Source organism: Capricornis sumatraensis, chromosome 22 (genome assembly GCF_032405125.1).
Source record: "Capricornis sumatraensis isolate serow.1 chromosome 22, serow.2, whole genome shotgun sequence".
Taxonomy (NCBI): Eukaryota; Metazoa; Chordata; class Mammalia; order Artiodactyla; family Bovidae; genus Capricornis; species Capricornis sumatraensis.
The window spans coordinates 41,470,914-41,543,002 of record NC_091090.1 but is presented as its reverse complement, the minus strand read 5'-3'; the positions used below and the strand labels follow the sequence as shown (position 1 = coordinate 41,543,002).

The 72,089-nt window shown below is 40.6% G+C and overlaps 1 pseudogene; it reads left to right on the top strand.

The window, feature by feature from the left end:
• Positions 1-38,158: 38,158 nt before the first annotated feature.
• LOC138097993 (large ribosomal subunit protein eL36-like) lies at positions 38,159-63,370 on the top strand (annotated as a pseudogene).
• Positions 63,371-72,089: the final 8,719 nt, after the last annotated feature.

Below are 72,089 nucleotides of genomic sequence, written 5' to 3'. Positions count from 1 at the left end.
GGATGGTGGAGGGGGACGTAAAGATGAGGAGCCAGAGAGATGAAATGGAAGCATCTATGAAGACTCAGACTCCACACGAGCAAGGCTGGAAAGGAAAATGTGTAAGATCATTACTCCACCGGGATGGAGACCCATATATTTAACTACTCAGCCCATTTACCTCGATGCCTTCACTACATGTCATCATTTAAGGTGGAAGGAGAGAAGACATGAGAGAAGGGAGGAAAGATAGCATCCATGCTTGTAAAATCCAGGCATACATATTGAGAAAGGATGTGAACAATCCAGGAATGAACTACACAGAAATGGAAGGAAGAAACAAATGATTAACTAAATTGCCATGTTCAAAATTCACATCATTCAACGGGTCATTGAATCCAGCAAATCAGTTCAGAACATGGGTTATTTGCCTTTAAATAAACCAGGATTAGAGCCAAGATTTTGCCACTTACCAGCTGTATAACTTCTAAGTTTCCTTTTCCTCATCTGGAAAGTGGGAATAAAAACAGCACCCACGAAGGGTTGCTTATAAGGAATGAAATCAGATAATGCACATGAAATACACGTATCTCAGTGCAAGGTACTTACAAGAATTCAACAAATGTTTCCTACTGTTATGGATACCAGAGCACCGTGTTTGCACTGCACTGCAGAATTGATTGTTGGTGCATTCAAGATGCTATAGAGCATCTATATATGGCAGACACCGTGCTCAGGATACAACAAAGGATAAGACAACCTGATTCCTACCTTCATAGAGCTTAAATTCTAGGAGATTTACTCTAGAAAGGTGATGTTCTCCGCAACATTTTTGGCATCAGAAAATTTCAAAAGAACCCTTCTAAGACTCATGGCAGATCAAATAACTCTTACAATAAAATAGGACAAACTTCCCTATGGAGAACTAGAAGGGGAAAAATGAATTGGAAAAACATGAGTCTGAGACAGATTGGAACGTTTATCTGACACTGGATCTTGTGGTTAATTTAATGGTAATGACCATGAGCCTTGCTATTCCACACTCAGTTCCTCTGATGGTTCCCCTCCTCTTTGCCTTCACTGTCACTCTCCTTCTTCCTTTCTTAGCATCTCAGAGCAGGTACTAGACTCCTTACTAAAAGAAAGCAGAAGAAGGGATTTTTTTGAATGCGAGTTGAAAATGAATCTAACTCATGACTCTCTGTTAGTCACCTCTCAAAAAATGCACTCTCAAAGAAGAATTTTCTACATTGTTCTTTCTCCCCAAATCAAACAATAATCCTTTTATCATTGATGATCTGCTCGCCCATCAAAACTTCTTACTCTTTTGCTATTTGCAATCACCTTTAAATTTCCAAACTGTCATCAAGTAGTCCATCTAGGGATAAAACAAATCCACATACTAGGTAGCACACTGCCTATAGGACTCATGCTTGGTGATAACTGGGTAATCCAAACGGGGAAACAACATCGCTTTAGGCCACACCAGCTCTTGATGGTGTCACTGGTCACGGGGAGAGAGGCAGATTCACAGACAGCATTGTGGGAGTTAATGAATGGCCGACCAGATGGCGCCTGTCAGAAGGTGTTGACTCTCTAGACAACTGGGACTGTTTCCTGGGAGTAAGTGAGAGGTGCAGCAGAAACGGGCTGCATCTCAATCACACGGAAGCACAGGGGCTCACTATTAACAAAATCATCACATCGCCAGGCATACTTTTCTTCTTATGACTTTCTGTTGTTTGTTTTATATGATAGACATGGAGGAGGGTCTAGCTGAAAATATACTATTCATAGTAAGTCATGCTATGGAGTAAATATGAAAAACCATATATAAACTGCATACTGGTATTCTTAATACCAGACTCTGTGAGATCATGGTAAACTTGCCTGGAATTAAATAAGGGTATTTCAATGAATATACCATGCACTGCTTAGAAAGAATAGTTGAAACACAACGACTTGTCAATGTTACTGAAAGACATTCAAGCAGGTGGAGCCCACATTGAGGACATGCTGACACTTCTGACTTTCTAACACAACACAAATAAACCACTCTTCCCAGTTTGACCATGTTCACTTGTTGCGTTACACAATAGGGTGAAGTTTCCCAATTAACATGCTCACCAATGTCTTTGATAGGTAAACCCTGACACTCAAATGATGACTTTTTAACAGACAGAATCAGAAAAAAACTTCATTGGTGATTTTGTGGTGATCAGAGAATGTTACATCTGGTGTGTTACTGTCAGCTAGTACATGCAATCAGAGAAGGCAATGGCACCCCACTCCAGTACTCTCGCCTGGAAAATCCCATGAACAGAGGAGCCTGGTGGGCTGCAGTCCATGGGGTTGTGAAGAGTCGGACACGACTGAGCGACTTCACTTTCACTTTTCATTTTCATGCATTGGAGAAGGAAATGGCAACCCACTCCAGTGTTCTTACCTGGAGAATCCCAGGGACGGGGGAGCCTGGTGGGCTGCCATCTATGTGGTCGCACGGAGTTGGACACGACTGAAGTGACTTAGCAGCAGCAGTAGCAGTACATGAAATCAACTAAATAAAAGCCATCGCCTAACTATGGGTAGGCAGTTGGATCTGAGTGAAGAAGTCAGCAGATTAGATGATCCACTTGTCAGCTATGAGACCTCAGACAAGGTGCTTAATCTCTTGCCTCAGATTCCTGGCTGTAGTAGAGATTAGCTGAAATGAATGAAAGGAACTTGACATAGAAGCTGGCATGAATTTAAATCTCCTATCAATGCTTCTCTTTGCTGACTACAAAGAGCACTCAGTCAAGTTCATTCATTCATTTCATTCTTATTTTTCCATTCTCCTTAGTTGCTAATCCTGCATTCATCTGCAATCTTGCATCATCCTGAAAAGGGATCTAGAACTTCAGAGATGTATCCAGAAATTTGCTTTGTTACCTAACAAAGGAAGCAATGACTACATGAGGATGACCTGGAAATACTGACTACAATATTATCATTTTTTGCTGCTAGAGTCAACCCCCTCAACAAGGATCTACTGGTGGGTTTTTCCCTCACAATGTCCTCTATGCTGAGCACTAAGTAGGTCTTGGGAGCAAAGCATTCTTGCAGAGAGTTTAAACAATGCAGTCAGCAGAAACAGGTGAATTTCCATATTCTTAGCACTGACCAAAATATGTGTCATTTCATTCTCTTTGAGATGTAATTTTTTTGTTGTTGTTTGTGAGATGCAAGTCTGATTACATATACATTTCTCATTACATGGGGTTACCCACTCACTCAGCCTCCATCTCCTCCTGCATAAAAGATTGAAGTAACTCTCAAGATGTGGAACCAGTTGTTTTGGTCAAAATACCAATGGCATATATTTGTTTCCAATAGACTTGATAATGAAATAGAATGAATGACAAAATGAGAAAGATTTTGACAATCCATACACATGCCTTCTAAAAGCAAAGAAAAGCAAAGGGAACACTGAATTCAAAAATGAACACTCAGCGGCCCAACATGAGTAGCATGGCTCGGAACATAGAGGTGATGATGACGTCATTTATGACACTGGTTCAGCCACCTGGAGTCCGACGTGCAGTGACCGCCATCAACCACAGGCTTGAAAATGTCATTGTATCTACCTCAGAAAAGCCTCCAGCTTTTAGCTAAATTCCAGCTGAAGACTTCCAACCATGAGGAAGATATCCTTAATGCTGATTCTGAGAGACTAGAATTCTACTGACATTATTGTCAAGTTGAGTCAAGTCAGTGCTTTCACAGACAATGAGCTGTGGACAGCACCACTAATATTTGTCTCAGGTCACTCTTCTCTCAATACCATCCTTGTATCTGTCTCACCAGCGTCATTAGTGAGACAAGATTAAGACTCAGGTACACTCAGTACTGCTGATTATCTTCATGTTGACAATAACCCATGCATCACTGCAAATCAGTTGGCCTCCTAAGCCTAACCCATTCGCTTGGTCACACATCCGCTGGTACCATTTACGGAGTTAGAAGGGCTCTCCTCTCAAACATTTGCAGGCCATCTAGATCTAGTTATTTAGAATGATTATGGACGCACTTAGAATGATTACATGCAAGATGAACATCACATACATGAAACTAAGACATACTATTCATGTGTCAAATAAAAGTTGGATTTTAACACAAAATCTTTCCTCCCTAAAGATCTGTGATTTTCACATTCCAAGGTTCCAAATCAGGATTCAGTGCAGTTCAGTTCAGTCCTCAGTCGTGTCCGACTCTTTGCCATCCCATGAATCGCAGCATGCCAGGCCTCTCTGTCCATCACCAACTCCCGGAGTTCACTCAGATTCACATCCATCGAGTCAGTGATGCCATCCAGCCATCTCATCCTCTGTTGTCCCCTTCTCCTCCTGCCCCCAATCCCTCCCAGCATCAGAGTCTTTTCCAATGAGTCAACTCTTCGCATGAGGTGGCCAAAGTACTGGAGCTTCAGCTTTAGTATCATTCCTTCCAAAGAAATTCCAGGGCTGATCTCCTTCAGAATGGACTGGTTGAATCTCCTTGCAGTCCAAGGGACTCTCAAGAGTCTTCTCCAACACCACAGTTCAAAAGCATCAATTCTTTGGCGCTCAGCCTTATTGATTCCTCATTTCCCCATTAGGGCAACAGCTTTTCTCCACTGGGCTAAAAAGACAGAGAATGGAGAAAATGCTCTGGACAATTTGGGCAAAAAGCCACTTCAACTTCATGTATTTGTGCTGAATAGCATTTTTGCCTCATTTCTCTTTTTTACTTTGCATTTGCAGAGCCAAGGAAAGAAGAATACTGAGAGATGATGATGTCAGTTTAGGGTACTATAGGACTGGGCTGTAAGAAGACACTCAAACTAGCTAGTGTATATCATTCATCGTGACTCATCATATGAGGCTGAGCAACTTAAATACTGGAATTTCTGGTCTTCTGCCCTACCACGGTAGAACCACTTATAGTTAGGTCAAGTAAATGTCTAATTTCTAAGTCGAGTGACTTGTTAGAAATTAGTGTCTAATTTCTAAGTAGAGTGAATGTTCCCATCACTGAAGCCTGTCTTCGTCTTTGCCTCCCTGAAATTTCCCCAAACTGCCTAACAACTCCCCAGATTCCTTTCACATGGGGCAAGAATTTTTGTTGCAAAATTCCACTAAGATCGACATATATTCACTACTATGCATAAAACAGGTAACTAATGAGAACCTACTGTATAGCACAGGGAACTCTACCCACTGCTCTGTGGTGACCTAAATGGGAAGGAAACGCAAAAAAGGAGGGATACATGTATTCATAGCTGATTCACTTTGCTGTACAGCAGAAATTAATACAACATTATAAATCAACCATACTCCAGTAAAGTTTTTTTCAAAATAGTAGAGAAAAAGATCATTGCAGAAAGTATCCTTGATCTTGCCATTTCCATCCTTGATTCAGTCCCTGTGTACTTAGGTACCAGAGAATGTCTCTTATTTCTCAAATAAATTCACCTCTTTGCTAAAAAACAAAAAGCAAAATGCCACTAGGAATAAGTTGTGTGTTTACTCATTTTTATATTAAGGGATGAATATCTGTAGAGGAGGTACCTTCTCCCTTTTTACAATGCAGACCCATTAAAACTCAGCACTGGACGAACAACGTCCTCATGAGAAAGGTAGGTCTCTCAGGGTGTTCAGGAACACTGAGCTCCCCTTTGATATTCTAAAGCACAGGACTAAAGCCACTTTTCTCAGTGTCTCTTAGCACAGCTGATACTGACTAAAATACTCCAGCCTTTACTTCGTGTTAAAGTTCAGTGCTGGCAGGGGTAGGGGACCTGGAGGAAACAAGAAATGGAAGGAAGAAAAAGAGCTAATATTCCAGGGTCTTTTGTCTAGAAGGTTTCCATGCCTAGGAACTATTTCATTTCATTTTCACATCAATCCTATAAGGGAGATTTTGTTTTTCACACTTTATAAGTGGTAGGCTTCCCAGATGGTGTAGTGGTAATGAATCCACCTGCCAATGCAGGAGATGCAAGAGACGCAGGTTTGGTCTCGCGGGTCAAGAAGATCCCCTGGAGAAGCGAATGGCAACCCACTCCAGTGTTCTTGCCTGGAGAATGCCATGGATGCAGGAGCCTGGCAGGCTATAGTCCATGGGGTCACAAAGAGTAGACACAGCTGAGGGACTGAGAATGCACGCATGCACACGAGTGGTACAACAAGATGCAGGGAGATTTAGTAACTTGCCCAGGACCCGCTTTTGGTGAATGGCAGAGCGGGACTCCAGACCCAGATGTGCATGAACTTAGGTGCATACACCTGGATCACACGGAGCCCAAAGGATGCCCATACCTTCTTGGTTAAGTTGCTTGAGCGTGCTAATTCCCCATTCCCATGCCCAGTCTACTCTGTAGGAGAATGTTCACACCTTCCAAAGGGAACCACCTCTCTGGTATCTGGTTAAGTGCATGGGTAAAAAGAGCATCATCCCTCAGTGCCTCTCTGGAGCTGACTCTCTGGTTTCTGGCTGCCCAGCCTGAGATATTGCTTTCAAGGTGACTGGTTCTCACTGAAATCCAGTAGGTCTTTGATCTTTACAAACAGAGAATAAAACAATACTACCTTATAACCATATTACCGTCCATATATCTTCCACACAAGGGTTACATGCAAATACAATAATGAGAGTATTTCTCCTCAGATAATAATATTGTATTATTTTCTGAGGCAGGTACTAGGTACAACAAGGAGGAGGAATGTGGTAGAAACCCTCATAATCACACAGGTTGAAGGAAGAGCAGACTGGGGTGATGGAAACGTCCCTTTCCCCTCTCTCTCCTAAGAGCCTGCTCATTTCCAAAGGCTCGACACAGATGCGTCCTAGTCACAGACCTTTTTTCTGATGTCTCCATGAGGTCCAAATTTACCCATTTTCTAATCTTGTACCATTTTGTTTATACCTTTATTACTGCCCTAAAATTATGCTGTCTCGTGGTATAATTAGTTGTTTACGATCTCCTCCCAAATAAAGTATAAAAACTCCTTGGAGGAAGGACTGTGACTTATCCCACGTATTTCTTAAGGCCCATTAGAGCCAGTAACAGTAGTAATAATACCAGCAGCAATAGCTAGCATTTATTGAGCACTTACCTTTGAGTGCCCCAGCCACACGGCCCTTGAGATAAGGATTACCAGTCCTTTTTTAAGATGTAAGAACCAAGGTTTTAAACAGCGAAACAACTTCCCTTCCCCAAAGTCATGCAACCAATATATGACCTCAATCCCATATCTGACTAATTCCCGGAGGATGTGGGGTTGTTTTTTTTTCCCCAGTGACCACTAAATAAGGGTTTACTGAAGGAATACGGATAGTAAAACTTCACCTGTTTCCCAATTTTGCTCTGTAAGTGGCCCAAAGTAAATCAACTGGCAGAAGAGGTCTTTTGGTTGCCGTTTTTATTATCTAATAAGGTCCTGCCTAAGTGAGCGCCATTTCACTGGCTCATATTTCCAAGATGCTCAAATATAAAAGTATACAAATATTATGAATATAAAAATAAAGACAAGACTGTGTGAAAAGCTAAAGGTGATCAAAATGTATAAATTTCTAGTTATAAGATGGGATACAATGCAGAGCATGGTCACTGTAGTTAACAATATCATATGTTTGCAAGTTTAAGAGAGAATAGATCTTAAGTTTTCTTCACCCAAAAATAAACATAACCATGTGGTGATGGATGGTAACTAAACTTATTGCAGTAATCATTTCGAGATACATGTATGTATTCAGTCACTTCAGTCACGTCTGACCCTTTGAGACCCTATGGATGGTAGCCTGCCAGGCTTCTCTGTCCATGGGATTCTCCAGGCAAGAATGCTGGAGTGGGTTGCCACTTCCTTCTCCAGTGGAACTTCCCAACTCAGGGGTCAAACTTGGTCTCCTGCATTGCACGAAGATTCTTTACCAACTGAGCTACAAAGCTTTTGGTTCTCAGTATGGCAACCCACTCCAGTATTCTTGCCTGGAAAATTCCATGGACAGAGGAGCCTGGTAGGCTACAGTCCATGGGGTCGCAAAGAGCCGGACACGACTGAGCGACGTCAATGTCATATGCATATATCAAATCATTATGTTGTACACCTAAAACCAATACAAAGTTATATGTCAATTACATCGCAATAAAAATAAAGATGTATATAAAGATATAATTTTAAAAAATTTTTATTTCTCCCAGGATTTAGGTGGCCCTTCTTGAATGGTATTGTCTTTTTTTTTAAGAGCCTCAGAACCAGCGCTAGGTGCTTTTTATCTATTTTTTTTTTGACCATGAAGCTGGTGGAACTTAGTTCCCTGACCAGGGGTTGAACCTGCACCGCCTGCACTGGAAGCTTGGAGTCTCAACCATTGGACCACCAGGGAAGTCCCAAGGTTGTCCTTCTTATACGGAAAAGACTCTTAGCCTCCAACAAGCCAGCCAACTCACCAGTTTTACATGATGGTCGGTCTCTCTGTCGTAAAGGGTAAAACATATCAGAGAATTTTCTGAGATCTATATTAGTATGGATTAAGTGATATGAATCAGCAGTGTTATTTTCTAATAGAATGAAAAGTCTGTAAGGGAACTAAGTAGTCTTCAGGTTATTTACTGTGGGGGGAAAAAAATGATTCTTCATCCCTGGATGAATCACACTTCATGGCATTGTGCCATTGCACACAAAATCTGCTTACCAGAGGTCAGCGCTGTGAATGTTAAGCGACTTTTGTGTGAGAATACTTAGATTTATCCTAGCTTTTGATACAAAGACTGCCCCTGCTCCACTGAGGCAGAGACGAGTCTTATACCTGGTGATAATATTAATCAGATGTGAAGAGACAAACAAGGAGGGAAGTGGAACTGCCCTACTCATGGTGGGGAAATGAGAAGTAAAGAAAGAAAAATAAAGATAATAAAGTCACACAAACACGTATGAGCACATACTTGGGAGAGAAGATGGAAAAATAGTTAACTAGGTTCAGTTGGTAACATATATAATCTACAAAATGATGGGCTTAAATCAGTATTAATCTAAATTGACATTATAAGGTTAAAAATGTTTTCTGCTTATTTGCTCAATCAACCAGTCAAATTGGTTTGTCCTAACAACTTATCTTGGGTTATTAATTTATTAATCACATTAGGCTGTTGTGGGGGAAAACAAGAAAAAGCTAAAAGTTCTTTTCCTCAAGCTTTCAGACTCCTTCACGGCACATTTTTACATGCTTACTCTGCGCCAGGCACTGTTCCCAAGTCCTGTTGTCCCACTAGACCAAGGAATCCTTGAGGGCAGGAATGTGAGAAAACCATTACGACATAGCAAGGTCAATACTGATCAGAAGGACGGCCTTTGGAAAGCTTCCCAGAAGAGAGACTGATTGAGGTGATCTTGATTCATGGGTAAATGTTACGTATTTGAGACAACATGGGCCTGAAGGCAGTATGCCACTTTCAGAAAACAGTAAGAGGATCCACTCGTGGCTCAGCTGGCAAAGAATCTACCCGCAGTGCAGAAGACCTGGGTTCGATCCCTAGGTCGGGAAGATTCCCCTGAAGAAGGGAAAGGCTACCCACTGCAGTATTCTGGCATGGAGAATTCCACGGACTGTATAGTCCATAGGGTTGCAAGGTGTTGGACATGACTGAGCGACTTTCACTTTCACTTTCTAGAGAATCCACAGGTCTTCCTAGGTGGTACAGTGGTAAAGAATCTGTCTGCCAATGTTGGAGGCACAAGAGACAAGAGTTGGATCCCTCGATTGGGAAGATCCCTTGGAGAGCACAAAAGTACTAGTTGCTTAGTCGTGTTCGACTCTTTATGACCCATATGGATTGCAGCCCACCAGGCTCCTCTGTCCATGGGATTCTCCAGGCAAGAAAACTGGAGTGGGTAGTCATTCCCTTCTCCAGGGGATCTTCCTGACTCAGGGATCAAACCTAGGTCTCTTGGACTGCAGACAGATATTTACCGCCTGAACTACCAGGGAAGCCTGGAGAAGGAGATGGCAACTTACCCCAATATTCTTGCCTGGGAAAACCCTATGGAAAGAGGAGCCTGGCAGGCTACAGTTCATGGGGTCACAAAGATGTGGGACACAACTTTGCGACTAAATGACAACAACAAAGAGACTCCACATAGTACAATAGTGGCGTCTTCAAGGAAACAGAAGTAGAGGTAGCTGAAGTGAAGGGCAGGGGCCAGGCGCAAAGGAGCTCAGGTGCTATGAGGTGGAACTGGGGCTTTATCCCATAGGTGATGCAGAAATACTAAGGAACAAAATGTATGCAGAGAAAAACACAGCCAAGAGCATAAGAGAGCAAAAAGATGAAGAACTAAAGATTAAAAGCTCAGTGGGCTTGTCTTGAATAAACAGAAAAATGAGAAGATCACTTGGGGCAGACACAACAGCCATTCCCAACTCCCTTTTCTTGTCTTGCTTGCATCCCACTATAAAGACAAAAATCAGGATAGCAGCTTTCTAGCCTCCTTTAAGCCAAGGTTGGGCATGGGCCGAGTGCCCATGAGATTCTGATCAGGGCACTGAGCTTAAGAAAACTACAAGAGCTTCTCACATACACAAACACAAAGGAACTGGACAAGCTACTTAGAGATTTTTCTTTCCTAATACAAGGAAAGACTCACCAAGCAAACTTTGTCTCACTCCTCCACCACTCCCTGCTTTCTCCCTTTGAGAAGCCTTTCAACCTTGTGAATTTTCACACCGCCGTGGCTAATTTAAAATCATGGCAGAGGCGTGGGCACTATTTCCTAAATTGAGATCAATCTCTTTAAAAAAAAATCATTCCTGGTTGAAGCGTCTCAGCTAGTGAACAGACCACCATTAACCATCTAATTACCAGCATTTATTTCCTGATGTAAGTAAACCAAATTTCATTTTGTTTACTACAACAGAGTAAGACAAAAGGCTACAAGTGAGATCCATGGGGACTAGAATAAAGTCCTATAAGGGTTTTTGTTCCGATGGCCACACAATATAATTTACAGGAATGAGCACAAGATGGAAAACCAGTTAGATGAGCAATTTGACTACCTACAAAATGAGTATGCCAACTCGAAGCCAGGGCCTGGAATAAACACATTCCCTTGGGTTGAAGACATGCTGGACACACGATACCTGTGGATAAGGGCCCGTGAGCAGAGCAGGGGAACTACTATGCTCTTCTCTTGCTGTCTTATGCCTGCCTTTCCATACGATAGTGTTCTGCCTCTGGATAGTAGAGCTCCCAGGACCCATCTCTTTATGCCACACACACTCACATAGCGCATGTGTGTGCTCAGTCCAGCTCTCTGTGACCCCATGGACTGTAGCCTGCCAGGCTCCTCTGTCCATGGATTTCCCCAGGCAAAAATACTGGAGTGGGTTGCCATTTCCTCCTCCAGGGGATCTTCCTGACCCAGGGATCGAACCCACATCTCCTGAGTCTCCTGCACTGCAGTCAGATACGTTACCACGGAATCACCTGGGAAGCATCTCTTTATGGTTAGAGATAATAGGGATTATTAGCAAAGTGGGTCTTGAGCCCCTGGAGCTAACCGGAAATCCATGTCCTCAATTGGGTTCTGGGTCAGAGTGAGACTGCTGCGGCTGCTGCTGTTGCTGCTGCTAAGTCGCTTCAGTCGTGTCCGACTCTGTGCGACCCCATAGATGGCAGCCCAACAGGCTCCCCCATCCCTGGGATTCTCCAGGCAAGAACACTGGAGTAGGTTGTCATTTCCTTCTCCAATGCATGAAAGTGAAAAGTGAAAATGAAGTCGCTCAGTCGTATCTGACTCCCAGCGACTCCATGGACTGCAGCCCACCAGGCTCCTCCATTCAAGGGATTTTCCAGGCAAGAGTACTGGAGGGGGGTGCCATTGCCTTCTCCACAGAGTGAGACTAACAGCAACTATTTGTCAACTTTAAGCTAACGGAATTCTGCCCTTCTAAAGTTGGGATTGGTCCTAAAGATAAGGAGGCTGATTGCCTCCCCCTGAAGGACAGGTAGTGGGGCCCTGAAGGAAGGAAGGAGGACCACTCATTAGGAGAGGAGGTGGAATCCGATAGACCCATCACTATTGGTAAAATAAAGTCTTGAATCTCTTAAATTTACGCACTCTTGATTGTCCTCCAGCTACTCAAATACCCAATGCAGAGATTTTGCCAAAAAGTAGAGCTACAAAAAGGAGGGATTTTTCTGTGCTTAAATTTTAATGAGGGCCCCTTAGAAGTAGCCTTAAGCTCCTCTCTCCCCTCAAAAATGGATTCCAGTGTATTAGACCCCTGGGGAGATATTAAGACAGAGCTTAATTAAAAACAGAAACTATTAGCTATTTAGCTCTAGACTAGTTCATTTTAAACACTATCTAAAAAGGTCCGTAAGCACTATGTTAATAATAGTGAGTAACAAAGTCATACTAAACTAATACCACACATTTATAAATCCATTTTGTAATACCCCCCCTTGTATTGTTACATGCTTTATTGTTTACTTTTTCTGTGATTGCTATTTGTTGCATAGCTCTCTGTTGGGGGTTGGAATCCCTTAATACATCTCTAGGAGATTCTTGGTTTCTCAGCTTCTGAAATGACAACAGAGCTAAAAACAGAAGGAAATTCAGTATCAAACCCCTGCTGGCGTGATTCCATATAGCTTCCTCGGAATGGTAACATTGTGTTTATCCATTTGCACATCAACTCCAACCTGGGCAGGAATATCAATTGCTTTCCATAGCTGCTCTCATCTTTGTTTTTCTGAACGTGAGGCATGCCATTGGAGCATGCTGATGAGCCAGTATCCTCTCAATGAGGAATTGTATTCATCATTGAACTTCAATCTGTCTGAAAAACAGATATTTTTTGATGTGAATATTTGAGGGCAGGTGTAAAGTTTTCTGTCAATAAAACAAATGACAAATCAATATAAGATTTTATTTAGAATTAATGTATTTTTAATAAGTTTACTTTGACAAGTATACAGTACGTGCTCATCACTGATTCTGATGAATGCATTGATCAGCAAATCAGATGCTGGCGTGTGGAATGCATTAGCTCAGGCATTCTATTTCAAGGGCTTGAATTTTGACAATCAGAATCTAATCATTTAAATGCCTTGTAATTGTCAAGGTCTGATCCACCAATATGATACATGCCTGAAAATAAGCATTTTAAAACGAGCACGGCATAAAATCTCGATAAACTGGTAGCTTCTAACTGTAGGGAAAGAATTCAACAAGAGAGAACCACTAAACAAGATGGATTGAAAAATGGATCCAAGTTCTGGAACAATATCTCTGTAATGAGGAACAAAAGGTTCACTTTAATGAGGGTTTTCCTGGTGCCTCAGACGGTAATGAATCCACCTGCAATGCGGGAGACCTGGGTTCGATCGCTGGGTTGGGGAGATCCCCTGGAGGAGTGCATAGCAACCCACTCCGGTTTTCTAGCCTGGACGATCCTCATGGACAGATACAACACAGCACAGCGCCCACAGCTGTAGCCGTTAGGGCCAGGACATTGTAACACTCACTGTTGTACATACTCCAGGCTGATTCTGAATGCTCTGGGCAGATTCAAGTGGTGGCTACAAGAACTGCAGTTCTTGGTACATCACATGCGAGAAAGAATCCTTTGACTTATGATTGCAGCAACGGTGAGCAGAGTCTAGATCTGGCATGTGCTCAAAAAGACCCATCCTATCATTAACATGACACCCTGGGATCCTGATTGCCTATGGCCTGACGTGCCCCATTGCTTTCAGGATCTAGGACTGAGCTTCGAAAGAGTGCTCACTTTAAGAATTATCTGAAATAGTCTAGGACCCCTAGCTTAAATGGGTATCTTTATTTGTACAAACAACCTGGAGTTGCATTGGACAGAAATGCTAAAGGAATAAAAGATAAGCTTGGAAAAGAGGTGCCTCACCCCCACCCCATGTTAAAAATATATATCACATATTGAGAGTTCCTCATATAGTTTGGATAAAAATCCCTTTTGACAAAATTCAAAAACTGTTTCTAAAATTCTCATGAAAATACAAAGGACCTAGAATAACCAAAATGACTTTGAAAAACACCAAAGTTATAGGACTAACATGAACTGATTTCAAGTTTATTTAAAAGCTATAGTAAGTAAGTATGACAGTGTATCAACATAAAAATTTAAATAGATGGAACAAAGAATCCAGAAGCAGACTCACATATCTATGACCATTTGGTTTTTTGTTTTGTTTCTTTATCAAAACTAGTGTAAGAAAAAAATCAGATATTCATATGCAAAAAAGGAAAACTTGACATGACTCACATCACATCAAAAAATTGTTTAAAACATGGACTATACATTCAAATATAAAACCTAAAATTATTTAACTTCTAGAAGAAAATCTTGTTGATTTTAGGTTAGGCAAATATTTTTAAACCAGGACTCAAAAAGAAAAAATTGATTGAATAGACTTCATCAAAACTGAAATGTTTGCTAAAATTTTACTATTCTAAAGGTACTGTTAAGAAAATGAAAAGGTTGGCTACAGATTGTGAGAAAATATATGTTTGAGAAAAAATATGTTTGTAGAACATATATCGGATAAAGGACTTGTATGCAGACTATATTAAAAATTCTTATCACTCCATAAGAAAAGCTAACAATCCAATAAAAAAGGCAAAAGATATTAAAGAAGACATAAGGAAGACAAATAAGCACATGAAAATTTTCAACATCATTAATCATTAGAAAAACGCTCATTAAAACTACTAGATACCCACAAGAATGACTAAAATTAAGAAAAATTTATAAAGACAGACGATGCCAAGTGTTGGTGAAGATGTCTAGCAACTAGATTCTTATGCATGGCTTGTGGGGATGCAGAACAGAACGGCCACTTTGGAAAATAAGCTGGTAGTTTTTTTTATCAATTTAAATACACACATACAATATGGCCAGCAATTCCATTCCTAAGTACTTATCAAAAAGAAATGAAAACGTGCCCATACAAAGAATTGTACTCAAATTCAGAGCTGCTTTATTCACACTAATAATTGTCAAAAGCTGGAACGAACTCAACACTCATCCATTAATGAAGGGATAAACTATTAGCGGTACATCCTTACGATGAAATATGATTCAACAATAGCATAGATGTTCTCGAGAGGCTTATGTAAAGCAAGAGAAGCCAGACACAAAAGACTATATACTCCCTTTAGATGAAATTCTAGAAAAGCCAGACAAAAGGATAAAAAATGATATGTACATACTGTAATGATTTTTTAATATACACGGGACATCAAAAGATATAATACATAAAAATGTTGACAGAGATTGTCCATGAATGGGGTTGGTGATATTTTTAAAGTTATTTTCAATAATTTTCAAATTTGTATGAGAATGTAGTACTTTCATAATATGGCCTTTAAGTGTACAGAAAGGTAAGCAAACAACACAAATACCTGTCCAAAAAAGGGACTGCTAGCAAATTTATCACGATAGGTAATTTGTTCCACTATATTACATCTACCTGTTTAGTTCCTGTTTTTCTTATTATCAAAGGGCCTCTCAAAAAGCTTTCCTCACCTTACAAGTAATGGTCCAAATAGCTCAGCTTCCACAAAATGCAAGTCATTTCAGCAAGACAGCAAAGGCTGGGAATACTAGCTGGGCAGGTAATTCCACGACTGAGTATCAGTACTGCTCAGGAAGGGAACCTTTCTCATTAGCTTCTGCAAATGCTACATTCAGTTTGACACAAAGATGTGTGACAACCAGCTTATTGGCGTAGTTTGAATATGAGTTAAAGGTAGAAAACTATAGAAGTCATTTTCTTGAAAGTAATTGTAAAACAAGACATTATCTGTTATCAAAGCATAGGAAATGTGTTGAAAAACTTACAAAGAAAACTGATGCTGGGGGAAATTTTAAGTACATTTCATATTGACAACTCAAAATATGAGAAGAATGCCTGGTGTATGTTTGGGGGAATGTTCGTGCAAGATAACAGACTTTGAATATAAACAAGTACCTAGAAAACACTTTTGAATTACTTGAAAGGATATCTGTTCTTTTAAAAACGTATGGATTTGTGAAGTAACTACCAGTTAATACCGGAGGGGATATAGTTACTGAGCCGAGCTACAAAACTACACATTTCTCCCCCAAATACTCTACTTTTACTGACAAAAATACAAAATGAAAAAAGTAAAAAATTTTTGCAATGAAAAATACCTTGTATGAAATCAGACTCCATCACCAAATATTATGCATTATGTAACATTCATTTGAATCGCCACTTAAAATATAAGCAATTGTTTCGCTGAAGAGACAATAATAATATTTAACATTTGATGAATTCTTAGTCAATACCAATAGCTATTCTACAAAATTGATATTTTGTATTAATTTATGAAGTACTTACACTCAGAAATGATACTTTTTCTCTGACTTTACCCAGAAATATTAAATTGTAGGATTGTTTTTTCTTACTACCTCTTCCTTTTAAAAACCTAGACAGCATATTAAAAAGTATAGACATTACTTTGCCAAAAACGATCCATCAAGTCAAAGCTATATTTTTCCAGTAGTCATGTATGGATGTGAGAGTTGGACTATAAAGAAAGCTGAGCACCGAAGAATTGATGCTTTTGAACTGTGGTGTTGGAGAAGGCTCTTGAGAGTCACTTGTACTGCAAAGAGATCCAACCAGTCCTTCCTAAAGGAAATCAGTCCTGAATATTCATTGGAAGGACTGATGCTGAAGCTGAAACTCCAATACTTTGGCCACCTGATGGGAAGGACTGACTCATTGGAAAAGACCCTGATGCTGGGAAAGATTGAGGGCAGGAGGAAAAGGGGACGACAGAGGATGAGATGATTAGATGGCATCAGCAACTCGATGGACGTGAGTCTGAGTAAACTCTGGGAGTTGGTGATGGACAGGAAAACCTGGTGTGCTGCAGTCCATGGGGCAGCAGAGTTGGACACGACTGAGCAACTGAACTGAACTAAGCTGAACTGTGGGATAAATTAACTCTTTCAGACAGAGTTACCATCCATATCAGAGGAAATGCTCTTACCAAATATTCCTTGGTGTTATTACTCTACATTATACAGTACATCCGTCACACTATTTACGATTCTCTATTATCTGCATTACTCATTCTATTTATTGCCACATGTTGTCCATCTAGAACATGCCCATTTGCTTCATTTGAAGGTGATACTTGCTCCACATCCAAAAGCTCCTGGAGAAGAAGGGCCAGTTTTAATTTATCTTTATTTTCCTGGGGCCCAGGACAGAACCCTGTAGGTGATTCAGTCGCTTTGAACACCGTTAAGCACTAACGTTTAAAAATAATTTTCCTTACCTTAGGACACAGTCTAATAACCTTGGGAGAGTCTCAGGTGTGAGGCAATATTAAAGTGCAAGGCTGTCTGCACAGGTAATTAATAGAAGGCAAGCAGGAGCCGGCTGGTTCCCTGAGAAAGTTCAATCAGGGCATCTTTCGTGGGGCAAAACCAGACACCAAGTACAGTATGAAATGACCTTCCTTCCTGTCCCGGCTCAAGGTAAACGGAATTAAGAAGCATGACACTTCTACGTGGCATGCCCAGGCTCTGATCTGGCTCATTACTAAGTAGATAACCTCAGGCACCTCCGTCTACCTCACCTAGCCTCATTCTACACGTCCACAATTTTGAAATAACCTCAGAGGTCTTAACAAAGCAATATAAACAAAGCACTCAATCAATGACAGTTATTATTATTACCTCTCTGTAGCCAGTTGGCAGAGGGAAGCTGAACGAATGGTTTGTTTAACCTCAGATTGGTCAGCAGATGGTTCTGGGAAAGAAGGAAGCAAAGGACCTTTCTTGGGCTGGGAAATGGCCGAACCAAAGGCAAGGACGCCTGGATTACTTGCACCTGGTGAATCTGTTCATTTCAGTTCAGTCGCTCAGTCGTGTCCGACTCTTTGTGACCCCATGGACTGCAGCACACCAGGGTTCCCTGTCCATCACCAAGTCCTGGAGCTGTAGGACACAACAAACATATCAAGGGCTTACGTGTTACCAAAGGCACGTTCAGGTGCCTGATGCACAGTGAGATCAAACAAACCAAAACGGACTTGGAGCAGAGAAAGATTTACTGCAGGGCCACGAACTCCCAGAAGGGTTTCAACAAAGCACTTTTAAAGACAAGGTGAGGGAGAGGTGTGGTTAATTGTTGCAAACTTTTCTGTATCAGAATCCTTTGATCTTGCAAGCTGTCCAAAGTCAGGTCATGGTGTTCCTGTAAACCTTGAACAAGACAAATGTTATTCTCTGTTGTGCCACTTTCTATCTCTATACAGACCCTTAAAGGTCAGAGCCCAGGGAATATCTTATCCTGTACATTTCAGGCTATAAGCAACATTCTCTCACAAAAGGTGCAGAGCCTGCTTGCCTAAGCCCAGGCAACAAGAGCCAGAAGGTTAGAAGAAAAGGAATAGATCCAATATGGAGTCAGATTTGTTCTTCTGAGTGAGTCAGTCACTCAGTCATGTCCAACCCTGCAGCCCCATGGATGGTAGCCCACCAGACTCCTCTGCCAATGGGGTTCTCCAGGCAAGAATCTGGGAGTGGGTAGCTATTCCCTTGTCCAAGGGTCTTCCCAACTCAGGGATCAAATCCCGGTCTCCTGCATTGCAGGCGGATTCTTTACCATCTGAGTCACCACGCTAGTCCCTTGTTCTTCCCTCTTGTATTACTATTCCCAAGTTCTTCCCCCTGCCCACTGGAAGGAGCGTCAATTTTTCTGAGTTGGTGGACATTCCGTAGCCTCCTCTTCCAGTAGATTCAGGAGGATGTGAGCCCCCAGAGGTACCAACCCAGGTTCAGCTCCAGCTGCAGTGACCCTGAGCCTTTCTGCCAAAGTCTGATGGTTATAGGGGGGTGGATCACCTCCAGGCTCCCAGTGAAACTATACCTAGCTCAGGAGTTGCAGTTAAATATGGATATTCCAGGGAGATGGGCTGGTAAAGGCAAAGAGGTGTAAGTCCCTGTATTGAAGTCATTCTGCGATGTGTAACAAGCAGGACAGATGTGGTCCAAAGCTTCCAGCTTCCAAGCTTGAAATTTGGTGTCTCTCCACTTCTCTAATCCTCGGTTTCCTCAACCAGGCACATTTTCCCTTATAACCCTTGCCTTGCCTGCCTCAAAATACTATGTGATAAGTAAACGAAAAGACTCACAAAACTGTATTTTGGAAATATGAGTGTTCATTATTTCCTTAAGTCCTTACTCAAGAAATAGTCAAGTGATGTATCTCTCAACCTCCTTGAGGATCTTGTACTGGACTCAGTCACTGAATTCAGCTCATCTGGAAAATGGGAATGACAACGCCATCTCAAGAGATTCGTGAGAGCTATGAAAATGCAAATACTATCACAGCCTTCTGCAAAGTCCTAAGTCAGCCAAACTGTACCTTAATTAATTAAATGTTTCTCCCAAGAGAATACCTCAAGTTTATGTCTGAAGCATACAGAAAAGAAGCAGAAATGTTTCTGTTGCCATATAGAAAAGCAGAATGGGTGCTGCTATCTCTCTCCCTGGTCCCTCTGGGCTACATCTTTGGGTTACCTCTTTTTCCCCCCTCTATTTCCATACATGCTTTCTTTATTTTCGGTTGGCGTGATGACCCCAAAGTTTTGCCATTCTTTGCTCCCTCCTTTTTCATTTGGCTGTTTTATTCCTAACAGATCCTCTATACTCCATTATACCCCATACTTTAGGATTAGAAAGACAAAACATTTCTCCAGGGGACCAAGCTGTGTGCTCAGCTTGTCTGGCCCTGATCCCTCCCAGGTCTGCTCTGGATGTGTTTGCTCAGAGGTGGCGGAGGCGTCATTAAGTTCCCAGTTCCCTTGGAGATTAGGGTTGCAGGTTCGCCCAGGGTGCATTCAGCTCACATATTCTTTCAATCTGTGTAAAAATTAAAATGCAGCAGCTGTGATGCCTGCAAATCTCCGTGCAAGAATGGTCTGCCTGTGCTGACCGAGGAAATCAAGTCCATTAGGACCACCAGGGCTCATTCTCACTTCCAAGAAGAGAAGACTCATAAATACTAGCCTGCTGTAAACAGCAAGCAAAATGTTTTCATTTTTTGGCTGCGCTGCTTGACATGCTGGATCTTAGTTTCCCAATCAGGGATGGAACCCATATCCGCTGCACTGGAAGCAGGGAATCTTAACCACTGGACCACCAGGGAAGGCCCAAGCAAACTTTTTAAAAAATGTATTTCCTTTGGCTTTTTAATCTTTGGCTTTTGAATATGAGCGAAGTAATATGTTCTCTGACATCAGAAGAATAAAATCAAGGCTCTGAGAAATGAGTAGATCAGGATTTGAATACAACAAAATATTCCAAACCTTATCAGAAAATCCTGGACCATCCCACTCTATTTCTCCTCATATCCAACACCCCCAAACCATGTATTCTTTCCAATGATACAAAAATTTAAAAGATCATTTAAAAGATGCTTAGACATTTAGCATCACATAGGGTATGAATATTAAAACTTTAATTTATTATAATTAAATCCCAGTGCTGGATGGGGATGCAGCATAGCACAGCTGTCTAGATTGGTTACAATATTTTAATCTTTCTGAGGTCGTGGTATTTAATGAGGGGCATACAATGGCGATAATCTGAGTAATTCCTTTGCTGTATCACTCCACGAACTGCCTTGCGCCCATTCAGAGAACTCATCCTTAAGCTCCTATTATTCTGGAATCACTTCTAGCACCAAAATCTGTTTCAATCACTGTTTAATCAGAGAAGAACTAGTGAGAGATAGATGATAACTAAATAGACAGGTAAGTGAAAGATGGTAGATACGTAGATAATTTATTACAGAAAATTGGTTTACGTTTGTGAGGGCTAAGTCAGTAAGAAATCCAAAGGCCAGGCCATCGGGAAGCGTCCTGAATAGAAGCATCCTGAATCTCCATGGGCACAACCCAGTGCTGTCATCCTGGGTCCCAATTTCTTCTCTCTGAAAGGGAAACCTCAGTCCTGATTTTAAGTCCTTCCAATTGATGCAGTCAGGCCCATCCAGATTATCCCATAATCTCCCTCACTTAAGGTCCAGCAGTTATAGGGACTAGTTATACAAAATATATTCACAGCATCGGTATTTGATTGAATCACTGGTCTAGCATAGGAAGGACTAGTCTACTGGACTTTTGTCAAGTTGACACATGAAAACATTATCACAAATATTTTAAAAATCCAATACCTAGGTATAAACCCTAAAAAACAAAATTTATAAGACCTCTGCATTAAAAAACTATAAAATTACAAGGAGAGCCATGTTATAAGATGTAAATGAATGGAGAATTATACCACATCCATAAATTGAATGGCTCAGTATTGGAAAGCTAATAATGCTCTTCAAATTCAGCAATAGATGAATACAATCATACTTAAGTCCCCAGCAAGCCCATATATATATATAACATACATTATATAACACACACATATATATAAAAATTGACAAATAAATTTTGGCAAGAAGGCAAAAATCACTACAACAGTTCTGAGCAACAACAAAAAGCTAGATAATTTGCACTCTAGATATCAAGACTTATTATAAAGCTATATTCATTAAAATAGTATAAATTACCATTAAAATATCAAGAGAACAGAATAGAATGCAGAAAGTGAAATATACACAGGAGGTCATCTGATTTAGGATGAAGAAGCCACTCACTGCAATGCGTTGGGGAAATGACAGAATTTTCTACAAATGGTTCTGGGTCAACTGGATAACCATGGAAAAAAGTAAATCTTTATTCTCACCTCATATCATACACACACATAAATCTGTCCCAGAGATACTGTAGATCTAAACACGAAAGGTAAAACAATAAGCTTTTAAAAGAAAATACATGAGAATATCTTCATGATCTTGGATAGGCAAACATTTCATAAGCAGGACACAATGAGCACTCACTGTAAAAGTAGGTTTATTATTGTCAAATTTAAAAATTTATATTTATCAAAGGGCAGCATTAAGAAGAGAAGAGACACAGAAATAGACTCACATCTGTAGAGTCAATTGATTTGGGCAAATATGCCAAGAAAATTCAATGGGGAAAGGAAAATGTTTTCAACAAATGGTACTGAAATCAATGAACCACCACAGGAAAAAAAAAAAAGAAAAACGCCTCAAGAAGTATCATAGACCAGATGATAATGGTTTAGTTCTTGACCTGAGCAGTGATTATAGGGCTGGATACCTTTTGTGAAAATATTTCAAGCCATACACTACACTCGAATGTGTACTCTACTCTTCTATAAAAATATGTGTGTATACACAGGTAGAATGATTTTATGTTTTACTTGAAGCCCTAACCTACGTGCTATTAATTATGAACTATCTCTAACCCACACTCTAGTTTCACAAGGCTAGAAGAAATCTTCTCTACCTTTAACTTCAGTAGTTTTTATTGGTGTCATAGGCATCTGGATTGCCATAGCAAAAAATACCACAGACTATGATATGTAACAACAGAAATTTATTTCTCACGGTTCTGGAAGCTGGAGGTCTAAGATCAGGGTGCTGCGTGGTTGGGTTCAAGTGAAGACTTTCTGAGCTGCAGGTTGCTGACTTCTTGCTGTATCCTCACATGGTGGGGGTGGGGGGAATGAGGGAGTTATTCAGGGGGCTCCACCCTCTCAACCTCATCATCCTCAAAGGCCCCACCTCCTGACACTATCCCTTAGGCTTTAAATGGTTTTCAACACAGGAATTGAGGAAGAAAAAAAAAAAAACTCTATAATAATTGGTGAGTCCTTTATGGGGCAAGCTACGTTCTTCCCTGTAGCAATAGTACCAGGTACAGCTTTTATTTCCTCTGCTGCTGCTAAGTCACTTCAGTCGTGTCTGACTCTGTGCAACCCCATAGACAGCAGCCCACCAGGCTCCCCAATCCCTGGGATTCTCCAGGCAAGAACAATGGAGTGGGTTGCCATTTCCTTCTCCAATACAGGAAAGTGAAAAGTGAAAGTGAAGTTGCTCCGTCATGTCCGACTCTTCGCAACCCCATGGACTGCAGCCTACCAGGCTCCTCCGCCCATGGGATCTTCCAGGCAAGAGCACTGGAATGGACTGCCATTGCCTTCTCTACTAGATTGCAAAAGAATCTATCAAAAGAGCTAACCATGTCTGGGCCATAGCAGGTACTCAGTAATTACATGTCGAGGAAGTGAATGAAACTTCCATTTGGTTTTAAAACAAGCCTAAAATCCTTTTGGATTTTTGAATGTGTTGCCTATCTCCCAACCAAAAAAATAAAAGAAGAACCAAAACTGTTGAGACCCTATACCTCTACATCATTTCTGAGCCAACTAAGAAATCAAAACGGAAATCTAAAAATAAATAGAGGCTTCCCCGGTGGCTCAGACCTAAATAGCAGTGAACACTCTCCAGATATGTGGGTTGCAACTAAAGCAGTACTTGTAGGGGCCTTTAGAACCATAAATGCATCTTTTAACAAAGAACAATGGCAGCAAATGGATGAGCATTTCACAGGAGGTCATGGAAGAGAGAGGGGTCTCAGATGTTTGTTGATCCTGTACTTTAACTGCTATTTTTAAAAATAGTAATAAATAAACTTTTTTCTAAAGAAAAAAAAAAAGCCTAAAATCTCAGGGTTTTTTTTTTAAGTCATCATTATAGCATTGAAACTTTTAGGATTAAATGAACTGCTGACAATGCATGGTATGAATTAATTTTAGGCATAAATCCTACAAAAGGTAATTTCTTATTCATAATACATATAGATCTCCCTGGTGGCTCAGATGGTAAAGCATCTGCCTACAATGCAGGAGACCTGGGTTCGATCCCTGGGTCTGGAAGATCCGCTGGAGAAGGAAATGACAACCCACTCCAGTACTCTTGCCTGGAAAATCCCATGGACACAGCCCACAGGGACTCAAAGAGTTGGACACGACTGAGCGACTTCACTTCACTCACATAATACATGTACATTTCCATAAAGCAATATGGCTGGTACAATTTTTTCATCACTTGAATATCAATAATTTTTTCATTAAAATATATATTTTTAACATGAAGCAGTCCCTATCAGGTTTCCCTGGTGGCTCAGAGGGTAAAGCATCTGCCTGCAATGCGGGAGACCTGGGTTCGATCCCTGGGTCAGGAAGATCCTCTGGAGAAGGAAATAGCAACCCACTCCAGTATTCTTGCCTGGAGAATCCCATGGATGGAGGAGCCTGGTGGGCTACAGTCCACAGGGTCGCAAAGAGTCAGACACGACTGAGTGACTTCACTTTCACTTTCAGTCTCTATCAGTGTTTGAGAGAGACAAGCACCATAGTCCAGGGGTTGATTCATTCACCAGGTACCTGGACTAGACGCTTGTAGCACATCCGCATTAAACCGTGACTGTTTGTTTACTTTCCACAAAGTCAGACATGACTGAGGAACTGAGCACAAACAAGCTCGTCCTTATACACTCGGCCCCTCAAGGACAGGGACCCCCATCTCACCCATCTTTGTATGCACCACACGTACTCCATTTCTTTACTTTGGGTTTTGAAATGGCTTCCCTTGTGCTCAGCTGGTAAAGAATCTGCCTGCAATGTGGGAGACCTGGGTCTGATCCCTGGGTCGGGAAGATCCCCTGGAGAAAGGAGAGGCTACTCACTCCAGTATTCCGGCCTGGAGAATACCATGGACTGGATAGTCCATGGGGTTGCAAAGAGTCGGACATGACTGAGCGACTTTCACTTTCACAAATTATATATAAACCTAGATTTTTTTTTTATATACACAAACTAACTGAATAATCTGGAATCAAGAGAACTTCATTTTTTCATGTTTTAAAAGATTTCTTTGTTGCGGACCATTCTTAAAGTCTTTATTGAATTTGCTATAATATTGCTTCTCCTTTATATTTTGGTATTTTGGCCATGAGGCATGTAGGATCTTAGCTCCCCAACCAGGGATCAAGTCTGAATCCACTACATTGGAAGATGAAGTCTTAACCACTGGAGCCCTAAGGAAATCCCAAGAGAGCTTCACTTTAAGCCTACCCTTGCTTTAAACTCAAGTACTGCCAGAAAAAAGAAATTTCTTTTTCTTCCTTCTTTATTTCCTCCCTTTCTATTGTCAACAGTAGCAATCGTAATAAATTGCTTTGTAAATTGTAGACAATTTCTATGTGTAACAGGGCTTCCCTGGTGGCTCAGAGGTTAAAGTATCTGCCTGCAATGCGGGAGACCTGGGATCGATTCCTGGGTTAGGAAGATCCCCTGGAGAAGGAAATGGCAACCCACTCCAGTATTCTTGCCTCGAAAATCCCATGGACAGAGGAGCCTGGTGGGCTATCCTCCACGGGGTAGCAAAGAGTTGAACAGGACTGAGCGATTTCACTTTCTATGTGTAATTGTCTTCATATCAATATACTTTCTCTACTTATCACACAGTAGATTCCACATTGGCATATGCTATCACAAAAATGACATCTCTTCAGGGGATATATGTAGCCTTCAACTCTCCTGTGTCTTGGTATTGTTGTTGCCTTTGCTGTTTAGACACAAAGCCATGTCTGACTTTTTGCAACCCCATGGACTGTAGCTAGTCAGGTTCCTCTGTCCATGGGATACTCCAGGCAGGAATACTGCAGTGGTCTGCCATTTCCTTCTCCAGAGGATCTTCCCAACCCAGGGATCAAACCCGCATCTCCTTCATTGGCAGGTGGATTCCTTATTCCTGAGCCACCGGGGAAACACGTGTCCTTGTTGTTGTTGTTCAGTTGCTCAGTTGTGTCCAACTCTTTGCCATTCCACGGACTGCAGCATATCAGGCTTCCCTGTCATTCATTATCTCCCAGAATTTGCTCAAACTCATGGTATGTTTGAATATACTCATGATCATCAAGCATTAAAAGGCCCCAGGTAAGTGTCACGCCGATCATTAACTCTGCCCCCTTTGATTATTAATCTCTCTAAATATTACTGAGCAACTAACACTAAATATTTCAGGATTGCAAATACACTTTGTTGCATATGAATTCCAGTTGACTGATAAGGATGTCTTGAGGTCCTCTATTGAGAAAGAATCAGGTTATCTTCACTCTCAGCAATAAAATTAGTAAAGAAGACTGGACAAGTGGTACAGTTCAGTTCAGTTCAGTCCCTCAGTCGTGTCAAACTCTTTGTAACCCCATGAATCACAGCACGCCAGGCCTCCCTGTTCATCACCATCTCCCAGAGTTCACTCAGACTCACCTCCATCGAGTCAGTGATGCCATCCAGCCATCTCATCCTTTGTCATCCCCTTCTCCTCCTGCCCCCAATCCCTCCCAGCATCAGAGTCTTTTCCAATGAGTCAACTCTTCGCATGAGGTGGCCAAAGTACTGGAGTTTCAGCTTTAGCATCATTCTTTCCAAAGAAATCCCAGGGTTGATCTCCTTCAGAATGGACTGGTTGGATCTCCTTGCAGTCCAAGGGACTCTCAAGAGTCTTCTCCAACACCACAGTTCAAAAGCATCAATTCTTCGGCACTCAGCCTTCTTCACAGTCCAATTCTCACATCCATACATGACCACAGGAAAAACCATAGCCTTGACTAGACAGACCTTAGTCGGCAAAGTAATGTCTCTGCTTTTGAATATACTGTCTAGGTTGGTCATAACTTTTCTTCCAAGGAGTAAGTGTCTTTTAATTTCATGGCTGCAATCAGCATCTGCAGTGATTTTGGAGCCCCCCAAAATAAAGTCTGACACTGTTTCCACTGTTTCCCCATCTATTTCCCATGAAGTGATGGGACCGGATGCCATGATCTTCGTTTTCTGAATGTTGAGCTTTAGGCCAACTTTTTTGCTCTCCTCTTTCACTTTCATCAAGAGGCTTTTTAGCTCCTCTTCACTTTCTGCGATAAGGGTGGTGTCATCTGCATATCTGAGGTTATTGATATTTCTCCTGGTAATCTTGATTCCAGCTTGTGTTTCTTCCAGTCCAACATTTCTCATGATGTACTCTGCATAGAAGTTAAATAAGCAGGGTGACAATATACAGCCTTGACATACTCCTTTTCCTATTTAGAACCAGTGTGTTGTTCCATGTCCAGTTCTAACTGTTGCTTCCTGACCTGCATACAGATTTCTCAAGAGGCAGGTCAGGTGGTCTGGTATTCCCATCTCTTGAAGAATTTTCCACAGTTTCTTGTGATCCACACAGTCAAAGGCTTTGGCATAGTCAATAAAGCAGAAATAGATGTTTTTCTGGAACTCTCTTGCTTTTTCGATGATCCAGCGGATGTTGGCAATTTGATCTCTGGTTCCTCTGCCTTTTCTAAAACCAGCTTGAACATCAGGGAGTTCACAGTTCACATATTGCTGAAGCCTGGCTTGGAGAATTTTGAGCATTACTTTACTAGCATGTGAGATGAGTGCAATTGTGCAGTAGTTTGAGCATTCTGTGGCATTGCCTTTCTTTGGGATTGGAATGAAACCTGACCTTTTCCAGTCCTGTGGCCACTGTTGAGTTTTCGAAATTTGCTGGCATATTGAGTGCAGCACTTTCACAGCATCATCTTTCAGGATTTGAAACAGCTCGACTGGAATTCCATCACCTCCACTAGCTTTGTTCGTAGTGATGCTTTCTAAGGCCCACTTGACTTCACATTCCAAGATGTCTGGCTCTAGGTGAGTGATCACATCATCATGATTATCTGGGTCGTGAAGATCTTTTTTGTACAGTTCTTCTGTGTATTCTTGCCACCTCTTCTTAATATCTTCTGCTTCTGTTAGGTCCATAGAATTTCTGTCCTTTATCGAGCCCATCCTTGCATGAAATGTTCCCTTGGTATCTCTAATTTTCTTGAAGAGATCTCTAGTCTTTCCCATTCTGTTGTTTTTCTCTATTTCTTTGCATTGATCACTGAAGAAGGCTTTCTTATCTCTTCTTGCTATTCTTTGGAACTCTGCATTCAGACGCTTATATGTTTTTGCAATTCCTTTTCTATGGCCTTTCATTATTTAATCCCAAAGTGAAAAGTGAAATAGGCACTCATTTACTATTAGTTCCTCATTCAAGATATACTTTGAAAACTATGATAGGTTCCTAATAGCCAATATAGAGATTTTTCTTTTTAAGTTAATTTTTATTGGAGTATAGTTGAGTTACAATGCTGTGTTAGTTTCTACTGTACAGCAAGATGAATCAGCCATACATATAGCTATGTATGTGTACATGGCAAGTTGCTTCAGTTACATCCAACTCTTGGCGACCCTATGGACTGTAGTCCACCAGGCTTCTCTGTCCGTGGGATTCTCCAGGCAAGAAGACTGAAGTGGGTTGCCTTGCCCTCCTCCAGGGGATCTTCCCTACCCAGGGATTGAGGTGGTCGTCTCTTAGCTCTCCTGTACTGGCAGGTGGGTTCTCTACCAGTAGCACCACCAAAAATCCACTCCCTTCTGGACTTCCCTTGCATTCAGGTCACCACGGTGCATTAAGTAGACTTCCTTGTGCTATACAGTGCATTCTCATTAGCCATCTATTTTATACATAGTATCAACTGCTGCTGCTGCTAAGTCGCTTCAGTCGTGTCCGACTCTGTGCGACCCCATAGACAGCAGCCCACCAGGCTTCCCCATCCCTGGGATTCTCCAGGGAAGAACACTGGAGTGGGTTGCCATTTCCTTCTCCAATGCATGAAAGTGAAAAGTCAAAGGGAAGTCGCTCAGTCGTGTCCACCTCTTAGCGACCCCATGGACTGCAGCCTACTAGGCTCCTCTGTCCATGGGATTTTCCAGGCATGAGTACTGGAGTGGGGTGCCATTGCCTTCTCCAACAGTATTGACAGAGTTAGCTAAATGCTTTAGACCATTTCCTCATAGGGCCTTATGGACAAGATATTCTTGTTACGGTTTGTCCCATTATTTTAACAATGTTGATTAACGATGTTTCATAACACTTCGCTTAAAAAACAGTACTGTCTTTTAAACATTATGATAGCTCATCCACCTTGTGTAACTTTCCTGCGCATTGCAGAGACATGTTCCTATACCCATTTGACAAGTGAGAAACTGAGTCGCAACAAAGCATAAGGTAGCAATCCAGAGAGCTGAATCTGTGTTTCTCTAACCATAGAAATTAGGGAAGAAAATGATGTCCTGACAATCATTCTAGTATCTTCTAAAATGATGTTCTGTTTTTGTGACTTCCCAAGAGAAGTCCCTTTCACGAACTTTTTTGCTTACTCACTGCATGCTTATACCTTGCTTAGTATAAAAAGTCTAACATGCAAACACAGGCAGGGAGTAAATTCAAATAAAGTTGGGACTAGACTTGTAATTGTCTTCCAGAAATGCAAAACTTAAGTAGTTGTATTTTCTTCTTTCTTTCTCTTCAAGCTGAGTTTATTTTTGATACAGGTGTCCAACCGGCATACACAACCTGTTGTTCACTCTTCATTGTATATCAGTAAGAGACTGTACATTACAAGTAAAGAGAGAAAGAAAACTTATACAGAAATCACACAAGAACATAGCTTGGTGTTGCTTTTCTCTCTTTTTCCTCTTTTTTTTTTTTTTTTTTGTGGCATGGCAGCCACAGGCACTAGGAATGGCTTGAAAGAAAAGTTTGTGGTTCCCTGTGGCCCGCAGTCAGAAGGTATGTTGTGTAGATGGATGAAACCCTAAGATTTGGGTCATTTATTTTGAAAACCTGGTACATTTTGCCAGCTGAGCATTGGTTACTGCTCCCTAAAACCAAATACATTTTCATTTTCTAATGCTACTTTCCATGCAACTTTCCATGAAAAGAAATAACAAGAAACTCTATTTCCTGGAGCCACATCAGGCTCTCAGGAGTGACTGCCTAGCTAGGTAAAGGCTACTCCTACATCCTTAAGATCAAGTGACACCTCTAATCTAAATCAAGACCAGTTTTGACTTGTGAATTGCAGGGTTCTAAATATTATGCAATTCATGGGGTCGCAAAGAGTCAGACACAACTGAGCGACTAAACTGAACTGAACTGAAATATTATTTTAGGTCCTGTCTTCCGATTCACTCCTTTGGATTAAATGTCTTTTCCCCAACGTTGAGATTTTAAAAATATCACCCAATTATTTCCTAGTAAAGCACTTTCTCCTGTTTCTTAAAGAATTTGTTAACTCTTGAAATTGTCACTCCACCAAACATTTCTGAGTATAATTAATTCATTTTCTTGGTTTCATAGGTGTGATATTACATGTACAAATTATAATCTATAGATCTACTTCCTGGCAGGGAGCACCACGTGTTCAGCAGAGCGATCTATTACACCACACACATCATTCGTTAGCACTAATGGACACTGTGTGCATAGACCCCGCTCATTAACTGGAAGAGTAAACCCCCTTGTGCATAAATAAATCACACTCCCAGGTACAGAAAGGCATTATTTCTATCTTTACATTTGCCTTTCAATGCTTGTCTAATAAATGCAATTGGACTGTTCTTTTATTGTAGCAAAGACTTGGCCTTGCTGGGAACAAATTCCACGTGCTGAAGTCTGTCCATTTCCATCCTAACAGCATTAGAAGCATCACTATCCTTTACTCGGTCACTAATATTTCATGTCAAAAGACGCACGATCAAAGTGGAAGACTGTGTTACAGGCTGATACTATAATAAGGTAGAAGAGCTTCCCTGGTGGCTCAGTGGTAAAGAATCCACCTGCCAATGAAGGAGATGTGGGTTCAATATCCATGTCGGAAAGACCCTCTGGAGAAGGAAATGGTAACCCACTTCAGCAGTCTCAGCTGGGAAATCTCATGGACAGAGGAGCCTGGTGGGCTACAGTCCATGGGGTCGCAAAAGAGTGAGACACAATTTAGCAACTAAACAATGGCGATGATAAGGCACATAGGTCTGACAAGCAGGGAAAACTTCTGGCTGAGTTTCATGCAGAGAGGCCTCTTGAATTCTGGATGTCACCCCTACCTGTTTCTGTCTGTCTGTCTGAAATCGGCATACACGATCATATCATCAGTATCTGTGTTCTGACTTCCTCAGCTGTAAAATGAGATAATAATATTAGGACTGAGCTTGTCAAGCTGTTGGGAGAGTTAAATGAAATAACAGACATGAAGCATTTGTCACAAGACCTGACACAATAGAACATAAACTAGAAAAAAAAAAAAAAAAGCTCAGATGATCTACCAATTAATTGGAGCCACTTAAATCTTGATAACAAGGTCCTACTGTGTGGCAGTCACTTTAAGGGATGTTTGTCTTACCTTATCCCGAGAATTCCTCACTATTTGGACAGACAGTTATTATGTCCATTGCACACATAAACAATACTGCAGTTTATAGGAACCTGGATCAGAGAGGTTCAGCCATTCTCTCCAGGTTGCACAGATTCCGGCACAAGGACTCTGGGGTTCAGGTTAATGCTCACTCTCTGATTAAAACAAAAAACTGAAGGACAAATGCAGGAGAAACTTTTTGTTCTAAAATGATATATGTGAGTGTGCATGCTAAGTCACTTCAGTCATGTCCGACTCTTTGCAACCCTATGGATTGTAGCCCACCAGGCGCATCTGTCTACAGCATTCTCCAGATAAGACTATTGGTGTGGGTAGCCACATCCTCCTCCGGGGCTGCCAACAATTAGAGGTCTAATTGTTGCTTCTCAGAGAATCTTTATAGAAAATAGTTTACTAAAACAGAAAAATGTTTCTAACAATATCATCAAGTATGGAGAGATTCAATTATAGAAACTAGGCATCTTTCAGTTCAGTCACTCAGTCGTGTCCGACTCTTTGCAACCCCATGAATCACAGCATACCAGGCCTCCCTGTCCATCACCAACTCCCGGAGTTCACTCAGATTCACGTCCATCGAGTCAGTGATGCTATCCAGCCATCTCATCCTCTGTCGTCCCCTTCTCCTCCTGCCCCCAATCCCTCCCAGCATCAGAATCTTTTCCAATGAGTCAACTCTTCGCATGAAGTGGTCAAAGTACTGGAGTTTCAGCTTTAGCATCATTCCTGCCAAAGAAATCCCAGGGCTGATCTCCTTCAGAATGGACTGGTTGCATCTTTAGCATCAAATAAATGAGTTTCAGAGTAACTTTGTTACCTTGCAAGCCATCTCAGCTCAAACTCCTCCTGATTCACACATGGTGGGGGAATGGGGCAAGGCTGGGTATGGGAGGGAGCAGGGGAAGATATCTAGTCAAATTTTTCTATTTGTCAAAATTCCCTGGTAAAACTGCCAGAATTCCTGGCTTAGTTTAGAAAAAGAGAGAGCGAGAGAAAGAAAAGGGTTGGTTTGGAATACAAACTACAAAAGAACAAGGATGCTTTTATCCACATTTATACAGAGATTTTTTTTTAATGTTTACTCGTAATGATTAGTGTTTGAAAAGATTTATCTAGTACAAAAATAGTTTTAAAGTTGTAAAAAATGTTTTAAATAAATAAGAGGCTCTGAGAACCATCTAGCATTTACAACATTGTTAAGTACTGATTGAAGTGTCATCTTAGCAAAGCTTCTAAAATTTCTTGCATAAACTAGTGCCCTTATATGTCTACATAAACAGTTTCTCCATTGCAAATAGTCTGTAGTTTCGGCTCTCAACAAAGACAGATACCTCGAGCAAGGATTTAGTATTAGCATTTCTTCACAAAATGGTGAAATTTTATTATGACCTTTTCTTCTAATATAGCTTGGTATAATCTACATTATATTTAGATCCAAAAAACTAGTGTAAAAATCTCCATGTTAAAAAAAAAAGTGGCATTTTGTTGTAAATCAAAGAGATTTTTCTATATAGGTATGGCTACCCTTCCTGCATGTATAAATTAATAGAAGATCTTTTAAAACTCAGTTTAAAAAAATATATATATACATATATATCTAAAACATATATAAAATACCGAGAGGACATTAGTAACATTCTACGTTTTTTTCTCAAATTCAATCCAGTCCTATTCTTTGAGTTGTATGTTTTGTATCTGTCACTACTCAGAATACTAAAGATTCTAAAATGCTGGATTCTGAAACATAACCATTAGAATAGTTGTTACATATTTAATTTCATGCTCCACTCAGCATAAAGCAGTTGTGAGACTACAGACCAAGGCAAATTAAGTGGTTCCTTAGATAATTTCCTGCTTAATTGAAAGCAGGTAGCTTTTTAAAAGTAATAATTGGCTTTGTTTCAAATGATTGTAAGGTTATTTCTTTTTTTTTTTTTTAATACATGGTCATAGGGTAACATTCTACTTAGTCCAAACACAAAGGGCTGGAAGTCTCCCACTGAGTCTAAGGGACAAGAATGTGACCCAGTGCTGGCAACAAATGAATGGAACACTCCATAGAGGTGTGTAGATATGGGGGCATGGGGCAAAGGGGAGGGAAAAAAGAAAACACACATACATATATATGAACGTATACATATGTCCTTTTTTCATTAACATGTACAATAAATTAGATATCCTTTCTATCACTCTGCTTTACTCTTAGCATTGGTTTAATGTTAGCAAGTTGTCAGTTATGGAATTGGCAGCCCCAGTTCATATCTAACAGACAGGGATTCCTTATTATAGTATAAAACTAACCATCAGCTATAAAAGACTTCCCTGGTGGTCCAGTGGCTAAAGCTCTGTGTTCCAATGCAGAGGGCACGGCTTCCATCCCTGGTCAGGAAACTAAGATCCCACATGCCATGTGGTATGGCTAATAATAAACAAAAAACTAACTTTAGCTGTGATATACTCTGTCTTACTTTAGGAGATGCAGTACAAGGAGTGACTGAATGTAAGCATACCAACAAGGAAGACAAAGGAATAAGGTTTGGCACAAATACCTCTGTAATTAGTAGACTACAGAGTTCTGTTTTGCCAGGAGTTGGTATTCAGATCTTTTCAAATAAATCAGACCTGCTAAAAACCTTTTAAATTACAGAAAAGATAGAATGCTTTCTTGTTGCCTGGATTTAAGAGAAAAACAGAGACAGAAAGAGGCAGAGAGAGAGGAACAGATGTTCTTCAGAACCAAAAACTTTACAACATAACAAGGGAAATGTTGCTGCTTAGTCACTCAGTCATGTCTGACTCTTTGTGACCCCATGGACTGTAGCCCGCCAAACTCTGTCCATGGAATTTCCCAGGCAAGAACCCTGGAGTGGGTTGACATTTCCTTCTGCAGGGGATCTTCTCAGTCCAGGGATTGAACCCACATCTTCTAAACTGACAGTCCAATTCTTTGCCACTGAGCCTACCAGGGAAGCCCACAAGGGAAATACATATATTGAATTTTTACATTCAATTGCCAAGATGATTCATGCAACTGATAACAGTGAACATCAGTACCCTACAGCTATGGGCAATGCTAGAGATGCATTTTTGGCATTTACTAAAATTCTAACTTGTCTGAGTCTTTTTTTATTGAAGAAGAGTGATTTACAATATTGTGTCAGTTTCAGGTGTACAGCATGATACTGACTGGTTTTTGTTTTGCATCTGGATCTAAACTTTACACCTTATATAATAATGAACTTAAAATGAATTATACACTTAAATGTAAAATGTGAAATTATAAAACTTTTAAAGGAAAACATAAAAGAAAATCGTCAAGATCCAGGATGTAGTGGAAATTTCTTAGACACAACACCAAAAGCATGATACCTTTTTAAAATATCAAAATATTGGTCTTCCTCAAAATTAAAAACTTTGTTCTCCAACAGAACCTTTTAAGAGTATAAAAAGACTGGGACAAAGTACTTGCAAATCCCATGTCTGATAAAGGATCTGTATCTCGAATTTATGAACAACTCTCAAAACTCAAAAGAAACAAAACAATCTAATACAAAAATGGGCAAAAAAAATAGGAAGAGAAATTTCACTGAAGAGGATATGTGGATGGCAAATAAAGACACTAAAAGATGTTCAACATTACTAGTCATTAGGAAACTGCAAATTAATAATATCATAGTGAGATATCACTAGACACATATTGGAACAGTTAAAATAAAAAATGCTTTCTCGTGTATGAGTGTTGGAAAAGTAAAATAGTACAGCATTTCTGGAAAATAGTTGGGCAGTTTCTTAAAAAACTAAACATATACTTACCATATGAGCCAGCAATCACACTCCTGGGCATTTATCCCAGAGAAATGACAATTTACGTCCACAGAAGAACCTTTAAGTGAATGTTCATAGCAACTTTATTTGGAACAGCCGCCAAGAAAGGAAACAATCACAGTGTCCTACAATAGGTGAATAATTAAACGATGGTACAGCCATATGATGAAATACCTCTCAGTAACAGAAAGGAATAAACTACTGTTACCTGCAACACCTTGTATAGATCTGAAGAGCATTGTGCTGAGTGAAAAAAGCCAATCTCCGAAGGTCACAAGCTTGTAAGAATCAATTTATATAATCTTTCTCAAAGGGCAAAACAATAGAGATGAAGAATAGGCAAATAGCTGACAACCATAGGGAATGGTGGGGGCTGGGTTACTACAAAGGAGGACACCAGGAAGATCCTAGTTGTGTTAGAATAGTTCCAGGCCTTGACTGTGCTAGTGGCTACAACAATCTGCAAAGATGAGATGACACAGAATTACAGGGACACTTTATACCAATGTCAGTTTCCTGATTTTACAGCTGTTTAATAGTTATGTAAATGTAAACCAAGATGGAAACAAAGTAAAGGATATATTGAGCCTTGCTCCACTGTATTTGTAACTTTCTGTGAATTGATAAGGGGAAATTAATTTTAAAAAGCTGTCCCAGGCCATACCCCAGACCAAGTAAACAAAAATTTCTAGGGAAGGAACCTAGCCAAGCATATTTTTTTAAAAGTTCCTAGGGTAACACTCAAGTGTGGCTAGGGTTGGAACCACTGGCAGCTAATGCTGTTACTGAAATTACAGGTGAGTGAAATACCTGTGATTAAGTCTAGTTGAAGACAGAAAGGAAGGGGACAAAATAAATATGCAGATCTGTTTTAAATAGTGTCCCCCCATGTTGAAACCTGGCACTTAAATGAATCCAAATAATGTGGCTGGGATAATCAGTCATCCGTTAAGTTAGAGACCATTTTATACAAAAAATGTCAACCCCAATAGATTGTTCTTTGGATTCTAAAGCACTTGGTATGGATGTTATAATTTTAAAATGCTTAGGAGTAATTACAATCACACTTAAATATGCAGCAATTTTAGAAAATTAATGTTTCACTGAGTCCTCATGTTTGATGGGTAACAAAATGAGTTCGTGGGTTTAAAGAAAAAAAAATTAACAAACTGATGACTGTCACCAGCAGTTTCCTGGGAAACGTGAAAAGTAAATACTGCAATCTTGATCGTGAATTCTAATATATTAGTTATATTAATGATCATCAACTACTACGTCGTAGACTCTTTACAAATAACTGTGCCCAATGTGCTTAGTAATCACTCCTTAGCACCATCATCCAAAGATACTCACTGTGCATCATCTATTCAACTGAGTCGGGAGATGTAAAGTTTAGGAGAGTCCTTCTCTGCCTTCGAAGTGTTTAAAATCCATTTGGAGACTGAACTAAACATATAAACAACAAATAAAGCAAAGAAGTATATGCTGAAACCTAGAATGTAGAAAGGGGCCGAAGGGCTTGCTTTTACTGGAGGTATTTTTGCAAGAGCTGGAAAGGGAATTTGCCTCCTCCCGGCTCAAGAATCCCACAGACCAGCAGCTTCGGCAATGCAAATTTATGCTATCCGTGGGAGGGTTTCGCTTAGTTCTGCTATGGACTTACTTCCAAAAATGCAGATGTTCTGAAGCAAGAGTTTTGTCAAAAAAATAAAAGTGAAATAAAGCATAAAGCATTACCTCCCACCCAACCCTGGTCAATAGCTAAGTCTTCTTCACTCCCTTCACCTCCCCAACTCGCCTACCTTCAGGGCTTAGAGTTTTGGATGGGGGTGGGCTGGGGTGAGGGTGGAAATGGGTTGCATACTGAACTATTTGCCTTACTCGGAAAACCAGCAACCTCTTCCATCTCTCCTTCTTTCTCTCTCCCTCCCTCCCTCTCCTTGCAAATACTCTCCATTCTTATTTACACCACTACAACTTCCCAGATATGTTTTCTCTCCTGGGATGATTCATCGTTTTGGAAGCGTCCAGTCCCTAACTTCAAGTTCCTAAAAGTCTTGAAGTCTGCTTTAAAAGCAAAATAAGAACCGCCGCGTTTTAAGAGGGGATAGCGCGAAACTCTTTCTTTAAAAAAAGTTGTTTTGCGATCGTGGGAGGCAATCAACACCTACTCCGACATTCTTCTCTAGGACAGCCGAGGTTTATCATTTTCGCTATTATGGCAATAAATTTTCCTCCTTTTGCCTTACGCCTTTTGGCAGGAGCCTAGACTCTGCAGGTGTGAGCGCTTCCAAGGGCTGAACCCAACCGCCAGTAGGTCTGCCGAGCCTAGCATGGGATGCTGCCCAGCAAAACACAGCCCAGGGAGACCGCGACGGAGGAAGGGAGGCCGCAAGCACGCTTCAGGAGAGACTGGGATTAGAGCCCTAGAAAACTAGAGGGAGAGCATTTCCCGGCAGGGGGAAGCCGCAGGAGCCTGGAGAAAAAGAGAAAGAAAGAAAAGAAAAGAAACCCACCCCCGCGCTCCTAGGCTCAGCGAGAGCGCGAGAGCGCGCGGGCTGCTCGGGACGCTCCAGCTGGAAGTCATTGTGCCGGCTGGCGTCGGCGTTGTCAAGGCGACCGCCCGGCCGGCGCCAGCGGAGGGGGGGAGGCGGGCTCGGTGAATGGGTGACGTCACGCGGCCGGCGCCAGGCAGTCTGGGCGGCCGAGCCAATGAATCAGCTGTCGGGGGAGCGAGTGCGGCGCGCGGGAGGAGGGTGCTGGAATGCGCCGGGAGCCGCGCGGCCCAGGCCGGGGAGGCGCTGCGCCCGGCCCCGCCCCGCCCCGCCGGTCCCAGGGCGGCCGGCGCGTTCCAGGCGAGGCTGCGCTGGCGCTCCTGGCTCCTCGCGCCTGGGATGCGACTGGGCGCCGCGGCCCGCTAGCTCTCTGCGGATTCTCCCCCCCCCCGGCGCGAGCTCTGCAGCAAGGCTCGGGTGCTGGGCCCGGTTCGATGAGAGGGGACCTGTTTTCCACCTATGGTGACTATGCCGTTTACTCATGAGAAAAGGGAAAACAAAATGAAACTTGTCCTTGTAGATAAAGTGGGCTTTGAAAGTATTGGTTTGTTTCACCGCGGCCTCACTGTGTTCTGCATTGTGCTGGAATCACACATGCACACGCACGCACACACAGAATCAGAGGGCTCAGAAGAGTTTAAGATTATAAAGGGGAGAAAGAAATGTATCCGATTTAGAGCCGACTGCATTTTCTTCCATTAATCCGTGGTGCTGCACTATACAGTGTCTGAAAGGGTCTAGGTGAAGGGCTCCCGTTTCTCAGTGTCTTCATGTTTTGTTTTTCCTCTGCCCTGACTTTCTGCATTAGACAGTGACCTTCAGAAAGCCAAGTTATTTCAGTTATTTCATGGTTATTTCAGTATCCTCGGCCTTTAGCACTCTCTCAGACACATGATAAGCACTCTGAATTGTGATGGAGCGTCTACAACGCAAAAGCATATAATCTTTGAGTAAACGCTTGAGTTAAATGAATCCCCCTGAATTGCTGAGCATCTGTTTGGGGTGATTACTTGTTACTTTGGCGGTGTCAAGATTGGTGATGCTGAAACTGGAAAAGTAAAAAGTATGATCTGAGCATTATAAAAGGTGTTAAACCAGCTCTCCCAGCTGCAGTCATTCCCCTCTCTGAGCCTCCAGTGTTTCTTCATCTGTAAAAGTAGATTTGGTGAGATGTTTTCTCAAGATCGCTAAAATTCTGTAAGCCAGTAATCATAGTATTTATCAACCATTAAAACAAAATTCTGAGTTGACTGTTTCCATAATTGTATTTGATCAACAGGAAGAGCATACATTCATTCAACACATAGTTCAGGGTGCTGCTATTCTAGTTCAGGGTACTAGAAGTTTTGATTGAATTTTTTTTTTTAAGTTAGGAGATAGGATCTCTGACCTGAAAACCTCTAAAGATACCCAAGTAAGAAACTAGAAACGCAAAGAAGATGCTTTGTTATTGGGTTGCTAAGCCGTTTCCAACTCTCTTGTGACCCCATGAACTGTGGCCAGGCTCCTCTATCCATGGAATTTCCCAGGCAAGAATACTGGAGTGGGTTGCCATTTACTTCTCCAGAGGATCTTCCCCACCCAGGGATCGAACCAGAGTCTCTTGCATTGGCAGAAGGATTCTTTACCACTGAGCCATCACTGAAACTTTAAAGAAGCTACTAAACTGTTGTAGAACAGTGCATCTCAAAGGTTGATGTGCATTGAAGTACCTAGTCTGGTTGACATGCAGACCTCAGGAGCAAGATGGGATTCTGCATGTATAATAGGTGTCCAAGAGTTTCTGGCTCATGGACCACACTTTGAGTAAAGAAGGTCTACACTACAAAGTACTCATCGTATCTTAGAGTAAGAATATGATGGGTATTAGGTAGTACCATTTCCTGAAAGCCTCTAGAGGAGGTGAACTTGAGCCAGGTGGCTGAGGATGTGATAGGCTCAGGGGAAATGAAAACACCTCAGGAGAAGAAACAGCATAAATGATGACATTGGAGGGAAAAGAGCAAGAAATAAGGGCAGTAGAGAGGATTTTGATGGACTTAATTTAGAAATATTTGGGAAAACTAAAAAGATGAGTATGTGCAAAAGATGAGTATGAGTATGTGTGTCTGACTCTTTGTGACCCCATGGACTGCAGCCCTCCAGGCTCCTCTGTGGGATTTCCAGGCAAGAATATTGGAGTGGGTTGCCATTTCCTCCTCCAAGGGATCTTCCCAACCCAACGATCAACATGCATCTCTTGTGTCTCCTGCATTGACAGGTGATTCTTTACCACTGTGCCAAATGGATATTTACTGGTGGGATGGGTAATGAAATAGAGAATTTACTATTGTAGAGTTGAGAAGATTCTTAGAAGTTATCAACTCCGACTATTTTGGTGCAAACGAGGAAACTGAGAAGAAAAATGATTCTGTTAGGTGATGACAGAGCTTGCAGAAGTCAAGCTGAAAATACAGACTGCATACCTTCTGTACGAAGCAATTCAGTTCAGTTCAGTCGCTCAGTCGTGTCCGACTCTTTGCAATACCACGGACTGCAGCACGCCAGGCTTCCCTGTCCATCACCAACTCCCAGAGCTGGCTCAAACTCATGTCCATCAAGTCGGTGATGTCATCCAACCATCTCATCCTCTGTCGTTCCCTTCTCCTCCTGCCTTCAATCTTTCCCAGCATCAGGGTTTTTCAAATGAGTCGGTTCTTCACATCAGGTGGCCACAGTATTGGAGTTTCAGCTTCAACATCAGTCCTTCCAATGAATATTCAGGACTGATTTCCTTTAAGATAGACTGGTTGGATCTCCTTGCAGTCCAAGGGACTCTCCAAGAGTCTTCTCCAACACCACAGTTCAAAAGCATCAATTCTTTGGCACTCAGCTTTCTTTATAGTCCAACTCTCACATCCATATATGACTACTGGAAAAACCATAGCTTTGGCTAGATGGGCCTTTGTTGGCAAAGTAAAGTCTCTGCTTTTTAATATGCTGTCTAGGTTGGTCATAGCTTTTCTCCCAAGGAGCAAACATCTTTTAATTTCATGGCTGCAGTCACCATCTGCAGTGATTTTGAAGCCCCCCAAAATAAAGTCTGACACTGTTTCCACTGTTTCCCCATCTATTTCCCATGAAGTGATGGGACCAGATGCCATTATCTTAGTTTTCTGAATGTTGAATTTTAAGCCAACTTTTTCATTCTCCTCTTTCAGTTTCATCAACAGGTTCTTTAGTTCTTCGCTTTCTGCCATAAGGGTTGGTGTCATCTGCGTAGCTGAGATTATTGATATTTCTCCCTGAAATCTTGATTCCATCTTGTGCTTCATCCAGTCTGGCATTTCGCATGATGTGCTCTGCATATAAGTTAAATAGGCAGGGTGACAATATATAGCCTTGACGTACTCCTTTCCCAATTTAGAACCGGTGTATTGTTCCATGTCCAGTTCTAACTGTTGCTTCTTGACCTGTGTACAAATTTCTCAGGAGGCAGGTAAACTAGTCTGGTATTCCTATCTCTTGAAGAATTTTCCACAGTTTGTTGTGATCCACACAGTCAAAGGCTTTGGCATAGTCAATAAAGCAGAAGTAGATGTTTTTCTGGAACTCTCTTGCTGTTTCAGTGATTCAACAGATGTTGGCAATTTGATCTCTGGTACATACAGAGTTCTTGATACAAGGAAAACCATTTGTTATGGTTGTGCAAGCTGGAAATATGAAGGAAGAATGAAAGCAGGAGAGACAGAGCTATAGGAAATAACCTAAAGTCCAAGCATGGAATTCTGGATAAGATCTGGGAGACGAGGAAATAAAGGGAAAGATTTAATCTGAAAATTTTGGATTTTTATATAAGTTATAATGCCCAGAACCAGCTGATTAAGTCATCTTTTTTTCCTGTAAAAGAATTACCTTCATCCTCCTCAGATTCCAATGCAGTATTTCCCAAACCTGATTTCACATCAGCATCACCCCAGAAACTTAAAAAAAAAAAAAAAAAGGAATGCCTGGGTTCCACCCTGCATGAATTTAATCAGACTCTCTGGGAGTGAAGTTCTGGCATCAGAATTTTTAAACCTCCCCAGGTGATTATAATGTGCAGCCAGTGTTGAGAATCACTAATCCTAATATACAGTCACTAGCCGATTTCATAGACTTCATTTCTGCCCCTGAACATTACCCCTAGTGCTAACTATTATATGAGCACTACATCATTTTTAATACTTGGTGTATTTTGTGGTGGATTTTGATGGTTTATAGCACATTCTCTGAGCTCAATGTCATTTATCCCTCATTAACTGTCATGGCTTAGTTGTGAACATATCCTGATATTTCTCATTGGCAAGAAAAGAAAAAGTGATTTGGCGCATTATTGGATGGAAGTGATAAACCTGGTCTATGAAACTGTATGGTACCATAGTGTGGCAATGTGTTGACTTACAGATATTTTACCTGATTTTATCTTAGGTTTAACAATCTACATTAACAGCCTCTCTAGGATTACAGCTGATGAAAGAGGTAAGTACTTAAAATACCTACTTGGAACTTTTATTTTCAGTTTTCTCTCAAAAAATAATTTAGTTTTTGCTGAAAAAATAATCCTAAAAGTGAGAAGTCCTTATGGCTTTCTCTTGGGCGACTAATTTAATTTTTAAACCTGCATGGATTCATTCATTCATTCATTTCCCCAAAAATAATTGAGTACCTACTATGTGCAGGGGCTTTTTCACATATGAGGATGCCAAGAGAAGAAAAGCAATTTTTCTGTCTTCAAAGAGGAAAGGAGGGACTTTCCTGGTGGTTCAGTAGCTAAGACTCTGTGCTGCCAATACAGGGGGCCTGGGTTCAATCCCTGGTCACGGAACTAGATCCCACATGCTGCAACTAAGAGTTCTTTTGCATGTCGAAACTAAGACCCAGTATATATTAAATATAAAATATTTTTTTAAAAGAGGAAAGGATAAGAACAATTAATGTGAGGTATTATATTTTTTGGTCGGTACCTTTAAAATGTACCTGACTTTTCCACACTCTCTTACAGCTGAATTCTGTATTTTTAAAATTTTACTCCATTCTGTTAAAAAACAGAACCTAATGCATCTATGTGTTCAAAAACCAGTGGAGACGCAAACACAGAGCAAAGAATTATGGACACAGTGGGGGAAGAAGAGGGTGGAAGAGTTGGGAGAACAGTATGGATCACATTGCCACATGTGAAATAGGTAGCAAGTGGGGATTTGCTGTGTGACACAGGGAGCTCGACCCCGTGCTTGGTGAGAACCTAGAGAGGTGGGATGGGGTGGGCAATGAGAGGGAGGGGACGGATGTATACCCGTGGCTGATTCATGTTGATGTATGGCAGAGGCCAGCACATTATAAAGCAATTTTCCCCCAATTAAAAAAAAAAGTTTTAAAAAATCAAATTTAAAAAATCAAATCTTTATTAAAAAACAAAAACAACAAATGAAAGAGCATTTTTCCCCTTCATTTTCATCCCATATCTGCCCAGTGTCCCACTCACATGCCCACAGAAGTCTCTGTTCTTATTAATGATTGCTCATATACCCATCCAGAGTATTTTTATCAATATACAAGCAAATAGAAATAGATTCTTATTTTCCACATTTTTACATTGTTTTGTACCTTTAATTTAAAAATATTGCTAAGTTTTTTCCTATATCAGACATTTTTTTTTTTCATTTTATTGTAACTCCATAATATTCTGTTGTCTGGAAGTACCATAAAGTTCTTTATCTTATTCCTATTGATGGTGACCTAGGTTATTTACAATCTTTTATTACAAAGCTGCATACACAACCCCATATCTGTGACATTTTACACACATTGAATTTATTTGCAGGATAAACTCCTGCATCTATCTGAAATTACAATGTCTTTAGAGAGTGTATGTTAACATTCCTGTTTCCTTAAGCTAAATTCCTGGGAATGGGATTGCTGAGTTGAAAGTCATAAATATTTTTAAGGTTTTGATATTTACTGATAAATTACCATCTGAAAAATTTGTGTTGATTCATATTCCCCCTTGCATAGTGAGTACCCATTTCTCTGAGACCTTGCCAGCACTAGAAGTGAATTTTTTTTATAAACCTTTGTTTGTTTGGTAGGTAAAGAATGATTTGTGGTTATATATATATATTTGTATATATATATATATATTAACATGCATTTCTATAACACTGAGATAGTTAAAATTTTATTCCATTTGCCACTGCATAATAGGGAGTTGTTTGTTCATTTCATTTGTCCAATTTTGAAGTTTTTAATTTTCTTACTGATTTTTAAGAAATTGCTTATATTTATTAATATAACTAATAATAATAATATGGCTCCCCTTACCCTGTTCCAGGTGTTATGCTGTGCATTTTTAATTGGTCCTGTATACTGTAAATATTTTACCTGAGTTTGGCATGTGCCTAATGTTTATTCAAACAGTGTTTCCATTTAAAAGGGCTCCCTTGATAGCTCAGTTGGTAAAGAATCCTCCTGCAACTCAGGAGACCTGGGTTCGATCCCTGGGTTGGGAAGAACCCCTGGTAAAAGGAAAAGGCTACCCACCCACTCCAGTATTCTGGCCTAGAGAATTCCATGGACTATACCAGTTAAAAACTTACAGAGGCTTTAAAAATTATGTGATAAAATAAATTAATATTTCCTTTTTGTTTCTTTGCTTTAACATAAAATATCTATGCCATTCAAAAATCAGATTAGCATTCATCTTTATTTTTTCAAGTTCCTGAGTTTGAATGATTTTTTAAGCCCAGATCAGTCATATATACACACATAAATATGAGTATTTTCAAATAATTATATACCTACAGTGTAGCTGTCTTTTCTGTTTCAAGAAAACATTTATATCCTTTAAAAATTCAAAAAACACAGATAACTAAAAAAGAAGGTGGGACTCAGATTATCCACAATCTCACCAACCTAAACTAATGCTTACTAACAGAGCAAATCCAGATACCCAAATTCATGTATAAAAAATAAAAAAGAACTGATACAGATGAACTTACAAAACAGAAAGAGACTCACAGCCTTGCTGCTGCTGCTAAGTCACTTCAGTCGTGTCCGACTCTGTGTGACCCCATAGACGGCAGCCCACCAGGCTTGCCCATCCCTGCAATTCTCCAGGCAAGAACACTGGAGTGGGTTGCCATTTCCTTCTCCAACGCATGAAAGTGAAAAGTGAAAGGAAAGTCGCTCAGTTGTGTCCGACTCTCCGCAGCCCCATGGACTGCAGCCCACCAGGCTCCTCCATCCATGGGATTTTCCAGCCAAGAGTACTGGAGTGGGGTACCATCTCTTTCTCCGAAAACATAATTATGGTTGCAGGGGTGGGGAGGAAGGATAATTAGGGAGTTTGGGACGGACATGTTGGGACACGCTATATTTAAGATGGATAACCAACAAGGAGCTTTGTGTAGCACATGGAACTCTACTCAGTGTTATGTGGCAGCCTGGATGGGAGGGGAGTTTGGGGGAGAATGGATACATGTCTATGTATGGCTGAGTCCCTTAGCTGTTCACCTGAAACTATCACAACGTTGTTAAAATGTGCTATACCCCAATACCAAATAAAAAAATTAAAAAGAAAAAAATATGTATAAATATGCCGTACTAAGTAACTTCAGTCCTGTCTGACTCTGTGCAACCCTATGGACAGTAGCTTGCAGGCTCGTCTGTCTGTGGGGATTCTCCAGGCAAGAATACCAGAGTAGGTTGTCATGCCCTCCTGCAGGGAATCTTCCGGAACCAGGGATTGAACCCATGTCTCTTAAGTCTCCAGCACTGGCATGCAGGTTCTTTACCACTGGTGCCACCTGGGAAGCCCATGGGTATAAACACGTGTATATAAATAAATGTACTTACATATATTTTACAAAAATGGCGTTACACTGTGCATATCTTTTGTAACTCAGTTCCCCTAGCCACTTCCTTAGCTGCACAGGTAGGTATCATTGTGTGTCAATAGCTTTACATCTCATCATTAGTCATCAATGGAGGAGAATTCTCTGATGAGATCATGTCACTTCCAAGGGAAGGAAACCTGGGCAGAAGCATTCCAGGAAGAATCTTACCTGCTTGTCTGATGTTCATCTGATCAGAATTTCCTAAAGCCATTTAATCCTCTTGTTTCTCAAAGACTTGCAGTTTCGCTACCGGCCTAAATGCCTGCAAAAAGTGGCTAACATAGCGGCCAATCATTAACCTACCCTAATAAGACAGACAGCTCAGAAAGAAAACAAAAATTGCTTTCTTAGCAAGGCATAGCTCAAGATACTCCTTTAGACTGGTTGCCTTCAGTTTGCTTTCTCTCCTCTTTCCCGCACCTCCTTCTCTTTCCCTACCCACTCTACATGCATGCCTCCTTTTAGATAGTTTTAAACTTATGCTTCTTGTTCATTTCTTAAGAAAAGTAATGACAGGGTTTGCTCTCCCAGAGACCTGACCTTGAGTTTGCCCTAACTGCAGCAGTGGCATAGACCCATCAATTATGAATGTGCTGGTTTGTGCAGAGGCTGTGCCAGGCCAGTGGTACTATTACCTTATTCTGAAGACTTTCCCTTATAAATAAATAATGAAATGTTTTGGTGAAATGCCTTTAGCAAAGGCAGGAGAAAATGTTACTTCTCAAAAGGCTAAATAAACACTTTAAAGATTAAAAACTTTCAAAAAGCCAGCATTCCTAGAGGGCTTCCCTGGTGGCTCAGATGGTAAAGAATCCGCCTGCAATGCGGGAGACCTGGGTTCGATCCCTGGGTTGGGAAGAACCTCTGGAGGAGGGCATGGCAACCTACTCCAGTATTCTTGTCTGGAGAATCCCCATGGATAGAGGAGCCTGGTGGGCTACAGTCCATGGGGTCGCAAAGAGTCGGTCACGACTGAGCAACTAAGCACAGCACAGCAGGAGGATAGAAACCATTAATATGAAAAGAAAGGAAGAAAAAGAAAGACATGAACTGGAAACTCTATAAAGTTAAACTGGTGCCCAGAGTTCCCTTGAGGGCAAGTGTGGTAGACTCCAGTGAACAATCAGGAATTCCTTGGCAAGCCAGTGGCTGGAACTCAGAGCTCTCACTGCTGGGGCCCTGGGTTGGATCCCTGGCCAGGGACCTAAGATCCCACAAGCTGTGTGGCACAGCCAAAAAAAAAAGTATAAGTGAACAACCAGAGAACCTAACATAGATTTTGGATACGCAATGACGCTTATCCTCCAAATATCTTCCTAGGTTGTACATTTAAAAGAATTAAATATCTGCACTTAAAAACCTTCATTCCTGTCTATTAAACATAATATTAAAACTGCAATAAGTTATTTCAATGACAATGTTATTACCTAGTGGTATGTAAAATAGGTTTTTATTATGAAATTTTTTTTTCTGTTTCAACTAATTCATATTAGGCTTGTGTATTAAGCTAGCTGTTCGACTCTAGGTAGTAATTCAAGTAGCTTCATGAAGTACAATGAGCATTAGCTGCCTAGATGGTCTATTCTGTACTGTGTACTCTAGTCCTTTTCTAGCAAGGTAGAAAATACTTGATCGTTGCCACTAGAGGGCAAATAGCCTCTGGACTCCTCTTGGACCAAAGAGCATCTCAGTCCCAGACAGTCGAAGTTTTCAGTTTCTCATATAACCTAGTCTTAAGCATTACACTGCCAACTCTTAGTCAATCCACAGGCTCAGCAAGCTAAGACCTCTAAAAGTCAAGATTTACCATTTTACCAAATGGTCCCATTTGGGATTATACATCTTTTCCTTGAGTGCCCTAACTCCTGACTTTTTTATCCTAACCCTTTCTGATCTCAATCTTAAACCACACTACTCTGCCAGCAAGGTAACCTAATCTCACAGCATTCAACAGCAATCTTAGACCTTCGAGGGGCTGAAAAGCACTCTCCCATCTGATTGATTTCTGATTGCCTTTCCAATCTCATATCCTACCACTCCCACTTGTACCAGTTCAGAATTACTCACAGTTCCTTAAACCCGCCCTTGTTCATGCCCTTGTGTCTTTGCTTAGGCTTCTAAATGCCAGCACTGCCCATCACATATTATGAAGACTCAGCTCAGGTATTACTGATGAGAAGCTTTATAGTCCTGCTCACCCTTATTCCTTTTACTTAGCGACAGATTTCATTTCTCCCTCCTGTTTGCTCCTCCAGCATCTAGCAGACACCTCTGTTAACAATGCTAACTCTGCTACTGTGATTATGTCTAGCAGAATATATGCATGTTCATTCTGTTCTGAAATGTAAACTCAGCTGTTTTGTCTTTTCTGCATTAGAAGTTGTTAGGGGTTCTAAAAGAAAGATGAATGCAAATAACTCCCCTCCTCTCCAGGAAGCAGAGACCAGGCAATTGAGGGTTTTAAAGACTGAGTTCTCTCTGCCCTTGAGTAAGGAGGTACAAGATTTCTGCTGATGAAAATTTGGACTTCATTGCTAGTTTTAAAAAGCAATTAGGACTTCTGGCATAAAGAAATATTTGGAATTCTGGAGAGGCTGAGGTAGACCGAAAATGGTCCAGGGAGGCCAAATATCATTGCCCAGAGCCAGGAAAGTGATTTGAAATGCAGCTGCTGCCTGGAGGTGCCCCGTGGGTGGGCTTAGAGAAGAGCCCCTGATGATGGGCAGTGATGATGTACTCGGGAGCAGTGCTGAATAAACCCTGCACGGCCCTCCCCAAAGGACTGTCTAGTTGAGTGGGCACTCTGCCTCAACTAGAAAAATAATCGCAAGATGTGATTCTCAGCCTATGATCAAGTCTTTTTATTTTTTAGGCAAACACAGACTATTCCTAAAAACAAAGATCACTTATCATGGTGATCATTTTGGAATGTGTAAGAGTATCGAGTCACTATGTTGTACACCTGAAACCAATAATATTGTAAGTCAATTATATTTCAATAAAGAAAAACACCCAAAAAACAATTATTGACAATCATTGAAAACAAGGAGTATCTAAGAAATCAGTCAAGAGGAATCTTAAGGAGACATGACAACTCGGTATAAAGTGGTGTTCTGGATCAGATCCTGGAACAGAAAAAGACTTAAATGAAAACTAAAGAAGTGTAATAAAGGCTTCCCTCCTAGCTCAGTCGGTAAAAAAAAAATCTCCCTGCATGCAATGCAGGAGACCTGGGTTCGATTGCTGGGTCGGGAAGAGCCCCTGGAGAAGGCAATGGCACCCCACTCCAGTGTTCTTGCCTGGATAATTCCATGGACAGAGGAGCCTGGCAGGCTACAGTGCATGGGGTTGTACGAGTCGGACACAACTTAGCAACTAAACCACCACCACCAAAGAAATGTGATAAAGTGTAAACTTTAGTTAATCACAATGTACCAGGATTGATTTGTGAATTACATTTATATATGATATCAAGGTTAGATGTTAATAATCGGGGAAGCTAGTGTGGGGTATATGCAGTCTCCATTCTTTCTAATGACCCTGTAAATCTAAAACTGTTCTAAAAGCTAACATTTATTTTTAAAAAAGAAGGAAGGGGATGAGGAGGGGAGGAGAGAAAGAAAAACACAAACAAACTAACCTGTGAGAATGTCTCCTTCAAAACCTTTAGGAAACAGGACACACCCTGGGCACCTGGACCCATGAGTGCCTTGATTGTGGACACTGGTCAGATTATGCTGATTGACATCCCCAAACCCTGGTTTTAATAAGTTACCAATGCATAATTATTAAATTAATATTTCTTTCCAGTAAGAGAGTAGCAGGAGGTAGTGAAGAGAATGTTTTGTGTGTGTGATAAATAAAACTGCAAAATGTATTTTGTTTACTTAAGCTGATAAAAAAAAAAAATTTGTAGGACTATCCAGTTCAACAGTGTTTGCCCTGACTCTTAGAGTTTTGTATGAATAACTAATAATAGTATCTTAGTGCAGAAAATAAATTCCATTCTTTAAGCATATTGTCATTTTTCTGATGTTAATTAACTTAGAGGAAAACCATCCATATCATAGTGAGATGTTAAAACTGAGGTAGAAAATACATAGAGATCAGATACAAAACATCTAAATAGCTTTAATAAAGAGCAAAGTTTCAGTTTTTTTTTCATATTAAAGGAAGCAAACGTGTTACAGTTCTCTTAAGCACTAATATTTGAAGTACATAGATTGAAAATGGAATGTACTGATATAATATGTTTTTGACATAACATTGTTCTCTGTTTTTTTAGTTTAGTGAAGACCTCTTGGAAAACGACACATCAAAAAGCATTTTATCCACGATATATATTTCAATATAATTTATAATAGAGACTTTTCTCAAAAATTTGCATATCTCATGATATTTGTCAATATCAATATGGTATGGTTTAATAGAAATGTACACTTAAAAGAGGAGAGTATGGAAGAAAGAAAAGATGGCCTCAAAACTAAGGTTTTAGATCATTATCTATTCAAAAGCTTTTCCTCTGCCAGCATTCTGTGCATTGACTGAAGCAGTTGGGGGTCTTGCTGATGACTCAGGACCCCGCTAAGCTGTCTTGCTTATCACGAGGGAGGCTATCTAACACAAATATAAAGCTGTAACCCTTTCTCCTTGGCAAGGAAGTAAAAAAAAAAAAACCTAATAGATTTTTAGTTTGAACAGGTAACTCCTACTGATATTTTATTCTGGACATATAGTGAGAAAAGTAAAAAGGTCATTTTTTGGCACTTTCAGAATAAATTTAAATCACTGATTTTTAAAATAGACTCACTTTCAGATAGATATTAACATATATTCAAGAAAATATATTAATTCTAGATGATGATAATTAATGATATGAAGCTGATTCTGTTTCTCTCCAAAAATAAAATAAGAGGAATGAAGAAAAGGAGAGAATGCAGAAATGTACATGGTGGGAAGAAATAGGGTGGAAGGGGTTCTAGGTGGGTTAGAGAAGAAAGAAGATAGGGTAAAGACATCTCTGTGCCAATGACTCTATGGTTCTGTGGTGCTTGAGAAATTCATATGCATGTTCTAATTTCCTTCACAATATCAACAAATCAATTCTTATCCATATTTTAGAAATGGGACATTCAGAGAGTTTAGTAACTGGTCCAGGGTCACTCACAGTAAGAAGAAGATTCAGATATCAAACCTAGATTTCCTTGATCCTGTAGACTGTGGAACCCAGTATGCCATCTCTCAGCATTTCCATATCAAAACTTTTCAGGTATGATTTTTAGGTTGGAGGCTTTGTTAGGTTAATTCCTATATGTAAGAGCTCTGGGAGGTCCAAGTCATTGATGAAAGCTAACAGAACCTCATCAATTCTCTCAACATTGTTTGATGGCTGTAATCTTTGCTATCCTTTGTGGCCCATAAAGAAACATTTCATTACTTCTGCCAAACGCTGTATGCTATCCTATAAACCAGGACAATCTTCAGTTGGCAATATTCTTAAAGAATGGAATTTGTTTTATTTTCTGCACTGGTGCCATTTTTGCTACGTCTGCACTCACAGTGTTTAGGGCAGTGCTCAAAAATCTAATATCCTGGTTATGTTTTTTATGGCTCAGAGAGTCAATAAATTTTCAATTCTGTAAAAATAATTTCTTTTGGTTCGTTACTATTGTTTCTAGTTCTCTGTAGACACTTTTCATCTTGTCTTTCAATTCCTTAAAATATGAATGGTGATTGTGTCTGAAAACTCCAGTGTCTGGATCCCATGTGGGTCTGTTTGTCTTGTCCATTTTTCTTTTGGATTTTGGTCATAACCTGTCTCTTTCTTTAGCAGATTATTATTGATCACCAGACATTGTGTATTATAATTGTCAAGAGATTTTATATGATGCTATATGACTCCAGAGTGAGGGTTCATATGCTTTAGGCAGGCAGCTAGGTTAGGGGCACTGCTGCTGCTGCTGCTAAGTTGCTTCAGTCGTGTCCGACTCTGTGTGACCCCATAGACGGCAGCCCACCAGGCTCCCCAGTCCCTGGGATTTTCCAGGCAAGAACACTGGAGTGGGTTGCCATTTCCTTCTCCAATGCATGAAAGTAAGAAGTGAAAGTGAAGTCGCTCAGTCGTGTTCAACCCTCAGTGACCCCATGGACTGCAGCCTTCCAGGCTCCTCTGTCCATGGGATTTCCCAGGCAAGAGTACTGGAGTGAGGTGCCATTGCCTTCTCCAGTTAGGGGCACTAATAACCCCTAAACTCCTTAATCTAATCAGCAAATGGAGCTCATCTGAAGTTGGGTTTTTTTAATTCCTATGAGAATTGGTCTATTTCTAGTTCACTATTATTCTTGGGTCTAGCCCTTTTGAGTCCAAACTGACAGCTTGAGATGTTGTCCAAGATCTTTACTCCTTGGCAAGCACTACCTCCATGAGTCCATCCAAAGCTCTCAGTTCTCATCCTCTTAGCCCCAGCTTTCAAAATCAGCAATCACTTTAAGGAGAAAAGTGGACCCAAATACCAGGTTCATCTCTATGGACTTTCATCATCTTCTCGATCTTGACTTCACAATTCTTGCTGGCTTTGCACTGATTTTACACTTTTTTTTTTTTTTTTTTTTTTAATATTTAGTCTAGCTTCTCTAGCTGCTCTCAGTGGAACTTATGCTGTCATCAGTGGAAGAGAATTCACTTATACCATATCAATCATTTTAAAACTTACTGTTAGTATAAAAATACAGTTTCTATTTTTAAAAGTTTAGATAGTTGGCTTCTTGTAAAAAAGAAAAAACAAACAGAAACTACAGCAAACTGACCCTATGTTCCTGCACGTCAGCTGTCCCTTGAATTAGAGAGTAACTGCTGTCACTTTGAGATGGGTCAGGCGTGATCCTAGTTCACAAGTCTTGCCATATCCTAGTTTATTGCACGGCTGCCTTTGTTTTTGTGACCCCTGCCCCAAGTTTAAGGGACTATTTATAAATTAGACATCATGGATTTCAATAGGCTAACTCAAGTTCTTTTCCCAGAAAATTAGTTACCACCCAGCAGCAACGGAGACTTTGCTTACCTGCTTTGGTGGTGGTGGTTTAGTTGCTAAGTCGTGCCCAACTCTTGCGATCCCATGGACTGTAGTCTGCCAGGCTCCTCTGTCCATGGGGATTCTCTAGGCAAGAATACTGGAGTGGGTTGCCATTTCCTTCTCCAGGGGATCTTCCTGACGCAGGAATCAAACCCAAGTCTCCTGAATTGCAGGCAGACTCTTTACCAATTGAGTTACAAGGGAATTGATATACCTGCATTGATAACTCTCAAACTAAAGACATTTCTATCCACATAAGACAGTTGAGGTAAATCACACATCATTTTTATAAAATATTCTGCAATGAGTTTCCATCCACAAACATTTCTCTTTTTTACTTGCTAACTCACAAATTTTGATTATCTAATTGTGACCATACAATTCTAATCTATATCAATTGCTTAAAGACTTACAATTTCTTCTTTGAGTCTTATTTCCTTATTTCCTCAATTGAACTAATTAAATGATCTGCATGGAATTTTGCGAAAGTTAATCTGGGGATTAGTGAATGTTCAGTTGCGAGGGAAAGATCGACTGTCCCGTGCATTCTATCCATGACCGGCAAATATTCATTCTGTCTCTCACTCATCAAATATTTGAGCAGACAGTCTGTGCCAGGCACTATCCTAAATGCTAAAGACTATAAGATGAGTAAGACAGAGGCCCTGACCTAGAGAAGCCCGCTGTAGTAGGAAGACAGACACAGCAAACAATTCATACACTACTTGGTGATAAATACTATAAACGAGTTAAGAACAAAGAGCTATGGGAGGGAGTGACTAGGTATATCTTAGGAGTAGGGAAAAAAGGTTTCTCGAGGGAAGTAGAATTTCAGCCTACTCTTATGTGGATGATTTAGGCATTGGTGAAGAGGAGAAGGAGTTTCCCAGGTGGCTCAGTGGTACAGAATCTGCCTGCAGGGGATGCAGGTTCGATCCCTGGGTTGGGAAGATCCTCTGGAGGAGGCAGTGGCATCCCACTCCAGTATCCTTCCCTGGAAAATCCCATGGACACAGGAGCCTGGCAGGCTGTGTAGTCCATGGGGTCACAAAGAGTCAGACACGACTGAGTGACTGAGCAGGCAGGCACAAGCACTCTAGGAATACCCACTGTACAGTAAAGCGTGGCTATCCTATCTGGGTTTACTCGAAAGACTAATGGGTCCACAGAGCTCAGCACAGTACTTAGCACAAAGTGGTTCTCAATACTTGTTTTGGGTGAATGAGCAAACTAAAGAAACATGGGGATGTTTACCATAGCTACAGGTCAAGGGATAAGGGATAAACTGGAAGGAGATAAGATACGCAAGATAGTAACAGCGTATGAAGATAACTGTATCTCTGAACATTACATACACGTTTTCATCTAGATGCTGCTGCTAAATCTCTGAGATACTGCCTTCGCTTAAGTCCAGGAGTATAGCACAGTGAATAGGGTTTTCAATATTATGACTTAAAAGACCCCGTATTAAATTTTGACAATAAAGGAGAATACCAGAAGACCTGACAGTAGCATCAGATATATAAATTGCTTGAAGTAAAACAATGATAGTACATCTTTGAAGTTAAGGTTTTTCCCCATCTGTTATTTCTATTAACTCTTCCTGATTCCAAACCTCAGTAGCTATCCATTTTGTCTGAGGTCTTTATAGTTCTCTCAGTCCTAATTTTCCCCAAAAGTTGGAGATGCAATGTAGTATCCTGGATTGGATCCTCAAAAAGCTGAAAAAAAAATGGGTTAGATTCAAATTGTCTGTAATTTAGTTAATAGCTGTATAACAAGGTTAAGTTCTTAATCATCACAAATGTATCATAATCATGAAAGATGTTAACATCTGGGGAAACTGAGGAAATGGTACACAGGAACTCTTTGTTCTAGTTCTGCAATGTTTCTGTACATCCGAAATTATTCCAAGTGAAAAGGTTACTTTTTTAAAGTTAGAATGGTAAGGCTTATATTCACAACATATGTATCACCATACTGGATGAGTTGCTATTGCCCTGTCCAGGGGATATTCCCAACCCAGAGATCGATCCCAGGTCTCCAGCATTACAGGCAGATTCTTTACCATCTGAGCCACCTGAGAATCCTCTATTCCCTACAGAGAAATCAAATTCACTTAAAGACTGACCCGTGATGTAGTTCTATCCCCTGGAATGACTTAGGCACCCCCAAATTCAGAGTATTTATGGCCTCCTTTATAAGTATCCTTTTGTGCTGCTTTTTGCCTTCCAGACTGATTGGGCTTTATATTTGTATTCTGAGGGAAAGGCATATGTATCTTGTTTTTTATGCTTATTGTCTTTACCCAGAACTGGTATTCCCAGGATCCCTCATTAAGCTAGAAAAGTCACTGGGAAGTAAGCCATACTCCTTAATAATAACACTAAATAAAGAACAGCAAAAAAAATAAAAAATTACAGTAGAAAGTCTTTGCTGGTGTAGTTCTTTTTATTCTTTGTACAATAATTCACATCTGTTGTGGAATATTTAGGAAGTAAATACAGAAAATAATTTTGTTTTTATTGGTATAAATTAATACTTCCTTGCAATAAATAAGAGGGAAAGAAAGCACCCAGTGAACATACTGTCTTTAGCTGGCATTTAAGGTGATTGTGGAAACAGAATAAAATGCTCAATTATGTTATGACAAGCAGATGCTTCAGGTAATGTCAGGTAAACAATGGTTAACATAGCAGGCAGCATGTTTTACTGGGTTACTCTCAAGGTGTGCACATATACCGATAGGATCAGCATAATTGAAGAGCAGAATCTTTAAGCATCCATTGACTTACACTGTAGAGAATGTAAGTTTAATAATGATGTGGTTGAGTCACTCTTCTCCAAGACCACAGGCAGTAAAAGGATCCCGAAACCACTAAGAAGAGCATTCTCTCTGAGCATATGAGAAAATAGCATCCTCATAAATGTTATTCTGAAATCCACAGGCAAAAAGAATCAAATAAAATAGGGACTTCAAAGGTGACTCAGTGGTAAAGACTCTGCCTGCCAAGCAAAAGATAAGGGTTCAATACCTGGATCGGGAAGATCCCCTGGAGATCCCCTGGCAATCAGCTACAGTATTCTTGTCTGGAAAATGCCATGGACGCAGGAGCCTGGTGGGCTGCTGTCCATTGGGTCACAAAGAGTCGGACACGACTTAGCAATTACACAACAATAACAAAGCGGAGGGGCCAGGGGGAATGATGTAAGCAGGAAGAATTTTCTTTGATTCCTACAAAGCAACTGGACAAGTGAGATTAGACTCATACCCAGAGTTTCTGGTTAGCTGTCAGAGTTGCTTCCTGCCCACAGTTGAAGAAGTGAAAAAAAATATAGGTGACTTCACAGACCACCTGGCAAACAGCTGATCTGGAATAGTCAGAGCTGAAAGGACGGGAGCAGATAAGAGGTGTAAATGATAGATCGTAGTGTCAAAGGTACCAGCTGGAGGGACTGCTCAGAGAGCTATGGGCAAAGCGCTGTGAGAAACTGAGCCTAGAATGTGTCCCTTAATCACAAGACTGATTTGAAGGATTAATCCTGAAGCTGAAGCTCCAATACTTTGGCCGCCTGATGTGAAGAACTGACTCATTGGAGAAGACCCTGATGCTGGGAAAGATTGAAGGCGGGAGGAGAAGGGGACGACAGAGGATGAAATGGTTGGATGGCATCACTGACTCAATGAACGTGAGTCTGAGTAAGCTCCGGGAGTTGGTGATGGACAGGGAAGCCTGGCATGCTATAGTCCATGGGGTTGCAAAGAGTTGGACACAACTGACTGATTGAACTGAACTGAATCAAGACATTATGTTAGAGCTCATGCATTCATTTCATGTGTCCTATTTATAAGAGAAGTCCAGCAATACATTCACATGATGAGTACAAAAAAGAAGGGAAAAAAATACTTAGTTAGAGATTTTTTTTAAAAAAATCCTTTTACACTGCTTTCTTCCAGTTGGAAAGTAGGCTATTTGGATAGCTGGCATCAACTGCATCATCAGGTCACTGAAAACACAGAAAGATAAAATTTCTACTTTGAAGAAATTACTACATGGCACCCTAGCAGACTGAATATAGAAGCAGGTGATAATATTTTTTTAGGTGGATGGATAGTTTCCTATCTGTATTGAATATCTGTATCTGTCACCTATTTGAATACATCTAATTAAAAAGTCTTTCTTCTTTCCTATGCTTGCTGTCCCAAGGTACAAAGCAGTAGCTGGAAGATGAGATAGATAAAGTGGATCCCACTGATACTGGATTTTTCCCTGGTAGATGAGGTTTCTTACTGCCTGTATTTGTAAGAGCATTTGACCTAAGGCACTCCCTAGCGCTTCTGTGGTGGCTCAGACAGTAAAGAATCTGCCTACAATGCAGGAGACCCAGGTTCAATCCCTGGGTCTGGAAGATCCCTTGGAGAAGGGACTGGCTACCCACTCCAGTATTCTTGCCTGGACAATTCCATGGACAGAGGAGCCTGGCGGGCTACACATTCTATGGGATCCCAAAGAGTCAGAACAGGACTGAGCGACTAACACACAACACAATATACAAGGCCCTCCCTGCTCTTTGAAACTATTTCCTTCCATTTTCACTGGTCTCTCTTCTCACATTCTTTTCTGCTTCCTCATCTTCCCAGCTTCTGAACATTGGTGTGATATAGAACTTGATCCTTGGACTCCCTTTTTTAGCTACCCTCTCTCCCTAGACTGCATTATCCAGGCTTGTGGAGACAATACCATTCACGTGGGGATGATCACTCCCAAATTTACATCTCGAGCACAAACATCTCCCTGAACTCTAGATTCAGATATGCAATTTGGGTCCAATTTGGATCCTTAGTAGGCAATTCAGTTTAATACGGGCAGAACTAAACTGTCATTCCCCTATCCCCGCCCCTCACATAGGATTCTCTATCAGTAAATGCCAACTCTGTCCTTTCAGTTGTTTAAGACCAAAAACTATAGAAAATTTTGACTCATCTTTTCCCTAATAACCCACAGGCCGTAAATCCAAAATATATCCAGTACTTCTCACCACTTTTGCTAAATCAGCCGATCAAAGCTTGGATCATTGCGGTAGCCTTTTGCCTACCTCTGTCCACGTATTCTGTAGAATGGTGTCAACACAGCAGCCTTAGGCTCCCCATCATATCCCCATCATATGTCTCTCAATATCCTATGGATGCTTACTTAAAATAGCTTGAGGCCATTGCTATTATTCTTGAAGAAGGAAAATCATGTGGTCTTGCAAAAGTCTTTTTGAAAACAAATGAACTAAAGTATAGACTATTGGAGTTGGGCAGAACCCTGTAGACTAAGCGGTGCTAGCCTCTCTCTGCCCTGGTAGATGGGGAAGCTGAAGGGGAAAATATTACATGAATCTCAGGCAGTCAGTAGTACAGTTAGGACTGCGGTCAGATTAGGCTGCAGGTCTGATCATGTCTCCAAGGCTGGAATCCATGAGTTTTTCAGAATATCTTACAGATTATAAATCATATTTACCCCCAAATCAGCTGATCTTTTTCTGTAAATATTTGATGTCTACAACTTAATGAGTTTGGTGATGAGGCTATGTCTATGAACCCATTACAACAATCTATGCCATAAACATATTCATAGCCTTCAAAAGTTTTATCCTGCTTTCTTTCTTCTTCTTCTTCTTGTTGCTGTTATTCTTGTGTGTGCTATTAGAGCATACAATACAGTATTAACTATAAACACTGTGCTGTATTCTATCTGTAAATCTCTAGCATTTATTCATCTTGCATAACTGAAACTGTACCTTTTGATTTATCTTCAGATAATTCAGTAATCACAGAAGTTACGTAGTTCAGCTTCATGAAAAGATACATTATATGTAACTTCAGTCAAAGTACTACAGCTAAGAATATATTTTTCATGACTTATAATTCTGTTGAATTTTGAGATCTTTAGGGAGTGAGCTCATGTTGTTCTCACCGAACTCTGTGAAGAGTTTTCATTGTCAGGAAAAGGGCTCCACCCTCCCCTTTGCTGGCTATGATAAACAGCCCTGCCAAAGCTGCCCTGGTGGTTACACTGTATTGGGAGTTCTCCTCCAAAGTGAAACTTGGCTGGGCAACCGCCACTCCTCCTATCACTCCTAAGAGTCTATATTTGGAGAACCAGTTTACCCTGCTCTGATTCTTTTTGTATTTATTTTTTGACAGTTTCTTCCTTTAATCATCCCTGGCTTAAGTCTAAGCTTAAAAATAGAGCATGCATATGAATGATTAGTGATCAGGCTTCTGAAAGTGAGTATATATATTCACTTATAGGTTGTGTGTATACACGCTGTCATGTCTGACTCTTTGCAACTCCATGGACTATATATAGCCTACCAAGCTCCTTTGGCCATGGAATTTTCCAAGCAAGAATACTGGAGTGGGTTGCCATATCCCACTCCAGGGGATCTTCCCAAGCCAGGGATCAAACTGTTATCTCTTTCTCCTGCATTGGCAGGCAAATTCTTTACCAGAGTCACTTGGGAAACCCCCTACTTATTGATATATAGATATAGATTATTAATCTAGCTGCCTCTGATTGAAGTTTTACTCTTTTGATTTTCTTAATCTACACTTATTCTATTGACTGTAACTGCTAAATAAGTTCACTCAGTCCTTCATTTTGAGGTGCCACCTCTGAAGATCATGAAAATTAAATGACTTATCTATATGTGGCGCTAGTGGTAAAGAACTTGCCTGCCAACACATGGGACAAGAGACTTGGGTTCGACCCCTGGGTTGGGAAGATCCCCTGCAGAAGGAAATGGCAACCCACTCCAGTATTCTTGCCTGGAGAATCCCGTGGACAAAGAAGCCTGTGGGGTTGCCTGTCCATAAGGTCGCCGAGTCAGACATGACTGAAGCGACCTTAGCACATGCATATCTATACGTGAAACCAATTCATAGTGCCGATTATAGTCACAGTTCAATAAATGGTAGGTTTTACATGCTGTCATATCATCACCACCAACATGCATCTCCACTTTATCCCCTCCCTAGTTCATTCCCATTCATAGTGTGTCAACCCCTGGGATGTCTACACAAATAACTCTCAAAAAATTATGTCTGGAATTGTCTACCTTTACCATAGCAGAAAGTGAAGAGGAACTAAAAAGCCTCTTGATGAAAGTGAAAGAGGAGAGCAAAAAAGTTGGCCTAAAGCTCAACATTCAGAAAACGAAGATCATGGCATCCGGTCCCATCACTTCATGGGAAATAGATGGGGAAACAGTGGAAACAGTGTCAGACTTTATTTTTGGGGACTCCAAAATCACTGCAGATGGTGACTGCAGCCATGAAATTAAAAGACGCTTACTCCTTGGAAGAAAAGTTATAACCAACCTAGATAGCATATTCAAAAGCAGAGACGTTACTTTGTCGACTAAGGTCCGTCTAGTCAAGGCTATGGTTTTTCCTGTGGTCATGTATGGATGTGAGAGTTGGACTGTGAAGAAGGCTGAGCGCCGAAGAATTGATGCTTTTGAACTGTGGTGTTGGAGAAGACTCTTGAGGGTCCCTTGGACTGCAAGGAGATCCAACCAGTCCATTCTGAAAGAGATCAACCCTGGAATTTCTTTGGAAGGAATGATGCTGAAGCTGAAACTCCAGTACTTTGGCCACCTCATGCGAAGAGTTGACTCACTGGAAAATACCCTGATGCTGGGAGGGATTGGGGGCAGGAGGAGAAGGGGACGACAGAGGATGAGATGGCTGGATGGCATCACTGACTCAATGGACGTGAGTCTGAGTGAACTCCAGGAGTTGCTGATGGACAGGGAGGCCTGGCGTGCTGTGATTCATGGGGTCTCAAAGAGTCGGACACGACTGAGTGACTGAACTGAACTGAAATGAACCCCTAGGCTTCATAAAAACTCATATGTACATTGTTTTTTAAATTTATTATTACATTTACTGTTGATGACATTAGTATTTTTCAAAATGTGGTCCTTGAATCACTGCTTTTGAATTATGGGAAGCAGAAAAACTAGGGGTGGTCCCCAGTTATCTGTATTTTAGGCAAGTACACAGGAGATTGGGTTATGCACACCACCATTTGGCAACATGTGCTACTCTACTTTTGATCCCTACCATTTCATCAATGCCATCATTTTGCTGTTGATTTTTAAGATGGTAAAAGTGATTTATTTTACCACAGCTTTAAAGTAACCCATATTTGCAGAGTATAATTCTTTAGCTCATAATTAAAATATATAACTATACTACTACTATATAAAGGTTAAAATCTCTAGGGGAAATAGAAGGACCAAGTAGAAATTGCTAGATAATGGATGAATGATAATACAATGATTCAAACCTTGTCAGGGTTTAGGTACCTTCCTAAACTCCCGTGTGTCCCTAAACTGTAAGCTCCAAGTAACATAGTTAGAAGGGAACTGGCTATTTCCCTGCTTTCATTAGAAGATTGAATTTGATGATGCACTATTGTATATGCTGTAAATCCTTTTTAGAACTATATAAACTCTACTTCCTAGAAAAGAAGTCAATAACAACGTGGAAGATAGCCAGAATTCATCTTTGCGATAGGACTATAGAGTAATGAGACTAGTTTTCTTGGATGACTTACAGAAATCAAAATTGATAACATAAAGCCATACTTTGTATTTCAAAAACACAACTGCTACATGACTATAAATATCTTCTGAGTTGTAGATGAGATTCTTGAGCTAGATGGTAACGTTCAACGCATATGCACAAAGCAAACAGGATGCTTTAAAATCAGTGCGGAATCTCTTACAAGATGATATATTAGTACTATTGGCATAGGCCAAGTACCTTTATCATCAAGGTGTCTGTTTATCTCTTTGTTTTCTTTAGTAAAGTAGCATTAGGCATTTAGAAGTGAAGACCAGTGAAGCATTTTACTAAAACTATACTTGCAAAGCTAATTGGAGATTGAAAATTAAGTGGGAATAGTGTGCAGAGTGATGTAAGGATGCCATCAAATCATAGAAATTACATTTGGAAAGGATCTAGATAATTTCCAGTCCAACCTCCCACCCAGATCCTCATATTCTGCTTTAAATATGTGAATATAGAGGAAATCCTATGTCTTTATCTAGTAAATATTTATATCATGCTCCAGCAACTGAACTGTCATTACAATAATAATTGGTTCAAAGTACCTTCTCTCACATTTTTTCCCTCCTTGTATTTACCTTCCTAGATGTCAGACCTAGATTCCTGACCTCAAACCCTTGTATTTTCTCTGTTATCTCTGAAATATTGGTTCAGAGATATTTGTTATTTTAGTACCCAGAGACCTCCCAATTACGAATCCAAATTCTTCTGCTGGTTACAAGACAGCCTTTATTCGGCATGTATTACAACCATGGTAAAATTATAAAAATTAACCAGCCAAGAGGAGAAGCCATAATGTTCTAGACACCTGATTTTTACTCATAACAAGGTAACAAGAACTAACATTGAGATCTTTGGCCAATTTCCCTCCTCTGCCATGGACCATCCCACTAGCAAGTTGATGGACTATTGAGAAATGGTCTTTGAAGTTGGTTATCACCCTGGCTGCCCCTGTCTACTCACTCCTAAAACCTGGTACCCTCTAGAAATACAGTAACTAGAACAGAGATAGAACTCTGACTGCTACGTCTTCCCATTTTTTGAAACATTTCTAAATTTTGTAAGGCATAAGGCAGATAATGTTTTTTTAAGGTTACTCCAAGTCTGAAGGAAGGAGAAAGTCCCTTATAACACCTGCCATAAAGATTCTGAGGAGGGCATGGCAATCCATTCCAGTATTCCTGCCTGGAGAAGCCCCAGGGACAGAAGTGTCTAGCAGGCTACAGTTCAGGGGGTTACAATGAGTCAGACACGACTGAGGGACTAAGCACATAGAGATCTTAGAACCACCATTTCGATAAAACACTAACCACTCTTTTTCATTTCAGCAGGACAGATATAGAAAGATGCCCCAGGAGCCTGATGGCTCAACAAATGTGCTATGGCAGGGTGAAGGAAGAGTGCCCTCCTGTTGTTATTTCCTGTCCCTTCAGAAATGAAATAATGGACTTCAGACCTCCTGAATTACAGAAGCACTGTCCTCAAGATCAGCAAGTTAGAATACTGATCATATTCCAACTGAGAAAATGAAGAATCATTTTCTACTAAGGATATTTGTATTCCAAGATGAATTTTGCCAAAATAGGTAAGTTTTATTAGTAACACCCTTTCTAAACTCCTGGAGTTAAGTGAAACCTTGTACCCACTTAAGTGACATAGTTCTATGGTTGTTTAATAAAGTGAATCAGCACCCAAGTGTCCAAGGAGAACTTTATTTTAAAAATGCCTTTTCAGTTGAGCAGCAGCAGCCAGGGCTCTGCGCTCCCCCGTGGCCATGGGCCTCCACAGGGCCACAAGGCAACTAAGAACATGAGCAAGTTGAGGCACAGCCACCGCCGTGGGTATGTCACCAACACACACCAAGTTCCTGAAGGACATGGTCCGAGTGGTGTGCGGCTTCGCCCCTTATGAGCAGCAGGCCATGGAGCTGCTCACGGTCTCCAAGGACGAGTGGGCCCTCAAGTTCATCAAAAAAAGGGTAGGGACACATATCCACACCAAGAGGAAGAGAGAGGAGCTGAGCAACATCCTGGCCATCATCAGGGGAGAGGCAGCCAAGAAGGACTGAACCCTTCCCCTCTGTGCACAATAAACCTTTTCAGGAAAAAAAAAAAAAAGGCCTTTTCTGTTTACTTATTCCTGACTTAAATTTTTATCAATAGAACAGGTGGTTTACCTTTTGCCATTGGAGTACATTATGGTGGTCACTACTGAAGCCTGGTAGTGTAGACATGGAGGAATAAAAAGGTTTAGGTCAACGTGGGTGAATATAGTGATTCATTGGTGTGTATCAGGGACATAAACTTCATTGTCAAATTTGTTTGCAACTGCATGTAAATTCTGATTGTAGGAGATGCTTGATCAAGAAAATAAAGACTTGAAGAAATGAGAGGTATCTCCAGCCCTCTGACCTCTCTTTCCTATTACATCCCTCCCTTGAGAAATCTCCAGCAAATGCATACTTTAAAGTTTTATCAGCCTACCTAAGGCTTTTTGCTAAGTAGACAAGAACCTTTCTGGGATATCAGCTGAGCTGGTGGCTCCACCACTACTCTGCCCCAGCCCTTCCCCGTTCTCATTCCAATAAGTCAGCCACACTCTTAAGTCTGTGCAAAATCTGCCAGTCACCTCTGACCCGCTCTTCACTAGGGTGTCATCCTAGTAGATTCTGTCAACCCTCCTGAACAGCCTGATGAACTCTTCGTATATGGATAATTCTCTTTACTGCCTATGATAAGTAGCAAAAGATAAGGAAGAACTGGCCTTGCCGATAAGATGTTTTTGACAGTTGAAAATTCAAAACAAACAATTCTGGAAATTCCCTGGCAGTCCTGGAGTGAGGATGCAAGGCTCTTGCTACCAGGGCCCTGGGTTCGATCCCTACCCGGGAACTAAGATCCCACAAGTTGTGTGGTGTGGTAAGAATAAATAAATAAATAAAATACACAGTCCTGACACAGCTTAAGGAGAATTAGATAATAGCATGAAAGCAAATATAAACTGTCATGTAACATTGATGATGTGATAAGAAAACAGAAAAAACTACAAATAATAAAACATGTATGTGTGTATTCTTAGTCTCACAGTCATGTCTGACTCTTTGCGACCTCATAGACCATAGCCCACCAGGCTCCTATGTCCATGGAATTCTCCAAGCAAGAATACTGGAGTGGGTTGCCATTTCCTCCTCCAGAAGATCTTCCCAACCTGGGATCAAACCCGAACCACAGCTCTTGTGTCTCCTACATTGGCAAGCAGAGTCTTTACCACTGCACCACCTGGGAAAGCCCCTCTTATTGATAAGAGGACATACCAAAACAATGGAAAAAATAAAATCTATAATAAATCATGGCATGTCTGTATAATAGAATACTAGGCAACCATAAAAATCATGAGAAAGCCAAGTAATTATTGACCTGGAACTATACCCATATTATATGAAGTGAAAAATTAGATTTTCTGGGAAGTATGCATTGCACACTAAAGTCTTTGCTCAAGAAATAATATTTTTATTCATGGGAAATATACACAATGATATATTAACAGTGGTTTGTGCATGACCTTTATTTTTCATCTTTTGTTTAGAATTTCTTTCCAATTTGTATACACATTTATTATAAAATGGAAAATGAATAAAGCTACTCTAAAAAATTATAGTGAGGGAATGCATGATAGATGGCTTCCCAGATGAAGAAACCACATTGATCTAAGTCCTACAATGGTTTTTTAAAGGGTTGGAAGAAAGAGGAGTGAAACATTGTTTAGATGGGATGAAAATTATGAGATGAGGAAGAAAAGTACTAGATGACTGTAGGGAATTGAAAGTTGAGGGTTTGAACTGAAGCAGAGAGAAAGAAGGATACCCTTAAAGCTTCTGCCTCTGCACTTTCTCTTCCCACTACCTGAAGAGTCGTCTTCCACTGATGAAGTCATCTTCCAGAAGACCCAGCTGGAATAACTCTTCCTCTTTGATGTTTCCTTTTGGACTCAGGTGTTGGTTTTTGCTTCCCCCGGGTCCCATCCATGCCTGTACTATTGCACAGAATGCACTTGTATTGCATTGATTACTTTTTAACTTGTTTAAACCATTTTGTAAACAGCAAGCTCCAGGAGGGGCTTATTTTTCTTGAACACAGTGCTGTCATATAATAGCTATACAAGATATGTGTGTGCAGGTTTGACTCGAATTGAATTGAACTGAATTGAAACAGTTTTGGAGAAAGATTAGTTAACAGAGAATCTTAAAAGTAAGGCTGAAGAGTTGGGTTTGATTTAATCTATAATATAGAGGTTTAAGCATATATCCCTTTGGTATATGAGGAAGCTTCTAGAAGATGGATAAAAAGAAAGCACTAGCATTCTTTCAACTCAGTTCACCAGAGATTGGAGTTGGCAGCTCTGGGAAGGCTACTGATGGACAGTATTGGAAGGTGCTGAACATTGCCCATTTAAGAACCTGCCAGAGGGCAAAAATCATTTTATGTAGTACAGGCTGTAGATTCCTGATTAAGACAGATCAATGGGTAGATGACCCATGTTAAAATATTTTCAGTAAGTTTCTTTAATCTCATATAACTCCAATCTTATGCCTAGAAGCTGCAATGACAATATATGTACCATTTTTTTACAACACTGTCATAGTGATTGTCTTATTTTTCCCAATAATGTGTTTCATTCATTTTTAGAACATAATGTAAACAAAGAGAATCATACTTTGATGATGACCTAATGAACAAGATGTTTTTAAAATGGTAGATCTGGTTGCATTAGACCAAGCATTATCTACCACACACAAGTACAAGTGTTAGTCGCTCAGTCGTGTCCAACTCTTTGTAGCCCCATGGACTGTAGCTATCCAGGCTTCACTGTCCACAGAATTCTCCAGGCAAGAATACTGGAGTGGGTCACTGTTCCCTTCTCCAGGAGATCTTCCCAATCAAGGGATCAAATCCAGGTCTCCTGCATTGCAGGCAGATTCTTTACCATCTGAGCCACCAGAGAATTATCTAAGACTTTTAATAAATTTTTAAATTATCCGGTCAAACAGTTGTCTTTTAAGAAAAAATATTTTATGAAAGATTATAATATCATTTAATTCTATTTAAGAGAAAATTGTTTACCTGTATTCCCTCCCCAAGGGGTGGTTTTTTCAAACTGAACTATTTTTATATACAATTACTACTGTTGATAAAGTTCAAAGTTAACTCAGTCTCTTTTCCTTTAATTCTGCATCTTTAATTTCTTTAGTGCTTTGTTGCATATGTTTTGCTAGTAGAAAAGTGTGCTAGTTTAATCATTCTACATACAACTGAGCTTTCATGCTGTTTGTCTCCCTTCCACACACTTATTTTCCACCACAGGTACACAGCTCACTGACATCATGAACCATCCAACAACCAATGACAGCTGTGTGAGTTCTACAAAAATGTCTCCAAAATTCCTCCTCAGGGGCAAAATAATGCAACTGTTTCTTGAACATTGTATCTGTTCTTAGGAACCATGACCTAGATATAAAAAGATGGGAAAGCTATTTTTCTCAGCAAAGGCAGATTTGCTGTTTTGAATTCCTACTCAATATTCAGTTCCAAGATGTGACGCCAACTACTGTTTACTTGGTGTCTCTCCTCTAAGTAGTTAAAATACATTAAATTGAACTTTTTCTGTAGTATTCTGGGATTATTTTGTGTTCACTTTAAAAGAAAGGGAGGGGGCTTCCCTGGTGGTCCAGTATCTAAGACTCAATACTTACAATGCAGGAAGCCCCAGGTTCCATCCCTGGTCAGGAAACCAGATCCCACATGCTACAACTAAGAGTTGGCATACCACAACTAAACATCCTGCATGATGCAGCGAAGACCCAGCACAGTCAAATAAATAAATAAAAATAAATATTTTAAAATAATAAAAGAAAAGAAAGGGAAATACTAAAATCCCTCCACCAGTGAGGTCTAGCCATAACTTATGCCATGAATAGAACAGACTATTAGCAAAGTCTCGCATTATTACCTGCTCCAAGAAAGAATGCGGCAGAGGGATATATATCAATATTTATTGGGACAAGTTTTTTAAATAGTAAATAAATGAATAAATAAATTCTGTTTTATATTTCTCTATAAAGGATAATGATAAACTAAAGCGAGAATCTGGTCTCTCTGGCCTCTTCCTAATCATTTTATCTATTACAAGCTCATTTCAATAATGGCACAGACACGGATGGACATTGGCGTCTATTATGCACAAGTGTACTGCCCCCTATTGTTTACTTACTGCTTTTCTCCTGGGACTTTCAAAGCAGCAAATCCTTACTCCATCCCTCTAAGTCCCTCCTCTTGGCCAGTGGAGAAGCTGAGGCTACTGATTGAGCCATAGGATTTTAAGAGCAAATACAGGGTGCCTGCTGGGAATTCGTGCTCCCTGCTCTGGAAGTGAATGCATCTAATCCTGTTACATTGTGTATTTTCTTGCGAAGGAAACAATGAAGAGGAAAAAATGCTAGGCCATCCTGAAAACAGAGTTATGAAGCATCTTATCTTCTCCACCCAGTGTGCATTTGCCCCAAGGCAGCGGCTAATCTGGGATCATTGAGACCGAAGAGGTCACAACTGAGGTGAAACAGAGATGAGAAACCAGAACAAAGCTTTAGTTTTTGCAAAAGAAAAAAGTATTTCAAATAGTCAGGCTGAGTCTCCTCCTCAGAGCCTCAAAAACCCACGTCACAACAGAACAGGTCATGAACCAGCAAGGAGTGGATGTGGTTTTAGCAGAGTGCACTTCCAGTAAGTGACTGAATATGTTAATGCATTACTATGACAGCTGATACATTAAAGCAATATATGTCTCATGACTGCTTTGGACAGTGTCTCACCAGCATTCCGTTAATGCTATGATCCCTGCCTGAGAGCAATTTGATACAGAGTTTAAAGGAAAGACAGAGAGAGAGAGACCATAAAATGCCCACCTATAGAAGTTAGAAAACAAACCCTGGTGGATTCATAGAAGGAACTCTTCTGAGATTTGAAAGTGAATTTTTAAAATTAAAACTTTTAAACAGCTCTATGGAGATATAACTGGCATTCAATAGATACAGATATGTTGTACAACTTAATGTTTCAATATACATCTGTGAAACTATTACCACCGTTAAGATAATTAACATATCCATCACTCTCATGCCCCTTCATGGCCCTTGGATATACGATTTTATCTATCTTGGATAGGCGCCTAACGGGAATGGCTGGGTCAAATGGCATGTGTACATTTTACTTTGTAAGAACTTACAAAATTGTTTTCCAGAGTGATTTTTCTCCTTCTACATTCCCATCAGCAGTACAGAGAGTTACAGTTGTTCCACAACCTCACCCATACTCAGCATGTTCAATCTTATTAATTTTAGCAGTTATGGCAAGTGTGTAGCAGTATCTCCTTATAGTTTCGAAGCACAGCCCAAATGATCAGTGACTTTGAGCATCTTCTCGGGTGCTCATTCATCATTTGTGTATTTTACTTAGTGGGTACCCTTGCCTGGAAAATCCCAGGGACAGAGGAGCCTGATATGCTACAGTCCTTGGGGTCACAAAGAGTCAGACACGACTGAACGACTTCACTCGCTCACTAGTCTTATGGAGCCTTGTGTCAATTTTTTAACTGGGTTGTTTGTTTTCTTATTCATGAGTTTTGAGAGTTCTTTCTATAATCTGGGTACACGTTCTTTATATATTTTGGCTACAAGTCCTCTCAAAAAAATTCACAGATCCTTAACTTTCATATGGAAACGCAACAACTCCAGAATAGCCAAAGAACTCTTAAAAAGAGGAGCAAAGCTGAAGGATCAGCCGATCAGCACGACCCGATTTCAAGACTTACAAAGCTGTATAATCAAGACAGTGTGGTCACAGTGTAAAAACAGACAAATAGACCAGTAGATCAGGATTCAGAGGCCAGAAATAGACCCATCATACATGCAACCAACTTTTGACAAAGGTGCAAAGCCAATCCAACGGAAAGAGGATAGCCGTTTCAATGAAGAGTGCTAGAACAACTGGATATGCAGAGGCAAAAATATTAAGTTCAATCCATATCTTAAGCAACATACAAAAAGAACCTGAAAACAGATCACAGATAAAACATAAAACCAGCCCTGAGTGGGCCCAAAGCAAAATGAAAACACATGGCCCCCGTTCAGAAATTACTGAGAATTTCAAAACAGCAATGGCAGAAGCATTAACCCAAGCATGGGGCCCTCCTAAATGCGGGACACTGTGTTACTGAACAGGTTGCAGGCCTGTGAAACCAACCCTACCTAAAAATTATCAAGCTTCTACAAGAAAACATGGGAGAAAATCTATGTTACCTTGGCTTATGCAAAGATTCCTTAAATAGGCACAATACCAAAAGGATGATCCCTAAAAGAAGAAATTGATAAACTGAACATCATCAATATTAAAAACTTCTGTTCTCAAAAGATTAAGTGAACAAAAAGATAAGCCACAAACTAGGAGGAACTATTTATCAAAAATAATAAATTTGAACATTGTACACATCATGTGCCGATGTTCTAAAAACTTTATATAAATTCACATATATATATATAATAAATACCTTATAAAGTAGATACAGTTTTAGCTTCATCTCATATAAAAAAAGATACAAGAATTTAAGAATCTGGCTTAACGATATAAGACAATAAATCAAGGAGCCAAAGTACTGGAGTCCAGGCTGTCTGATTTTGAGGCCACGTTCTTGATGTCTTCTACAGTAAAAACAAATGACATTTCTGTCTTCTCATTTTCTGTCCTTAATTTATCTGAGGGGAGATTTTTTAAAAAATCACCTACAACTTATTTCAACAGACTACCTTGAAAAATTCCCGAAGTGGCCATTGTTGATGGCCACGACTGCCCAACTATGTTCAGTATACAAAGTCCTCTTCCTATAAGCCTTTTCCAAGGCCAGGTAAACCCAGCGGTTATCAGTGTTTCCGGGACCGGTATCAGCAGTCCAAGGGTAGCACAAGTAAGTTTATAAAGCTTAGTGCCAGATAAAGCAGCCTTGATTTGAACTGCCTCATTGCCCGATTTTCTCTTTTGCAGCAAGGGACATTCCTGCAGCAAAGTACAGCATGGTTTCCTATGCCCAGAAAGAATGCATGGGCCTCATTCAGTGACCACTTACATCCAGAGAAGGACCAAAGCATGGGAACACTCATGTTTATCTATGTGCCTGAGCCCACCCACTGCTTCACTGCAGGCCACGGAGAAAGAAGTATCAAGTCCTGAAAGGCACTGGGGCTGAATAGCACAATATGCTTGGATACCCATGCTTCATGTAAACACAGGGCAATTGTGAGTTCTGAGAGCCTGGGTGTTGCAGTTCAGCGAGGGTCTGATTAGCATCTAGACAGCAACCCCAGAAAGAGGTGCAGACCCCTTTGTCTGGAGGAAGGGGTGTACACATCATTCTGGTCAACAGGACTCCCCAGCAACTCTCCTCTGAATATTTCACCGCTGGTTCCCACTGAAGTATGTTTTGGGAGTCTCCAGCATTTTCACAGCAAAGGGCTTTTGGCTTGTCTGCCTTACTTTTTACAAGCGCGAGGGCAGCAGTTTGAAGTGAAAGGGAAGAGTCATGGGAAACTGAACTTCCGGCAGAAATAATATAGCTCGTGAGGTTGCTACAGAAGCTGGCAATTGCTGAGTAAACTCTGTTTTGAACTAGCGGTGTCTGGAGTCTTTCGAGACTTTAGCTTTGACGTCACGTAAGTGATTGTGCCTAAAAATCGAAAACAGACACTGCGTGAATCCTAGTACTCTCTGGTTTCCTGGGTCAAAAGGCTCAGGATGCATATCTCCCTCCTTTCCACAGTATAATGTTTTAGGTAGAACTGTGATTTTTTTTTTTTTTTTAACTGTCTTGCTGCCTTTCCACCTTCACAAAGAAGAATATACAATGACTATTTCTGCCCCCTCTGTGGTAAGAGCTGGAGATAACATTTTTCCTGAGAGTCCTCGATCCTGTGGCCAGAGTACATTCCTTTAACTTACCCGTTAAGAGTCCAACAGTCACTCAGCCTCTCTGACTTAAGACAGTCACACACAGACCAACCCCAACAAAACCTAAAACTTCGGTATTTGGCACCTGCCACACCCAGGGCATGGCTTTCAGGAGATTTCACCAGGTTCAAAAAGATGGATATGATTGTCCCTTAGTGTTACCTATTTGAAACTTAAATTTTAATTCTAATCAACCTAGGATATGAAAAGTTGTGACGTGTGAGGGTACCCTGGGCATATCAGCACACAAATTTTGTCAAACAGAAAAATCATAGGTTCTTAATTCAGGAGCAGTTTTTAAACTCTCGGAAAGAGAAAAAAATCAGTGGAACAAAACATCTGTATGTAGATCCTTTTATTAGTATTATCTGCTGATGTGATTGGCTCCAAGGGAATCACTTGCACCCAGAAGGGTTCCCTTGCCCATTTCTATCTAAAATGGCAATATTCACTCTGTGTTTATTTATATCAATTTAATCAGTTATACTTTCCTGATGGCTCGGATGGTAAAGAATCTGCCTGCAATGCAAGAGACCCTGGGTTCAATCCCCAGATTGGGAATATCCCCTGGAGGAAAGCATGGCAACCCACTCCAGTATTCTTGCCTGGGAAATCCCATGGACAGGAGTCTGGAGGGCTACAGTCCCTGGGGTCATAAAGAGTCGGACACCATTGAGTGGCTAACACTTTCAAGCATTTATAAAACTATGCCTGTATTTAGAAGCGAATCTTCTTTTG